The following is a 72,089-nucleotide window of genomic DNA, read 5'->3' as shown; positions in this document are numbered from 1 at the left end:
GTTGCTAATTAAATAACTTCTTAAAATATTATACAGACTAATGAAATAGGAGTTTAAAAGTCTAAAGAGTTTTATACCTAAGACTAATTATAGTATTTGGAAAGACTCAGTAAAAGGAAATCAAGCAACAAAAATGATTTTGAATTAATTTATTGTGGCTGAGGCAACTATAAAAGAATGAGGGTAAACCTTACAAACATCCAGAAGCATTCTACCCACAAATTACCTCCTAAGTGTCCACATTCTCACTCCACTTGAATCAAACAGAAACTGAAAATTATTGATGATGTTTTAAGGATGGCATATGTGAGAAAAACAAAAAAGAGCTGCAGTTAGTAGAAATATACTCAAGAAATGTCTCAACCTTACACCTAAATGTAAATGAGTAAAGTACATTTATATATTTCAAGTTAAAATGTTTAATGATGTGTCCATTATTTTAACTGAGCAGTAAACTTTTTGGTTATTCAGGCAATTATGGATCATAATCATGTCATATAAGGATTCTCCTGTATTTAAATAACAGCATAAAACTGACTATAAATCATTTTATTTGAAAAAATTATATATTTGCCTTAATAACACAGTTTATAACCTCAGTTTCCATAAAAATAGTTACCAGGATGATTGAGAAGGCTGCATAATCTTTATATTTAAATATAAGTATTATAGCTGTAATTCTTCTAGGGCATGAAAGGATTGAAGAGCTGATCTAGGAAAAAGATACAATGTTACATACACAAGTTTCAACAGGTTGCACTCCAGACAGAGTTGCATGAGGGAAGTTCCTCATAGCTTGATATTATCCCCAGGCATGTGGCAAGGAGGACAAGGAAACTCTTGTGGGAGAGGAGGAGGACAGAGGGGGCTAACATGTCTGGGTGATGCTGCTCAACAGCGTGGCTGGGACTGTAGGTCAGAGGACCCCAAAGGTCCACAGCAGCTTGGAGTCTAACAACCATAAGGCTCTGTCTTATCAAAGGCCAGCAGAAGTGGGGTAAGATTCCTCAATGTATGCAAAGCAAGCATTTCCTAAATAGCTAAAAATCTATTTTTTAGGGGCTATTAAAAAATAATCAGATGTATAAAAATTTGAGTTTCACACCAGCAGGCTTTTGAGCCAACATACCGTAACCTGAAGTGAAGAAATAAACAACAAAGGGCCAATACAAGATGGCCATCCTTGGCTCTTTTATATAATCATAATATTCTAGATAGTATATGCTTGTATGTATGGAAGTATTATATATGCATATATAAACATGTATACTGATATTGTTTCACACTAATACTTGTGATATTCAACAATGAAATTGCCATAAATGAGCATGAATAAAGACAGGCTGAATATTTATTTCCCCTTAATGAAAACAGTTCAAGTGAACAAAAATACTATATAGGAAAAATTGCTGCTTAACCATTTTACCAATTATAAATGTATGCTTTAATGTGTATAATTACATATAAATTATTTTAGCTTGTATAAAATTGCCAAAAGAAAGGGCTATTATCATGCTTTCCAGAGGAAATTTAATTATGTTCTGCTCTCTCATTCTTGTTTTTGTTCTTCTGCTTGTTGTTTCCTTAGAGTCACTCTGGTATTGCTGCCAGGGAAAGAAAGTCAATTGAAGTACATATTATTGATGTTTCATTAACAAACTCCACAGATAGCAATGTGACCATGAATATAACCACATAAAATACAAATGTTCTCAATGTTGGGAGGGGGAAAAGGGGGGAATAATAAATAACAGCTTTAAAATTGTGTGAAAAGGAAATAAAACATCATTCCAATAAATTAACAAACAGGACCCATTAGACTTATAAAAATGCAAAGCACTATGCACTTTAAATGAAGTTAATAAAACCAGATGGGAAATATTTTATTAAGAAGCTGTTAAAAAAACTTCCAAAGATAACTGTGGGTTGAAAGCTTGCTCTGAATCTAAAATAATAATAATAATAATAATAATAATAATAATAATAATAATAATAATAGAGATTGGGATGTGTGTTATGGGAAGGAGAAGCAGAATATCTCAGTTCAACCTACCATTAGGAACCTATTGAGCAGTAGGTACCGAAGATATTGAGGTGAAAACGAAAATGTTCTTTCAAGGGCCACCACGTATGGGCAGCCACTATTAATCACCTTTTTCTTATCTACAGCCTAGTAGATAAGAAAAAAGACAAAACAACAATATTGTATAAAGAATAACTGGTCTTTTCCTTCATAATCACCACAGTAACTGTTTCTCCCACAAAACTATGAGTACTTTGAATATCAGAGCTACGTTTGCACGTTCTTCACTGTATTTCTAACTCTTGTAGAATGATGCTTGCATGGCAGACACTTAGCAAGCGTATGTCAAATTGATTAATGAAAACTATGGGAAGAGCGCCGGCCTGGATACCTGTTCTGCCTCAAGTATAAACCAGGGTTTAGCCAAGTAACCCTAGTATCTCCTTTGAGTTACTACTATCTAAAGATTTTCTTTCATTCACTAAGACTGTCATTCCAAGCTTAGAGTTTCCCACAGCTCAACTTCACTATATTTCTCTACATTTTCAGAGAACCTCCTTTGTTCATGAGGTTGGTGAATGTTACAATTTCCTCAGTAAACCAGAGAGAGCATCTAATTTAGATCATCAAAGCAAAGGAGAAACCTCAGGGTATGTATCTGAAGCTTAAACCAGTAGGTCTAAAAGAAGAATGCTGGCTCACCTGTGGTCAATCTGGCATCGCCTCTGCCTCCTCCCATGGTCTCTTTGGTGACTCAGAAGAGTACCCAGGGTACATATTTCACTGTTGTAGGTTAGAGTTTTCCAGTAAGAGTCTCTGGCATGATATTTTAAGAGCAGAAGTGGAGAATCCGGATTCACTTAGGTAGGTACAATCAGCTTTAGTGACAGATTCACAAAGCTTCCTGGCATGTTTTTGCCATCCATCCCACTTCACTAATGCAGACAGAGAGAATTAAGGGTATTTCCCAGAAGTTCTAGAATATTAAGGCAGCTTCCAGGCAAATTTAGGAAACCCACTCCTAAAATTTTAAGTGGAAATCTTCTATGTAAACTTTCCTAACATGTTCTCTCAGCAACTCTTAGAGTTGTACAGGCTCTATTTGCTATAGTAAATCTTTGTGTCCAAATCACATAAAGAATGAATAAGTAAGTGAATATCTCCAATGACACTATTGCCGAAGTCCATCTCCACTTCTTAAGTGCAGAAAAAAAGTAAGAGTGGAAGACCTCACATTATAATCTTTGTGTCTACAACATTAGCCAAAAGCAAAATTAGGTCTGTGAGTAGTAAAGAATCCCACCTTTGGTTCATAGGTTTCTTAGCCTGTTCTAATAGAACTTGGTATGAGGGCTAGAACTGATCCAAGCAACATTCTGAGCTTGTAGGCAAATGAGCTCACATTGTGGTGCTTCTCACCCCACTGAGAGATAAAAGCTATCTGTAAACTTGCTACTTATTCATTGTTTTCATTCTTTCAAATGCATGTAATTGTGATAAAATAAAATAGACTATTCATCCCAGCTTTTGTACTACTCTACTCAGATAAGGATCCTCCTCTCCACATCTGTACATGGTATATCTCTGTTATTTATTTTCTACACTTAAAGCCCCCTATCTTGAGAGATGGTTCTTAGTATTGCCATTGACACATGGTCCCAAGTGACTGCTTCATAATATTTTTAGCTTTTTCTCTTCCCTGACATTATCTTCTGAGGTTAACAGAGGTAAACTTAGGCTATAAATATATACTTATTAATACAGAGTACCTTATTTTATAATTTTTGTAAACTATATTTTAAATAATATGATTACAGTACTTCTGAATTAAAAATGTGCTCACTTTAAAATGCTGTGAGTAGAAATATGAGTTGAGATTTTTTTGCCCAGCCTTCTCTATACCCAGGTCATAAATATGCTACTCTAGACCATAACAGTTACTCTAATTGGCCTCTCCACGTACAATATCTCTTCTCCACTCCCACTTTCTTCCACACTGCCTACCCTATATTCTCTGAGATTAGGTGGGACCATGTGGATCAGTTTTGAGACAGAAGAGAAATGCTCTTGAGTTCTGTGCTCCCTCCCAAAAATTCCCATGCATTCAGTTTGATGCAGAGAATTCAATGGAAGACATTGAGACCCTAGAGACTGATAAAGGAACTTAATCTCTGGATAACTATATATAAAAAAGCCTCCCACTGTCCCACATTGAACTATGGTATGAGCAGGAGAAAAATGTTTATTGTAAAGCCACTGAAATTTTGAAAGTAATTGGCTAAGAGTGGATAGCCTAATCTGATTAAATAAATTAATCTATCTGTCTAATCTCCAGCATCTCCCCATTGTCTACAGAAAAGAAACTAAATATTTTAGAATGATTTTCTAGGACATTATGCCAACAACTATTCTAACATAATCTCCCTTTCATAGGCCTCATGAAGAAGATTAGACTCAGGCTTAAATTGAATTAAACAATTCATATGATCTGAATAATCTGAGAATATATCTATTTCTTTTTATCCACTTAGAGTTACTTTTCTCAAATATTCGCCTCTTGAAAACCCACAATATACCCATTAAAGTGACTAAATTGTCAGGGCACTGCACTTTTTAAAATGTGTGAGTGTGTGAGCACACATAAGTATGTGCATTTTAAGGGTTGTCATGACAATACAATTAGGCCTGCCTGGCAAAGATAAAGGTATTATGTCATAGAAAAATAGAAACTATCATCTGTGAACTGTGTTTTGCAAGCAATCTGTTTTTTGAATGATCTGTAGATGAATTTCTTTTAAAGAAAAGATACTTCAACTTCAGATGAAAAGCCAAGCCTCACATTATATTTCACACTCAATACTAAGGTGTATCAGACAAGATACTAAGCAAAAAGTTGAAATGTCAATCTTAATTTTTAAAACTGTCTCTGATTTCCTTACTGATACAGGTAATGAATTTTGGAAATGGCATTGTTTTGCAGCTTTGTTTTACCCTAACAGAGGTAGGATCCTTAAACAACATTAAAGATACTCATCCTGAAGAATGATGGTTTATTATTGTTGTTAGATACTCTTATGGCAAATATATATAAATGCTCTTACACTGCCTGATAAAAGATAAAGCATATATGGTTATTCCAAGATATTTTAAAAGGTATTATTTACTTATCAGTCAGCATTCTAAAGCATGACAGCCATCTCCTTTAAAATGTTATGTAAGAGTTGGTTTCATACATGGTAAAGCATGGAGCCTTAAGGCTCAATTGACATTTGTAAGAAATAATCTGCCTGCACAGAGCACCATCTGTTTACATTTACTGTCTATCAAAAGAATATAAGAATAATTATGTGAACAATCATTCTGGAAGCCATCATATTTTCTCACTGAGTAAATGAATAGCAGAAAAAATGTCATTGTATTAGAAGGTAGGCTGATTTCCATTTAGGGAAAACTATGAAATCTTGGTTGCCATTTTCAGAGTCTAAGTAATTTTTTGTCAGTGCTTAAATTGTATATGGCAAGCAAGAAGTCATGTTTACTTCTTTTTTTCCTGAGCATCTGGAATTACTAGAGATGACCAAAAATGTCTTGAGAACTTTGTATTGTGTGTTTATACCCCCAGATGGTGTCTTTCAGAGTTTTTCACACATAAGTAAGGAAATATTTGCTGAAGAAATTTAATTGAAGAATATTCATATTTCGTGTTTAATGGAAGAAACCAATGTGCATCTAAACACACAAATTGAGTTTTTTTTAAAAAAACATTAATATATTTAGACTAAATGAACAATTTGTTTCCTATCTTGTTTTGGCATAAACACAGCACAATAAAAAGTAGTAAAGATGAAATTCTAGTACCTATTATTTTGGAGAAGGACAAAAACAATATAAGCCCTGCTGTTTGCGAACATAAAAGAAAATTGCTTATCTCAGTCAGGAAGGTGTTGTACTAACTCTGAAAACATCATTCCTTTTATAGTTGCAGTCCTCTTTCTTTTGTTTTTTCAGCTAGTGCTGATATTTTTTTTAATTTTTTTAAGAGATCATCTCTGTACGAGTTTGACAATATGGTTAAGTAGAAACAAGGCTAAATAAGTCTAATGAATTTTTACTTACAATTTGAGTGCCAGTGTTGCACAGTTTTCCAAACACAAATGATTATAATTAAATCGACTCCCCAACTTTTTTATATAAGCTGATAGCATAGCAAAACTGTGATTATACAAAATGGTATAGTTCTCAAATTATGCATTAGAAAGACATTAAAGATATTTAAAAAGTAATCACATGTAGATAAAAGAGGCAAAAGACTGTTATCTAATCCTTAAAATGCAATTATTCTCTATCAAACTTCCACTTTTAAAAATTTAAATAGATGATCATGGGTTGTTTCTTCTATGGTTTTAATTTGCTTACTTTCCAAATCACTCTTTTCATATATCTACAAGATAGTGAACACTCAGATAACATTTAAATATGTACTTCACCAAGAAGAAAAGAAAGTCCAGACAGAGATGTGTAATATAATAAACTAAGGACAAATTTATTAAAATATTTATAAATTTAATCAACTATTATATTTAATAATTAATTCTATGTATCAAAAATCAAAATTTATGGCATCTGATTAAAGCAGGGCTTAGAGAGAATTTTTTAGTATTAAACATTTACATTAGGATAAAGGGGAAATTTTGAAATCAATTACACTCCCACCTTGCCTTTTATGAAGTTAATACTGTCCTGATAGCAAAGACAAAGAATAAACAAGTACAAAGACAAATACTCTCCTACACAAAGACAAAAAAATGCAGCCTATATGTTGTAAAAAATCCTTAACAAAATATTAGCAAATATTAGCAAACAACAATATATGAGAAGAATTATGTAACAATGATCAAACGGTCAAGGTACAGGACTGGCCTTAATATTTGAAAGTCAGGTGATGTATTTCACCACATTAACAAGCTGCAGAAGAAAATCACATGGGTATATAAATTAATGCAGAAAACTAATTTGCCAAAATTAAACACCCATTCATGATTTAAGAAAAAACCCTGAGATTAGAGGGGTACTTAAAAAAAATCTACAAATTTAGTTTGCAGCTAAAATCATACATAATGATGAAAGATTTCATACTAATCCCCTAAGATCAGAAAAAGGCATGATATCCACTCTCACCATTGCTATTTAACATAGTATTGGAAGTTTATGCCAATGCCATAAAGCGAAAAAAGAATACAACAAGGAAAGGAAGAAATAAAACTGTATTTGCAAAAAAAGTGATGGTACATGTCGAAAATTATTCAGAGTGAAAAAACCTAATCTTGAAAAGCCACACAGTTTATGATTCTGTTAATATAACTTTCTCAAAGTAACAGAATTATAGGGCTGAACAAAAGATTAGTAGTGGCCAGGGTTAGGGATGGTGGAGGAGGGAGGGAGGTGTGACCATAGCATGTGATAGAGATGTTTGTGTTATAGAATAGTTCTGTCTCCTGGTTGTGGTAGTGGTTACCAAGTCTGCACATCTGTTAAATGACATTAAGCCACACACATTGTACCTGTTTTTTCCCAGTTTTGGTTTGTGCTGCAATTACATTCCAAGGAAACCAGGTGAAGGTACTTGGGCCCTCTCTATATTATTTCTGCAACTCTCTGTGAAACTACAATTATTTCAAAATAAACTGTAAAAAAAAAAGCATAACCACAGACTAGGAGAATATATTTGCTCTTAATATGAATGACAAAGAGTTGTTACATGAAATGTATGAAGAATCTAAAAATCAAAAACAAGAAAAAGATAGACAACCAATTACAAAAATGTACAAAGAATGAAAAGAAATTCCTAGAGGAGGAAAAGAAGCTAGTAGGCATCATTAATCCACTACTGTTCATTATGCTACACTCTTGCTTCCTCTGTAATTGGAATATTCCACTGACAAAATCATGAATTTCCCCAAAGTTACACATAGAAAACTGGACACACAAATTTGTCCAAATAGTTACTATGTGAGTTCACATTTTATTCAATTTTGTAAAATATTCAAACTTAAGAATGAAAACTACTTCATTCAGAAATTCTTTGAATGCTAAACTTCAGTATTTCTAAACTCCTTCTATGAAAGTCAGGATCTCCTGCTTTCTAACTAATTGAAAATACTATGAAATGAAATAAGACCACCTTATTTAATCTGCTGCAAAGTTGTGTGTGTAGACAGTGGAGTAGGTCTTAAGAGAAATAGGGGCACAGGAATGCTTGGGGCTGGAGAAGAGTGTAGTTTACAGAGTTTAGTAACTAAGACTGACAGTTGTTTTTTTTAATTGATTTCAGATAGTCTTTTTTTTAGCAACAATGCCATGGTTTCTGCCTCAATTCAGTTAATTTACCACATGTGTCTAGTTCTGACCTGAAGGTAAGTAAATCTTCTACTTAGGGGTCAAATTTACATAACCAGATTTCTCTCAGAGATCCAGATTAATGAAAAAATAAATCTCAGATCAAACCAAAAGGAAAGAAACATACCATTCAACAAACTTTACTTGATTTTTAATCTAGCTTCATAGCACACCTGAGATGAATACATATTTTCTAGAGAAGTATACGTTTCCAGGAAGAGAGCATGCCCAGACAATAAAAGATTGGGGGTGTTCAGTGGGAAAATTATCCTCAGGAACCAATGTCAGCAAAACCATTCCTGAACCATCCAGACTGACCCTAAGCAGCTTCCAGGTAGGATTGGACCAGCGTTATGCAGGTCAGTAATAGAGCTGCAATGATACAATTGCTTTGCTTCCAGTAATAGATTTTTCAGTGTGATACGTTAGGAAAAGTACTGAATTCAAGAAACAACTTTAAGTCATTAGAAGAAGAAAAGGTAAGAAAAGGGTAGCATCATTTGGCATCATTGGGAAATGTCTTTTATGTTTTCATAAAATTTAAAGTTGGTTTGTCCAAGTGTTCTATTAATTATAATAGGAAAACTGGATGTTTTATATGTTTTGAAATCATGTTGAATAACTGATTTCAGCTTAATATAGACTTATTTACAGTATTCAATAATTGAATTTCTGGAAACATTTTTGAAAAATAGATTTCCCAGTATATCTTTAGATTTCTAGAAAAATTCTTCATTCCCAACTATATCAACTATAAATGAAATAGATACATAGTATGACATTTTGAATTTAACTACAATTAATTCTAAAGTAAAAGTCTGAAATCAATTGTTCTGTCATTTCTTTATCATTTCCCCAAAAAGCTAAGTTGAAAGACCTAGTTATCCAAAAGCCTTAAAAATACAAATTAACTATTAATAAAAAATATGTGTATATATATATATATATACATATATAAATTAACTTCAAAGAACCAATGACAACCCTTTCATTCTTCCTACTTGAATATCAAAGTCTTGAATAAATTTAATTGCTTTCTTTCCTTTTTGTTGCCAAAAGTGATTAATGTATGTTAGTAAAACATGATACTCAAGCAAAAGAATAATTTCAGGGTAATAAAGTCATTTCCTACACATAAGGTTACTAAGACACTAAGATGCCTCTTGTTTACTTGCCTTTTTATACAACTCTTTTCTCCACATAGAAAAGAAATACTTCAAAGGAAGTTACACAGTTTAATAATCCAAATGAATTACTACTATTAATCCAGTAAGAATATTCCAGTGCATATAAAACTTTGACAAATGAAAATTTTTCATTTTCTAATTTTCTTATTATAAGTGTATGAAAGCAAGCATTCTTTTTATGTTCATATATTCCTTTTTCCCAATACAAGTATGATATATATTTTATTTAGTTTTTCACCTTGGATTTATATGTTTACTCAAACATTTTTTAAGAAATCTGTTTGTTTAGGGTACTGCAACCTAACCATTAAAGCTAAAGCATTTCAAAAGCAGCTAAAGGGAAAAAAAATGAATGTGATATTCCCAGACAAGAGCAAAGCACTAAATTAATTTCATGGCTGTGGCAAAACTTTTCTTTTAAAATAGGAAAATGGATATTTATATGAAACTTCATCATCATAATCAAATATAGCATTATTATACTGAATATTGGCTTTATACATCATGCAAGACTTTGCTATTGCTGAAATATATTATTAAAACTAGAGTGACAGTTATGACAAAATCTACTGCTGTGTGCCTTCAACTACATTAAGTCTCATCACAAACTGAAAGAAAAATGTATCACATGGGATAAAGAATAAAAAGAACAACTCGACGGGTTATTATCTTGTCAGTTCCTATATATTCAGACTTACTCTATAGCCATTATTTTAAGAGAATGAAGAGTTAGAATACATTACAAACTATAGCATGTTTCTTCCTAAGGCTTGCCTTTCAATTTACTGTTCTGTCCTTAAGTGATCATCCAGGTCCATGGCCCCAAATCTAAATTCTAAATTGATGATGCTCTAAATTAGTTCTATCTCAGAATTCTTCTCTGAGGTACACATCCACTATGGGCAATGTCTGTTCAATATCTCTGTTTATTCAGATCAGATTCAGTGGAGTGGCAGAGTTGAAAGCCAGACTGGACCAAGATGGGGCAAATGAAAAATGAGGAAGTAGAGATGCAATATGAAAACAATGATTTTAAGGAGTTTGTTGATTGATGCAGAGAAATAAGGCAGTAGTAACATTGAAATATTGAATCAAGGGAGAAATTCCCTGGGATGAAAGGTGATGGAAAATATATGCTTGCTGATGGATCCATCAGGCCCCAACAGGACAGAACTAGGAAGGACAAAAAAGGCAGGTCTTTGTGTTTTGAGAGGAAAACATTTTTAGATAAAAATCTGTGGCTCACAGAACATTTTTCTTCATCCAAAAACCCTGGCCCTATAGATAAGATTGTGATCAGTAAAGGGCAATTCAGTAACTGGAGTAATGGTTTCCCGCATCCCTCCCTCCCCGTTCCTCCTAGGGCGAATAAATGTAAGGTACCCAGATGCTTGAAAGGGGCCTTCCCCAGGAAACTAAACCAAGGGCATCAGAGGTGGTCATTGTAGAACTCAGCCAGATGGTGGGGCTGCTGTCACTTGCTCCTTCCTCTATTATCCGAGCACTAAAAAAACTCACAGTGTTGGTCCTTACCAACCTACATATAACCAATTAAAAAGAGAACAACTAATGCCAGCTCAGCGGAGTGTTCAGTGACCAGATTTTCTCAGATTTCTGGGTAAAGGAGTTGTACTCCTACTATCCCCAAGTTTTGGACATGAAATTACATCAGAATGTGAAAGCAACAGCAGTGTAACTGTTAGGGATTGTCCTCTTCAGGCATGATGGATCCATCAGCATGTAAAGGTGGATGAAGAGATGAAATAATGAAATTATAATAATGATATAATTAAAGCAGTACTAAAGTTCCTCTACTTGTAAAATTGCAACTTCCATAGGTTTTCTTGAAAATCCCAGGCTCTGGAGTTAAACTGAGTTCAAAACCCATGTAGAACCTACCACATACTAGCAGGGTAATTTTGAACAATCAGAGTTCTAGAAAGGTCAGTTTTCTTTGTCAAACAATGGAAATTTTTTTTTCCAGTTTCACATTGGCACTTTTATTAATACCAACTGTTTCTTAATTCTTTTTATTTTTATTTTGTTATCATTAATGTGCAATTACATGAAGAACATTATGTTTACTAGGGTCCCCCCTACCCCAAGTCCCCCCCACAAACCCCACTACAGTCACTGTCCATCAGCCTAGTAAGATGTTGTAGAATCACTACTTGTCTTCTCTGTTTTGCACAGCCCTCCCCATCCCCCCACAACATTATACATGCTAATCATAATACCCCCTTTCTTCTTCCCCGCCCTTATCCCTCCCTTCCCTCCCATTCTCCCCAGTCCCTTTCCCTTTGGTAACTGTTAATCCATTCTTGGGTTCTGTGAGTCTGTTGCTGTTTTGTTCCTTCAGTTTTTCTTCGTTGTTATACTCCACAAATGAGGAAAGTCATTTGGTACTTGTCTTTCTTTGCCTCACTTATTTCACTGAGCATAATACCCTCTAGCTCCATCCATGTTGTTGCAAATGGTAGGACTTGTTTTCTTATGGCTGAATAATATTCCATTGTGTATACATACCACCTCTTCTTTATCCATTCATCTACTGATGAACACTTACATTGCTTCCATTTCTTGGCTATTGTAAATAGTGCTGCCATAAACATAGGGGTGCATCTGTCTTTTTCAAACTGGGCTGCTGCATTCTTAGGGTAAATTCCTAGAAGTGGAATTCCTGCATCAAATGGTATGTCTATTTTGAGCATTTTGAGGAACCTCCATACTGCTTTCCACAATGGTTGAACTAATTTACATTCCCACCAGCAGTGTAGGAGGGTTCCCCTTTCTCCACATCCTCACCAACATTTCTTGTTTTTTGCCTTTTGGATGGCAGCCATCCTTACTGCTGTGAGGTGATACCTCATTGTAGTTTTAATTTGCATTTCTCTGATGACTAGCAATGTGGAGCATCTTTTCATGTGTCTGTTGGCCATCTGAATTTCTTCTTTGGAGAACTGTCTGTTCAGCTCCTCTGCTCACTTTTTAATTGGATTATTTGCTTTTTGTTTGTTGAGGTGTGTGAGCTCTTTATATATTTTGGATGTCAGCCCTTTATCAGATCTGTCTTTTACAAATATATTCTCCCATACTGTAGGGTACCCTTCTGTTCTATTGATGGTGTCCTTTGCTGTACAGAAGCTTTTCAGCTTGATGTAGTCCCATTTGTTCATTTTTGCTTTTGTTTTCCTTGCCCGGGGAGATATGTTCATGAAGAAGTCACTCATGTTTATGTCCAAGAGATTTTTGCCTATGTTTTTTTCTAAGAGTTTTATGGTTTCATGACTTACATTCAGGTCTTTGATCCATTTCAAATTTACTGTTGTGTATGGGGTTAGACAGTAATCCAGTTTCATTCTCTTACATGTAGTTGTCCAGTTTTGCCAGCACCATCTGTTGAAGAGACTGTCATTTCCCCATTGTATGTCCATGGCTCCTTTTCGTATATTAATTGACCATATATGTTTGGGTTAATGTCTGGAGTCTCTAATCTGTTCCACTGGTCTGTGGCTCTGTTCTTGTGCCAGTACCAAATTGTCTTGATTACTATGGCTTTGTAGTAGAGCTTGAAGTTGGGGAGTGAGATCCCCCCTACTTTATTCTTCCTTCTCAGGATTGCTTTGGCTATTCGGGGTCTTTGGTCTTTCCATATGAATTTTTGAACTATTTGTTCTAGTTCGTTGAAGAATGTTGTTGATAATTTGATGGGGTTTGCATCAAATCTGTATATTGCTTTGGGCAGGATGGCCATTTTGATGATATTAATTCTTCCTAGCCAAGAGCATGGGATGAGTTTCCATTTGTTAGTGTCCTCTTTAATTTCTCTTAAGAATGTCTAATAGTTTTCAGGGTATAGGTCTTTCACTTCTTTGGTTAGGTTTATTCCTAAGTATTTTATTCTTTTTGATGCAATTGTGAATGGAATTGTTTTCGTGATTTCTCTTTCTATTGGTTCATTGTTAGTGTATAGGAGAGCCACAGATTTCTGTGTGTTAATTTTGCATCCTGCAACTTTGCTGTATTCCAATATCAGTTCTAGTAATTTTGGGGTGGAGGCTTTAGGGTTTTTTATGTACAGCATCATGTTATCTGCAAATAGTGACAGTTTGAATTCTTCTTTACCAATCTGGATTCCTTGTATTTCTTTGTTTTCTCTAATTGCATGGCTAGGACCTCCAGTACTATGTTGAATAACAGTGGGGAGAGTGGGCATCCCTGTCTTGTTCCTGATCTCAGAGAAAAAGCTTTCAGCTTCTTGCTGTTCAGTATGATGTTAGCTGTGGGTTTACCATATATGGCCTTTATTATGTTGAGGTACTTGCCCTCTATACCCATTTTGCTTTAATTCTTTTTTAAAACAATACAACAAAATGTTTCAAAAAAGAAGTCTCACAATCTGATGACCTTCTGAAATATAGTTAAGCCACACCACAGATGAATTCCTTTTAATAACACACCAAAAACATTTTTAAGGAAAAGGAAAATGAAAGAAAAAACAGGTAGGGAAAGAGGAAAATAATGAAATTTAGAGTTAAACTTTACTATATTACACAGGTGAGGCTTGCCATTAGGATACACTGTTGAAGCAGAATGGTGCACACGGGCTTATAGTCTTTGTTGTTTTTTCAACCAGTTGCCACTAATATATAGGCCTTGAAGCAGTTACAATGATGTCTTAAAAAAACCAAAATAAACTGGGAGAAGCCAGTGTTGTTACTGTCATAAAGAGGCTTAATAGTTGGCCTGTCAGACAACTAAAACCATTTTTAGCAGAATAACTCCTTCACAAAGGTCTGGCTGAAAACTCTTCCATTTCTATTGTCTCACCTATATACATTTCAGGGTTTTTAGAAGACATCATAGAAAGCAAAGAATAAAATAATGTGTATGGGTTTCTCGTACTTGACAAAAAACATCTGTTAAGTCCTGTTCTAGACTGATTCTGAAAGAAAAAGCTAACACTCATAAACAATTAACTTGATAATTTTCTTTCATCCATATCATTGTATTCACTACATGTAAGGTATGGCTATTGTAAGAAGTCAACTAAAATTACTCCTTTATTATGTAATGTTATGAAGACAAGAAACTGGATGAACTGGTAAAATGTTATGTTTCCATTCATTTAACTAACATGAATGGATATAAACCCTTGACTGACAAATGTGAAAGTAAAGCATTTTGCCTCCAAAAGTTGCTGTTTTAAAGGTAATAATATTAAAACAAGTCCATGAGAATTCAATATGGGCTTTTATTACATCAGGATGTGAAGGTCAGCATCTTCCCTCACACTTTACTGCACTGCCAGTAGGAAGTAGGGTTTGGTTTTTGTTTGTTTGTTTGTTTGTTTACGAGTTTCTAGAGAAAAGACAGCATTCTAAACAGGAATAATGGTTGACACACATTTTAAAAAATAATGAGCATCTTACTGCTATTAAGACAAGAAAATTACCATTGCAGGCAATCATCACTTGTAACTTTAACTGCAGGCATTCTAAAATGTCTGTTTAGGAAAATTACCTTTAGGATATTTAAGGACCACTTTGAGATACACAAATTACAGATTGACAGAATTTTTTCTAGAAAACTAATCCATTACAGTTAAATACAGCTTGATCAACAGTTCAAAAATAGAAGTTGTTACACTAACTTTAGAGATGGTAAATATGTTTTTAATCCATCACTCCACTTAATGTTTGTTTTAAAACAACTCAGACATGTCTGACGAAACTTAACTCAGTACCTCATTCCAGAAATAACTGTCAAATTTAATGAATGAGTGACTCAATAAATGAATTAACAAAATAGTTCAGTAACAAGAAGAGAACATTTATAGAGTCAAAAATAGGTGCTTTATTAAAAGACTCATTTAGGAATATTTTTTGCATTTAAAACATTGTTATCAAAATGTTTCTGACTAGTGTCTCCCTGACATCTCTACCATTGCCTGACTTGGTCTTCCTCCTCTCAGTCACTATAGAATGTTATGACTACTTTATCATTTATTGAACTTTATTTCAATTATTTGTATTTTGTGTCCTCTACTAGACTATCTCCTACCTTAAGGCTAAGGTCTGTATTCCTAAAAACTACCACCATATCTAATATTTAGCATTCTGCATTAAGATTTTTTGAGTGAATTGATAAACACTCTCATCTGGAAAGGAGATGAGCTATTCTCAGATGCAGATGGCTATTCTCAGAATATGGTAATACATCTTAAAGATGAAGAGACTCACCAACCAGAGGGAGGAAGGGACACAGTTTAGGGAAGAATATACAAGCACATAAAAATTTCGACTTGAAAATTGTTCAGTTCATCAATAATTCAGTGTATCTAAAGACAAAATGCATGAGAAAACCGGTAATTTAGAAAAATCTTGCAGTCAACACTATTGGTACCCTGGCTAGATCCCTTTAATTTTTCTGATGCTCCGTTGTTATGGGTTAAAATGTGCCTCCCAAAAATATTTGTTGAAGTCCTAACACCTGATACCTGTTGGTATGACCTTACTTGGAAATAAAGTATTTGCAGATGTAATCAAATTAAGATGAGACCATTAGGATGTGCCTAATATGACTGGTTTCCTTTTAAGAAAAAGGAACTTGTTCACAGACACATAGGGAAAATGCCATGTGACAACAAAAACACACACAGGAAAACAGCCCAAGGCCTGATCCCGTAACAATGGCAGCATCTCATTTCCAGGTACCAAAGTCTGTCTTAGTTATGCATTATTGCATAAAAATAACACTCCAAATTTAGTGGTATCAACAACCATTTCATTATGCTCATGGAAGTTAGATGTACTCTAAAATAAAGAATAAAGTTTCATTCATGAAATCCATGCAGCCCCCTTAAGGATGATATTCACATGCTTGCACAAAGTGGCAAGGTGTCATTTTCAGAGGCAAACTACTGGATGCAGAGGACCAGTGGTCTCACAAGTTCAAAAGTTATTTTTGTCTGTGGCTTGTTATTTCTGCATTCTTTAGAAGACAAAATTTAATGATCAGCAAGGAAAGTGAAATCTACACTGCTAGCAGGGAGAACATATTCCTACCACAATAAATTCTGCTTTCCTACTCTGGCTAATTTTCTGCTTAATTTCTCTAAATTATTTTATAGTTTAAAGTTACACACAGTTGTAATTAACATCTGATGAAAACATTCATCATTCTTTATGATTTCTGGTACCATTTATGCAAGCATAGGCAAGACTATTCACAGACATAGACTGGGCCATTTTTAATGTGCTAGTAAAAGAGAAAGAATGCTAAGGAAATATTAGCTATTTTCCTTCCTTCATTTACATTTTTTTATTCTGACATGTTCTGTGTACTGTACAATGTAAAATAAGCATTTGAATTCACTTGGCTAAAAGTATTGACATTCATTAGGAAAAATCAAAATTAATGTAATTAAAAGTAAACATCTTCCAAAACATTCTCTTCTACTCTCTGGGTGTAAAAGAATAGCTCAGAAAAAGCACTGCAATTGCCATTCTATTCTCACTGTGATGTTTTAAAGCCACTACATGTTTAATAATAGAACAGGATTGATTTTTTTTAACTTGCATTTATACAGTTTGAGAGATTTTTCTTTAGTCTCTTCATGTTTTAGTTATTTAATTAGTTTCTTCCTTAAAAAAAAAAGTAACCTCATACTTAAATAATTTTTTTAAATAAAATGTTAGCCTGAGTAAGAATACAACTTCACAGTTTATTCTTTTCTTTGAGTACTGAAGCACTGTCGGCCCTTAACAAATTTAAGCAAAATCATCCTTTTTTCTATTTCAACTTAAGATTGATGTACTTAGAAACTGTAGCTTTGGTCTCTTTTAGGCCAGTTGTTACTCAAAGAAAAATCTATCCATTGTTAAGAAATTTTAGGTAATCCTAGAAACCTATATATATTTCTATTTGACAGTCAGTTATTAATACATACCTAAAATGTTGTAACCTATTCAAGAAAAAATAACTTTCTATTGTTTGATAATTTAGCTTTTAAAAACAAATTTTTAGATTTAACTGCTGTTCATCTTAAAAAATTTTTACTTTACAAATTCCTAGCATTATTTCTACAGGCACCAAAGTGAAATGAAATGGAGCATTAAGGCTAGTGCCAAATTCATTTCTTTGTTATAGTTATGTGTAAATTTCACAAGGAAAAGATTTGACCTAAATTGTATATTTCACTTTGGTTATTTTTTGATCTTTGACAATTGCTCCATTATTTCCTTAAAATCACCTTGTATACAATAACCAAAATTTAATATACTACATATTCTTAAAGATATTAGAGAACATTCTGAGGGAAAATTGTAAATTTTCTATATTTGCTTTTTTCTGGTTTATCTAAGTTTTCCTTGAATTATTTATAATCTTATAATCTTATAAATCTTATAATTTTATAAAGTATTATTTATAACTGGCTCATTAGTAAAAACCCATACTGTTAGTCAATTATGTCTAACATTACATACTGCATTACATATGTCTAACATTACATACTGCATTACATACTGCAAATTTAGCTAGTACAAAATAAGCTAAATTTGTAAAATTTTAGCACAGATGACAAATTTCCCTAAGATTGTATTTGTACAGTAATATGTTTGAAAGGGATAAAAATGATTTAATGTTTCCAGAAACAATAAAATTTTGTTAAAAATTAAAATATAGAATGTTTTCTGTATTTTCAACTTGAACATACATTTCTAACCAATATGGAAGAATTGAAACTGGTCATTTTTTTTTTTTTTTAGATAATTATTTTTTATTGAGGGGTAGTTGACACACAGTATTACATTAGTTTCAGGTGTACAACACAGTGATTCAACATTTATATACATGATAATTCTAGCTACCAGCTATCCCCATACAAAGTTGTCACAATATTTTGACTATATTCCTTATGCTATACATTACATCCTGGTTACTTATTTATTTTACAATTGGAAGTCTGTACTTTTTTTTTTTTTTGAGAGGGCATCTCTCATATTTACTGATCAAATGGTTGTTAACAACAATAAAATTCTGTATAGGGGAGTCAATGCTCAATGAATAATCATTAATCCACCCCAAGCCTAATTTTCATCAGTCTCTGATCTTCTGAAGCATAACGAACAAGTTCTTACATGGAGAACAAATTCTTACATAGTGAATAAGTTACATGGTGAACAGTACAAGGGCAGTCATCACAGAAACTTCCGGTTTTGATCATGCATTATGAACTATAAACAATCAGTTCAAATATGAATATTCGTTTGATTTTTATACTTGATTTATATGTGGATACCACATTTCTCTCTTTATTATTATTATTTTTAATAAAATGCTGAAGTGGTAGGTAGATGCAAGATAAAGGTAGAAAACATAGTTTAGTGTTGTAAGAGAGCAAATGTAGATGATCAGGTGTGTGCCTGTAGACTATGTGTTAATCCAAGCTAGACAAGGGCATTAAAACATCCATGGATGCCGAAGATTTCTCTAAGAACAGGGGGGGTGAGGTTCTAAGCCTCACCTCTGTTGATCCCCAATTTGTCACCTGATGGCCCCACTGCGACTGTGCCTGTCTTAGGTTGTTCTCCCTTGAGGAATCTTACCCGTCTCTGGCTAACCAGTCATCTTCCGGGGCCATACAGGGAAATGTAAAGTTGGTAAGTGAGAGAGAAGCAATATTGTTTGAAAAGGTTAGCTTTTTACTTCTTTGCATATTTATGCCCTGTGGCTTCTATGCCCAGCATTTGTCTTGAGGTATCTTTACCACTTGGAAGAATTATGATACTCGGTAATTTTGGTATGTGGCATGAATTCTACTAAAGGGTTGTAATTAGGAAGGAAGAAGAAAAGCTATAGAAGTAGCAGACAGAAGAAAACATGGGAAGATTGATTTTTTCTTTGACATATCTCCTTGTAGAGTAACATAAGCATGTATAGGTTTTAACCTACTAATTAAATTGCATACACATATTAACATAATAGGAATACAGCTACATAACAAAAGCAGACCTACAATTACCAGCCATATCCAGTGACACCAAGAAAACCAGTTAGGCACCTTAGGCATTTGTGAAAACTTATCAGTGATATGATGGATATTGTCTAACTGAATTGGAATAGTTTGAGAAAAATCAGACAAATTAAAACAACACATTCCTCGGAACTCTTCACATCTCATATGTTCTTTTAACAGTACATAGTCTATAGTCGCACGATTTTGGAGCACTGCAACTTGCACTTCTCCTAATTCTTGGTTGAGTTCCAACAGTATAGATCCAGTCAAATTTGTTGTTTTACTGTATGCACAGGCCAGCCTAGATATCTCCTTTTTCATTCCAATGGCAAGTCCAGGAACCAGTGGAATGAATGCAGCTACAACTGCAACAGGGCCAGGATCTTTGTTGAAGTTTTTGATGATCATCTTCTGGAATGACTCTTCTCAAGGATGTTGATGTTGGAAGTTCTTCTTCATATCGTATCTTAATTCGTTTACTGGGTAGCCAAATTAGGCTTTGATCCTCTGTATAAACACAAACAAACCCTTTACCCACACTTTGATATGCCCGTTATACCATTGTGAAGAACTTATTAGAGATCACCACACAGGAACTGTTTTTTTCTTTTTTAAGAGAAAGGAATATTATCAGAAAAATGTACTTCCATAGCTGATCATCTGACACCCTTTGAATGATCAAAATTAAGGATATGTAAAGCATGCATTAATTGTTGATTTGCAGTTAGATTTATCCTATCAGGGAGTAATCCCCCTTTTCTTTCTCTCTCTTTTTTTATTTATCATTAATCTACAATTACATGAAGAATATTATGTTTACTAGGCTCTCCCCTATACCAGGTCTCCTCCACAAACCCCATTACAATCACTGTCTATCAGCATAGCAAAATGTTGTACAATCACTACTTGTCTTCTCTGTGTTGTACAGCCCTCCCCTTTCTCCCACCCCCACATGCATGCTAATCTTAATACCCCCCTTCTCCTTCCCACCCTTATCCCTCCCTACCCACCCATCCTCCCCAACCCCTTTCCCTTTGGTACCTGTTAGTCCATTCATGGGTTCTGTGATTCTGCTGCTGTTTTGTTCCTTCAGTTTTTCCTTTGTTCTTATACTCCACAGATGAGTGAAATCATTTGGTATCTCTCTTTCTCTGCTTGGCTTATTTCACTGAGCATAATATCCTCCAGCTCCATCCATGTTGCTGGAAATGGTAGGATTTGCCCTCTTCTTATGGCTGAGTAGTATCCCATTGAGTATATGTACCACATCTTCTTTATCCATTCATCTACCGATGGACATTTAGGTTGCTTCCAATTCCTGGCTATTGTAAATAGTGCTGCGATAAACATAGGGGTGCATCTGTCTTTCTCAAACTTGATTGCTGCGTTCTTAGGGTAAATTCCTAGGAGTGGAATTCCTGGGTCAAATGGTAAGTCTGTTTTGAGCATTTTGATGAACCTCCATACTGCTTTCCAGAATGGTTGAACTAATTTACATTCCCACCAGCAGTGTAGGAGGGTTCCCCTTTCTCCACAGCCTCGCCAACATTTGTTGTTGTTTGTCTTTTGGATGGCAGCTATCCTTACTAGTGTAAGGTTATATCTCATTGTTGTTTTAATTTGCATTTCTCTGATAATTAGTGATGTGGAGCATCTTTCCTTGTGTCTGTTGGCCATCTGTATTTCTTTTTTGGAGAACTGTCTGTTCAGTTCCTCTGCCCATTTTTTAATTGGGTTATTTGTTTTTTGTTTGTTGAGGCATGTGAGCTCTTTATATATTCTGGACGTCAAGCCTTTATCGAATCTGTCATTTTCAAATATATTCTCCCATACTGTAGGGTTCCTTTTTGTTCTATTGATGGTGTCTTTTGCTGTACAGAAGCTATTCAGCTTAATATAGTCCCATTTGTTCATTTTTGCTGTTGTTTTCCTTGGCTGGGGAGATATGTTCAAGAAGAGGTCACTCATGTTTATGTCTAAGAGGTTTTTGCCTATGTTTTTTTCCAAGAGTTTAACGGTTTCATGACTTAAATTCAGGTCTTTGATCCATTTTGTGTTTACTTTTGTATATAGGGTTAGACAATGGTCCAGTTTCACTTTCCTACATGTAGCTGTCCAGTTTTGCCAGCACCATCTGTTGAGAGACTGTCATTTTGCCATTGTGTCTCTATGGCTCCTTTATCGAATATTAATTGACCATATATGTCTGTGTTAATGTCTGGATTCTGTAATCTGTTCCATTGGTCGGTGGCTCTGTTCTTGTGCCAGTACCAAATTGTCTTGATTACTATGGCTTTATAGTAGAGCTTGAAGTTGGGGAGTGAGATCCCCCCTACTTTATTCTTCTTTCTCAGGATTGCTTTGGCTATTTGGGTCTTTGGTGTTTCCATATGAATTTTTGAATTATTTGTTCCAGTTCATTGAAGAATGTTGCTGGTAGTTTCATAGGGATTGCATCAAATCTGTATATTGCTTTGGGCAGGATGGCCATTTTGACAATATTAATTCTTCCTAGCCATGAGCATGGTATGAGTTTCCATTTGTTAGTGTCCCTGTTAATTTCTCTTAAGAGTGACTTGTAGTTTTCAGAGTATAAGTCTTTCACTTCTTTGGTTAGGTTTATTCCTAGGTATTTCATTTTTTTAATGCAATTGTGAATGGAGTTGTTTTCCTGATTTCTCTTTCTGTTGGTTCATTGTTAGTGTATAGGAAAGCCACAGATTTCTGTGTGTTAATTTTGTATCCTGCAACTTTGCTGTATTCCAATATCAGTTCTAGTAATTTTGGGGTGGAGGCTTTAGGGTTTTTTATGTACAGCATCATGTTATCTGCAAATAGTGTCAGTTTGAATTCTTCTTTACCAATCTGGATTCCTTGTATTTCTTTGTTTTGTCTTATTTCCATGACTAGGACCTCCAGTACTATGTTGAATAATAGTGGGGAGAGTGGGCATCCCTGTCTTGTTCCCAATCTCAGAGGAAAAGCTTTCAGCTTCTCGCTGTTCAGTATGATGTTGGCTGTGGGTTTATGATATATGGCCTTTTTTATGTTGAGGTGCTTGTCCTCTATTCCGATTTTGCTGAGAGTTTTTTATCATGAATGGATGTTGAACTTTGTCAAATGCTTTTTCAGCATCTATGGAGATGATCATGTGGTTTTTGTCTTTCTTTTTGTTGATGTGGTGGATGATGTTGATGGACTTTCCAATGATGTTCCATCCTTGCATCCCTGGGATGAATCCCACTTGGTCATGGTGTATGATCCTTTTGATGTATTTTTGAATTTGGTTTGCTAATATTTTGTTGAGTACTTTTGCATCTACGTTCATCAGGAATATTGGTCTGTAGTTTTCTTTTTTGGTGAGGTCTTTACCTGGTTTTGGTATTAGGGTGATGTTGGCTTCATAGAGTGAGTTTGGGAGTATCCCCTCCTCTTCTATTTTTTGGAAAACTTTAAGGAGAATGGATATTATGTCTTCCCTGTATGTCTGGTAAAATTCCGAGGTGAATCCATCTGGCCTGGGGGTTTTGTTCTTTGGTAGTTTTTTGATTACCGCTTCAATTTCATTGCTGGTGATTGATCTGTTTAGATTTTCTGTTTCTTTCTGGGTCAGTCTTGGAAGGTTGTATTTTTCTAGGAAGTTGTCCATTTCTCCTAGATTGTCCAGCTTTATAGCATATAGGTTCTCATAGTACTCTCTAATAATTCTTTGTATTTCTGTAGGGTCCATCATGATTTTTCCTTTCTCATTTCTGATTCTGTTGATTTGTGTTGACTCTCTTTTCCTCTTAATAAGTCTGGCTAGAGGCTTATCTATTTTGTTTATTTTCTCAAATAACCAGCTCTTGTTTTCATTGATTTTTGCTATTGTTTTATTCATCTCAATTTTATTTATTTCTTCTCTGATCTTTATTATGTCCCTCCTTCTGCTGACCTTAGGCCTCAATTGTTCTTCTTTTTCCAATTTCGATAATTATGACATTAGACCATTCATTTGGGATTGTTCTTCCTTTCTTAAATATGCCTGGAATGCTATATACTTTCCTCTTAAGACTGCTTTTGCTGCATCCCACAGTAGTTGGGGCTTTGTGTTGTTGTTGTCGTTTGCTTCCATATATTGCTGGATCCCCATTTTGATTTGGTCATTGATCCATTGATTATTTAGGAGCATGTTGTTAAGCCTCCATGTGTTTGTGAGCCTTTTTGCTTTCTTTGTACAGTTTATCTCTAGTTTTATGCCTTTGTGGTCTCAAAAGTTGGTTGGTAGGATTTCAATCTTTCGGAATTTACTGAGGCTCTTTTTGTGGCCTAGTATGTGGTCTATTCTGGAGAATGTTCCATGTGCAGTTGAAAAGAATGTGTATCCTGTTGCTTTTCGATGTAGAGTTCTGTAGATGTCTATTAGGTCCATCTGTTCTAGTGTGTTGTTCAGTGCCTCTGTGTCCTTACTTATTTTCTGTGGTGGATCTGTCCTCTGGAGTGAGTGGTATGTTGAAGTCTCCTAGAATGAATGCATTGCATCCTATTTCCTCCTTTATTTCTGTTAGTATTTGTTTCAGATATGTTGGTGCTCCTGTATTGTGTGCATATATATTTATAATGGTTATATCCTCTTGTTGGACTGAGCCCTTTATCATCATGTAATGTCCTTCTTTATTTTTTGTTACTGTCTTTATTTTGAAGTCTGTTTTGTCTGATACCAGAATTGCAACATCTGCTTTCTTCTCTCTGTTGTTTGCGTGAAATATCTTTTTCCATCCCTTGACTTTAAGTCTGTGCATGTCTTTGGGTTTGAGGTGAGTCTCTTGTAAGCAGCATATGGAAGGATCTTGCTTTTTTATCCATTCTATTAATCTGTGTCTTTTCATTGGTGCATTTAGTCCATTTACATTTAGGGTGATTGTTGAAAGGTATGTACTTATTGCCATTGCATGCTTTAAGTCTGTGGTTACGAAACGTTCAGGGATAGCTTCTTTAATATCTTACTGTCTAACTTAACTCGCTTGTGGAGCTAGTATAAACATGGTCTGATGTTTATTTCTCTCCCTTCTTATTCCTCCTCCTCCCTTCTTCATATGTTGGGTTTTTTTTTCTGTGCTCTTTTTAGGAGTGCTCCCATCTAGAGCAGTCCCTGTAGGATGCCCTGTAGAGGTGGTTTGTGGGAGGCAAATTCCCTCAAATTTTGCTTGTCTGGGAATTGTTTAATCCCTCCTTCATATTTAAATGATAATCGTGCTGGATACAGTAGTCTTGGTTCAAGGCCCTTCTGTTTCATTTCATTAAGTCTATCATGCCATTCTCTTCTGGCCTGTAGGATTTCTGTTGAGAAGTATGATGATAGCCTGATGGGTTTTCCTTTGTAGGTGACCTTTTTTTTCTCTCTGGCTGCCTTTAACACTTTGTCCTTTTCTTTGATCTTTGCCATTTTAATTATTATGGGTCTTGGTGTTGCCCTCCTTGGATCCCTTGTCATGGGAGTTCTGTGTACCTCTGTGGTCTGAGAGGCCATTTCTTCCCCTAGTTTGGGGAAGTTTCCAGAAATTATTTCTTCAAAGACACTTTCTATCCCTTTTTCTCTCTCTTCTTCTTCTGCTACCCCTATAGTGCAGATATTGTTCCATTTCGATTGGTCACTCAGCTCTCTTAGAATTCTTTCATTCCTGAAGATCCTTTTATCTCTCTCTGCATCAGCTTCTCTGCATTCCTGTTCTCTGTTTTCTAGTCCATTAATGGTATCTTGCATCTCGTCCATTCTGTTTTGATGTCCTTCCAGAGCTTGTTTTATTTCTATATTCTCCCTCCTTAGTTCTTGCATATTTCTCTGCAAGTCCATCAGCATGGTTATGACTTCTGTTTTGAATTCTTTTTCAGGAAGACTGGTTAAATCTATCTCCCCAGGTTCCTTCTCAGGGGAAGATGTAGCAGATGCCGAAGCTGTCTGGGTTAGTCTTGTCTGGATTATATTTTTTTGCCTTTTCATGTTGCTAGGTGCTATTGACTGTCAACTGGAAGGGCCAAACTTTCCACTTGCTACTGGCCTTTCTTTACTGGGACAACTGTGACCCCTAGTGGCTTGTGTTGGGTAATTGCCTGTAGACTGGGTCTTTGTGTCTTTCCCGCCCAGTATGGAAGAAGCTTCCTTTCTGGGCGGTGGCCTGCCTTAGGCTGCTTCTCTGCTTTCACAGTGCCTGGAGGGGTAATGGAGAGGGGGCTGTTTGGCTGTAATTTCCAGCCAATGGGCTGTGATTTGTGTTGTTTCCATCCAGTTGTTACATCTCTGTCCCTTTAAGACTTCAAAAATCACTCGCTTTTCTTTATCACAGGGGCATCAGCTCAAAACCCGCTCAGAGGTCTTGCTGCCCTATTTCCCTAGTTTCCAGGCCTCCATGCATGCACTGTGTCTGCGCTCTGGTGTGGGTGGCTGGGCTGGGTGTTTAGCAGTCCTGGGCTCCCTCTCCCTCCCCGCTACGACTCCTCTCCTCCCGCCGGGAGCTGGGTGGAGGCATGCTCGGGTCCCGCTGGGCCAGGGGTTGTATCTTACCCCTTTCACCAAGCACTGGGCTCTCGCATGTGTGGATGTAGTCTGGCTGTTGTCCTGTGTCTTCTGGTCTCTCTTTTAGGATTAGTTGTGTTTGTTGTATTTTCAAAAATATATATGTTTTTGGGAGGAGATTCCCACTGTTCTACTAACGCCGCCATGTTGGCTCCGCCTCTGAAACTGGTCTTTTTTTAAAAATGTTTATTGAAGATACTAATTTCAAATACCTAGAAAAACAATGTAATCTAAAATATGATATGCAAATTACATGGTTAGTTGCACCCATGCCAAAAAAAGAAATTCATTATCTAAAACTTTCCATGATTTCATAACATTTATGTGGTAGAGAAACCACCTAAATATTTACAATTTTGCCCAGAACTGTCTCTCCTGATGAAACAAAAACAGACACAACCTTATTCCTCTTCATGTTGTTTGAAATTATCTGTAGAGGAATTATTCCTTCTACTTAGGATTTGATTTCTATTAACTTGGAAGTCTTCAAAGAAAATTAGCACTCCAATATAATGTCAACTTTAAACAGTTAAAATGTATTAATATTAGATTTCATAATAGCCATTTTTTAAATTGTGTTTCTTGAATCCAGGAAAGGAATGTGCAGAAGAGAAGAGTGACAGAGTGGTAGGAAGAGGAGTAGAACTGAGAAGCTGAAAGAGTAATGGAAACCATTTTCTACCTAAGAGTTTTGTTTCTTGTAGGTACTGTTCTCATTCACAACCAGATGTGACCTTGAAATGAGAAGCTAGCGAGTCAAGTGTAAAGTTTCTAACTTTCTCAGAGCACACAGAGAGGAATGCTTTCCTTCATCCTTCCACTTTGATTAAGAGAGAAATAACCAGCTATTGTCAGGCCTGAGATACCCACCTAAAATATTGACAACTACAACTCTGGGCATCTCTGCGTGCATAGATGAGGAAGAACATTCAGCCATGTGTCTATACCCCTCCTGTTTCTAGTTTTTAAAAATATTCTGTACTGTTTTTTCCTCCATCAATCTGGATTTTCCTTTCCATCTTACCCTATTAAGTGCTAAGCCCCTTGAAAAAAGAGAAAGAGGAATCAAAGACAATTCTCAGTTTCTGGGCTGAATGACAGGAAAGGGGAATGTCACCAATGAAATGGAAATTTTGGAAGAAGAGTAGATTTGTTGTGTGGGATGGAGCTGCATCAACATAACACATTTGTTTTTTCACAGGTTAAATCTGTGGTGCCGTTATGACTTCACGGGAAAGTGTACCCTTAAAACTTCTCAATGATGGCAATAATGACAGAAGTCAGGTTAAGTATAGAAGGTGGAGGGCATTGCTTTCCAAAAGGAGATGGCCAGTTGACATCTAAAAGGGGAAGGAACGAAAATTTTTCTCCTATCATCAATATCAAATCACTTCGTCAGACTTATTTGGTCTTTATGACTCAGATTTTGGAATCTATCATATTGTTTACCCAATATATGTAAATTGAGCATCCTTCATCTTTAACACCTGTTTCTCTGATTTTTTTTGAATTCCAAGTTATTTAAATTTATAAAGTGATTTTAACTTTGGGTCTGTGTATTTTTTCACAAAATTCTCATGGTTCATGCAAAAGAGACAGAGAAAGGGAAAGCAAAAAAATCTTGTCTGAAACAAAATTATGCAGTTGTGAAAATATTATTTATTTTCATCTTGCATGTTTCTCTAACTACTTCCCCCTTAATCCCGTGCTGCTTCCAGGAATCAATCCCCTAACTGCCCTCCCCCCACTCCACTGGGCCTGACCTTCCTTAGATAATCTTGCCTCCTAGAAAAATCTTGTATAGTGAATTTAAGTCAAGTTCATACTTCTCTTCTTAATATGTATCTAAGCCTTTGTCTCTAATTTTAGAATCAAAGGTTTTACTTTCCCCTTGAGAATGACAGAAAAAATATTGGAATTTTTTATTCGTTTGAAGTCAGGTTTGTCTACTTCCTCGATATATACCTGAAACTATTTCAGAGGCGGATATAACTCATATCAGTTGTTTTACTTCAGATAGCAAAAACCTGTGTCCTGGGAAAATAACTTTAATTCATCACCTTTTTATTAACCATAAATTTAACCTTCACCTCTATCCTCACTTACCATTTCTTCCCTTAAGAATATGATTTCTACAGCAGTAATGCAACGAGACAGGGGGAAAAAAACCTCAGCTGTTGAGTTTTGGAAATGATTTGGGTAATACGGGGTGACACAACAGATTGAACAAAAGGAATTTTGGATCTCCCAGCTCTGGATATTGACTGTTGAAAGCCAAGTTAATGCTGATAGCTATTCTACAAGAATACAAAATTAAGGCTTCTTCAACCAGCACTTCAATATACTTTTCCAAGTTTATAATAATCTGTGTTTCTGCAAATAATACAAAATATAGTAGTAATAACCTATTCTTCTTTGGTAGTCCTCCACACTCAAGGTTTCCTGCATGATTTGGGTAGCCTCTCCTCTCAATAAATGAACAGTATCTTAGTTTCCTCACTCGCTGAATAAAAGAGATGCTCTCTCATATCTTAAATTTATATTTTTTTGTGAAAAATTATGTTACCTTTAGTGAACTGCAGTAGATGTTTTTAATTAAATGCTCTGTTTACCTTTGTTATTCAAAAAGTACACAAGGTCCAAGTAGGGAGCTCTTCTAGGCAAGGCCAATGAGAAAATCAGGAAACTATTAGAATGTCTGGGTGTTTTCCTTTAGAATATGGTCTTCCTAGTGACACTAGTTAGGAAAGCAGTTTCTTGCAAGTCAGAGGATGACAGGATTTTCTAAGAAAAATTTAAAAAAAGGTTACATCCAACCTGAGAAATGTGTGAACAGTGACACAGAGGCCAGGAAGGTAAATACCTTGGTAGCCTGGGTGGCTTGAGAAGTAAGTACCTTTGGGACAGGTGAGCACAGATTGTGTGGCCTTAATACAAGAGCCAGTGATACAGAAGAAGAGCCACATGAGGAAGGTAGGAGTAAACCCAGTCTAAGGAAAAGAGGGAAAAATAGCAGTAGCATAGAAGAGCAGTGGAATGGAAGCAATAATAATGGCCTCTATGTATTGAGCATTACTACTTATCAGACAGAATGCTAAGCACACCTGTTCATTTAATTAAAAATTAATTGTCTATTTCTAAAGGTAGAACTAAGGATAGGTTCATTACCTTCTAATTGAGTAGGTCTCAGAGAACACAGATTCACAAGGTAAGAATTCTAAAAAAGAAGGCTTTAATATAACTTCCCATCTGCCCTGGATTCAGTGTGGAACATAAGAGAGGATCAATAAAAGCTTATAAGTGTTCAGCACAGGCAGGGGACGTCACACACTGATGGCAGAGCAGGGAGTGGGCGCTCTGCCATCGGGCAGCAGGATCCTGAGATGGTTGAGCCTGCCTTTGTTGAGAATGTTGAGGCATCGCAATTGTCCCCATGGATACTAGCAAGTGCAGAAGCACTGTCTCAGACCGAGTATATGTTCTGTTTACTCACAATGTCCTTAAGAGATGAACATAGGACATTGATATTCAACCCAGAATGATTTTTGCCTGCAGAGGGGACTTTTGGTAATCTTCAGAGACAAATTTGATTGTTACAAGTTGGAAGTGGGGGGGGGGGAGTGCTACTAGTAGCATCTAGTCAGTAGATGCCGGAGGTATAGCTAAGCATCCCATAATGCATGAGTCATCATCCTTAACAAAGAATTTCGTAGCTTATAATGTATCCAGTCTCCTGTTGAGAAACTCTACAATAGGGCCTCACTTTTACAGGACTGAGTTCAGTTTTGGTTTTAATTGAGAATATCCAGGTATCAAGGGTTAAAGTGTAGAGAGGCAATTAACAAATCAGTCCTTTTAAAATATATCGCTAAACATAAATCATGGGTGATTGAAATGTTCTATATTGTAACTGTGTTACCTATTGAGTGTCAGTTGTCAGATTCATTGAACAGCATACTAAAAATAGTTTTATTAAATGCCTAAATAAAGTGAATTTTAAAAACTAAATCATAACATCACACTCAAAACATAGTGTCCATATTTATATTCAAACTACCACATGACTCATTCTTTTCAGCAAATACTCATTGAGTGTCTTTATGGAGGATACTTAGGATGGATGCATAAATGGTCAGAAACACAAAACTCCCTACCCTCAGAGAAGCTTACGTTCTAGTAGTGCACCACACTTTTTTATACTGAAGATCAACATACTTCAATGGTCAATCTATTGAAAAATGACAGAAAGTTATTTAAAGACTGACATATGAAGGGAGAATCCCAAAAAGGATTGTCATGGGCACATGTGTTAATAGAACATTAAAGCAGCAAATATGTCAAATAACCCTTCTAACAACCCTACACAGTAGGTAACATTGTCTCTATTTGAAAGATGGGGAAAGGTCATGCAACTTGCCCACAGCTAAATAGTTGGGGTACATCTTGGATTTGAACCCATTTCAATCTGATTCCAGATTGTAGTTTATTGCCTGGAGTATGCAACTCTGGGGAAATGTGCAGGAACAAAAAATTACAGAAGAGTTATGAGGATTTGTAGCCACTGTAGCAAAACCCCAAGATTATACATAACTTGATATTGGATATTGAATTCTTGCAGAGACACTCTATAAAATTCCAGCAAAAATCTAGAGTGAAAGAAATGCTGTGTTACACCAAAACATTTCCAATTTCTTCTCAGACACACAGAAATCTCTATTCCTCAGACCCCCTGAATCTAGGTGGTAGCATGGATAATAGAATGTGGGCACAAGTAATGCATGCCACCTACTCATCTGGCCTTCGAACAACCCTGTGTGGACCCCTACTTTGTCTTTCTTAGCATGGTAGCAGACAGAGTTCAGCCAGAAGATTAAGTGGAGGCACAAGAAAATGATGACACTTGAATTATGATGAACATTGATTCAGACTGCAACATAAGTGAGAAATAAATCTTTATTGTGTTAAGCCTTTAAATTTGGGGATCTTTTGTTACAATAGCTAGTTTTAATTACCTCACTTAGCCAAGGATCTATAAAGAAGAGAAAATTTTATAAAATAACAGTATGACAACTTTCCATGTGAGGAGAATTTATGATTTATTAGTTTATTAACACACTAACACTGTTGCAGAAAACATTTTAGATACAGAACAAAGACACTATATAACAAGATAAATCTAAAATTGGGAAGAAAAGTGAGCAAAGGTAAATAAATTTAGAAAAGAAGGCAGAGCCAGGAATAAGATACACAAAATCCATCCATCCTCTCCACTGAAGGTGGGTCAAGCATTTGGCTCCCAGTTTTTTAGCAAACAAACTAAGGAGGAAATCACAATGAAGTTTGTTATTCACAGTACTCGTAAGTTGAAAGCAAATCAGCTACCCAGGAGAAGCATGTTTATTCTAAGACCAGAGAGAAATTTCTCCTGTGGGTCCTCATAAAAATGACATGAAATATATTGAAACACATCCTCAAAGGGAAAAAAAAATCTTCACAGTAAACGCAGCGATGAGTTTCATAAGTCTGCTATTTATAAAATCCCTTAGTACAAAGTGGTAAGAAGATGTTGAGCGCAATTCAGGGACAATGACACAGTTTTAGAATGCTCTTTGTAAGGGTCTAGCTTAATTGAGGGAAGTGTAGAGAAGTGGAAATTAAACCTAACTAAATTTATATAATAATTTCATAATTAGTTGAAATGTTTAAAAGAACTATTAGGTGAATTCAGTTAAAATTAATCTAAGTGCATAAATGTTATTCTCAAATAAATCTCATTTTTCTTAATTGTACGTCCAAACTGAAAAGCCAAATACAAAAACTGCTATAGCATAAACAAACACATCTTGATGAATTATATTAACTATGTAGTTGCCAACCTGTTATCCAGAGGAACAGAACACCTTTGATTGGATTCCTACAACCTCACTTAGAGAGTATTAATATAGCAACACCTATATTTACATACACTGATCAGCAATAATGGGACTGGTTATAAATCAAAATTTCCAGATAGTCTTTATTCGCACAGTTCTTTATAACCATCACATGTAATGAAAGAAATTTGGTTCTGTTGTATATCTCATGCTTTTTTTCTAATCTAACAAAAAATATATATTTTCTAAATCATGCATCAAATTCATTTTCAAAATCCTCTTCCTCATTTATATTTTGTTTCCCTAAAATAAAATATGAGTCTACTTAACTACTTAGTGTTCTAGTTATAGGAACAAGAACCAAATGACATGGTGAATTTAAAGAAATTTGTTCAAAGCATTATAACAAGTATCATTGCAAGTTAAGTCAAGAAGATGGAACTAGAATCAGTGATTTTCAAATTTAGAAATGTTAGTTTCTTTATCTTACAAAATGTATCTATATAAAGTTGGCAATTCTCAATGATAAATAATTATGAGTTAATCTAAAAAAGATGAATCATCCTTAAACCTACATTGAGCTTAAGCAATTAAGTTGGAATAGAAAGATGAAATGCTTTTAAGGGAAAAAATAGTATTCAAATGTAATGAAACAAGATGAAGAGTAAATTGTACAGTTTGATCAAGTAAGCCTTTTTCTGCAGAACAGTTTTTTTCCAGGCAGTCATCACTAAATCATTCAGAAACATAGCAGAATATTTTCCAATTCCAATTGCCTCAGTGAAATTGCAATTTCTCCTTTCTTGAAACCAGGCTTTTTTTCCCCCCTCAACAAATATAAAATTTCAACTAAAAGTTAACACAAAATTCTGACTTTAATTCTACAATAAAGAGAAATTCTAAAAACTTAATACCAAAAGAAATTTGGTAACTTGAGTTTTTCAGTGTAGAATAGAAACATCATTTCTTCACTGAACAACCTATTTTTAAATAAACTCTAACCTAGTTCTTAAAAATATAATATAGTAGCTATTGAGAGAAATGACAAATATTGTACTTTAATTTTTAGATATATGGTTTTGTGTAATGTAATTTCAGTCTCCAAAGACTCATGTGAGTCTAAAAGTACGTTGCTCACTCTATGATATACACCCTACTCGCTACTTAAAGTAATTGGATTTTATGTTTAAAATGTAACTTTGGAGTAAACCTCATGTCCCTAAAGATGTTTTCTATTTTGTACCAACACATGAAATATCTCATTTCTCTTAAATTTCATTTTATAGCAAAAGAGTATCACACTGAATCAAAAAGTTTCTCTAGGATGATTCACATTTTCTTGCCAACAATTACGAATGAATTTAGATCATTAGGCTACATGTATATGAAATTGTGCATGATACCTGTTCCAGGTTTGTACTCCTGTATAAACAACAAACTACCCCAAAATTTAACAGCTTAAACCAACAGATTATTATTTTTCTTACAGTTCTAGAGGCTGTTGGGTTCAGTTGGGCATTTCCTCATTTAATATACCACATAAAGGTGTGGGCAAATCATGACTGAGGCTGGAGTCACTGGAGTCACATGCAGGCTTCTTTATGCATATTTCTGGTGCCTGTGATGAGGGACAGCAGGAAGAGCTGGGAACTGCTCTCAAATATGTCTTCTCTCCTCTTTTCTTCCCACCCCCAACCATGTGGCTTCTTCAGTTGGTTAGTTTGGGCTTCCTCATAGTCCGGGCACTCTCAAGATGGTTAAACTTCTTACGTGGTAGCTGACTCCTCTCAAGGAAACATTCCAAGCTGCCTGAATGGAAACTGCAGGACTTTTGGTAAAAGCCAGTCTCAGATGGCTCTGAATGTCGCTCTACTGCATTCTATTGGTCAAGCAGATCGCTAAGGTCAAGAGGAGAATTAGATTCCATCTATCAATAGGAAGAGTCAAAAGAAATTGTGGCCATCTTTACCACAATACCTATTTTAAAATGGAAGATCAGCAAATTTCTTTCAACTTCTTCTTCCCTCCATAATGAATTTAAGAGATTGCGATTAGCATAAAACCCCTAAACTCAGGATATGTTAGTCATTTTAACTTATTAATTGGTTACTAGTCAGCATTTAAGAAAAATAAGGAAACTAATAGAAAATTTTCCTTTGTACTCACTTTAACTTTTTAACAAAACCATTCATTAGAAAATATTTTTAAATAATTATCAAGAACATGCTGGATGGTTGATATCTAGCCATTAATACAAAGGTGAATAATCATGCAAGGAGTAAGTGATCTCAGCCATTTTCAGTACCGTTCCAGTTTACCTCCTAACTCATCAGGAACATTAAAAAGCTGCAAAATGCATTTGTGAGAGTGTTTGACACTCCTCAAATTATGCCATCTGTTACAACACCATCAAATGGAACCACTCTGCCACCCAGACATTCAATGTTTGGGTATGTTCAGCATAACCAATCTTCATCACAGCTGGAGAATTATCACAGAAGCATAATTTGAGAGAAAGATATGTAGTAAGCTAAGATAAAATTTTTAAATGACAGCCAAATTCCCAAATGTGTAGATTGATGGTAAGAAACCATGTTCTTCTCATGGCAGATGATTTCCCTAAATCATGCAGCTGTGTTACTTCTAGGTGTCTGTTCCAGTTATTTATTATTGCATAACAAACTACCCCAAATTTATGATTGAAAGAACAACCATTTCATTATATATCACCACTCTGTAGTCAGTATTTTGATCAGAGTTGAACGGGGCAACTCTTGTCTACACAGCATCGACTGAGGTCACTCAGTGATATTCAGCTCGCAGCTGGACTAGGCTGGAGGGCCAAAGAGAGTTCATTTATATGTCTGACACCCAGCTGACACCCACTTCTTTGGATTCTTGGGACTCTGCAGGAGGCCTCTCCAGCAAAGTTAGACTTTGTAAATGAAGGATTAGAGTTTCAATGGCAAGTATTCTTAGAGGCAGCAAAGGAAGCTGCAGTATTATAAGGCCTGGGTACACGGGAACAGCATCACTGATGCCAAATTCTCTTGGTCAAAATGGTCACAGAGAGTCCAACCAGATTTAGGGAGAGAAGGCAAAGACCTAACCTCTTGATAAAAAGAATTTGCAGCTATCTTTAATTTGCCCCAGGGCTCATGAGGAGGCAGAGAGTTCCAAAGCTATGTGCTAGAATTTCTCCTGGAGTTCCCTTTGGAGTTAGCCAAAAGCCAGGTAAAGAGAGGAGACTGAATTAATGTAAATTAAGAGTAACAGTGAACTAAATGTACAAGAGTTATTATTTACATTAGAGTCTAAAGGAGAATCTAGGAACATTACTTGTGAAAACATTTCTCAATAATTATTAAATCAGAATCCTTTAATACATATAGGATTTTAATTCTTAATGGGATTTTTTAAAACTTGAGTGTCATATATCCTCTATTAGGAGAACAATTGCAATGTATTACATGCATTATAATGCATCGATAAGAAGTTACTTGTAAAATAAAAGTTTTTTTTAAATTGGGGGAAACATTTCTCCTCTGAAAGCTAAAGGAAGACTAAAAAATACATTTTATACCCGGTTTTCAAAGCAAGCCTTAGGTCTTATTATTCATTGTTTCTGCTGCTGTATAAATGAGCCATCTGAGGCAATTTTCACTCCCACATTTTGTTGTTTTATGAACAACATAAAACTTAGGTTAGCAGGGGCCTTCACAGTTTAACCTAATATCACTCTTTCAGCCTAATTTACCACTGGTTTCTTCCCAATGCCCACCAGGAACATCCCTATAATTGAACAAACTGGATTATACTCACTGCAGCGAGGGAGTCGAATACCATAAGGAACCATGGGTATCTCAGTAAGAAGTTGTTAGGATTTACAGGATTTGGGGTAGTTTCCTGTGACTTTGGCTATCTTACTTAATCTTATTTAGGAGGAAGAAAGACAAGTAAGGTTGTAATTGGTAAAGAAGCAGAAGTCAGAATGGACGTGGTGATGTTTGGTCACTTTTGTTCCTTGGACAATGTTCATGTTTTATCTATGTTCAGAAATGGTAACAGAATGATCTTATTTTTTTGATCCATCACTGATACAGAGTAACTTTGTGTCAATATATGATATTCAATTTTTGAATAAATTATCCATTCAATATTACAATTCCATATGTATTAAAGGATTCTGATTTAACAATAATTGGGAATTTTTTCACATTTAATATTTCTAAATTCTCCTTTAGAGTCTAATGTACATAATAACATATTTATGTACATAATGTACATAAATAACAAAATGTATATTTGGTTTGCTGTTGCTCTTGTTCTGTGAAATTGTTTATGTTCAGCATGAGAACACGGATTCCTAGTCCAGGCTTTGGATAGCAGAGGCTTCTTTTCTTTTCCACACTGAGAACATGCCATACTCATACTGTCCCTGTTCTATTCAGTTCCCTATATTTTCAGGAATCCTTCGCTTAGCATTTCACCTGTTTTCTTTCTGACGTCCTTTGTACTGTATATTGTTGGGTTAATTGTGTTTACGCTTTGTTTCATTGACTAAGATCATAGCATACATCTCTCGTCAGCGCTAGCAGAGGACTGCGAATCACCGGCATCTAACACAAAAAAAAGAAACGGGAGAGATTTATTTTCCATAAACTAGAGCACTTGGGAAAGCTGTTTTACTAAATTCAGTAAAGGAACTCAGGTCTGAATGAAATCACCGCTGGTAGGAAACGACTAGGTACTGGCCCGCCCATAACTTCGCGCTAGACTACATTTCCCACAATCCCTCAGGGACCAGGCGCCGCAAAGAGCTGAACTACAATTCCCACAAACTCCGAGGCCCGGCACGTTGTTGCATTGTCCGCGCGCTCTGCCCCATTTCCCATCGCCCTTTTCGGTTTTTGCACTTCAGGGAACAAGGTCGTGAAAATCGGAGGACTTGGTGTCGTGCCGCCATTTCTTCTGCCTTTGGTCTCTGCACCTTTCGCAGAACTCCCAACAGCGCTATGCTGGGACAGAGCATCCGGAGGTTCACAACCTCTGTGGTCCGTAGGAGCCACTATGAGGAGGGCCCAGGGAAGGTTAGTATGTAAGGGGCCAAGCTACGTTTGGGGCAGGAGCAGTTGGCTGCGAATCGCTTACCCCCGAGGCTGCCTACGGCGGTGGAGAGGGAGGTAGTAAGCCGAGAATGGGAGTCGGGACGCGGACGAGTGTCCCCCTTCGCCCAGGGAGCAGGAAGAAAGAGTAGGCCCCTGGTCAGCCGCCTTGGCCGTGCAGAGCAATGAGTAAGTAGAGCCGGAGGCCCTCCCTCGTCCTAGCGCCCGCCCGCCCTCACCTCTCCGCCCTCCCAGCTCTGGAGAGTTCTGCTGACCGTGGCTGCAGGTATTGTAGCCCAAAGCTGAGGCAGAGGTCACCGGACTCGAAGTGGAGGTCATTGGAAACAAATGAGGATGTGAGGGCCTCTGGTTGTGCGTCGAGTCCTACTTAACTAGTCGACCAAATCAGAGGTATTAGCCCTCCATGGTTGAGCTTGGACTTAAATTGGGTAGTTAGCGTGCTGTAAAGGCCTAGTAGTAAAGGGCTGAGAATGGGTGTGGAGGTTGGACTGCCTGGTTATGAAAAACTTTAGCCCTTTGGAGAGTAAATTCTTTCGATTTCCTAAAATACAAGAGAAAACCTTACACCTGAGTACTAAGACCACTGCTTGGTGCTCAGTACGCCAGATTTTTTTTTACATTTTAGTGTTATGTGTGATGAAGGTCACAGAATTTGAAAGATAATTTTTTAAAAGATGCTATGATATTATAGCCTGATTATGTACAAAATGTAGCAGCCTTGTGTACTAATTTTCAGGTAAAGTCAGATGGTTTGAAGTTACGTTTTGTTGCTTGTTCTTTTTTTCGCCCCAACAGAATTTGCCGTTTTCGGTGGAAAACAAGTGGCGGTTACTAATTATGATGACTCTGTACCTTGGGTCTGGATTTGCCGCACCTTTCTTTATAGTAAGACACCAACTGCTTAAGAAATAAGGATATTTTATTTAATTCATGAAACAGGTAATTAATGGATTTCTTATCTTCCCAAAGCAATGCTTTCCCTTTTATTCCTTTCTCCCTCTACCCCTTCCCCCAAATTCACACAAATACGTTGTTATCTGTAGGGCTGATTCCTGAAGTTAAGTGTAGATTTGACATTGGTGGAGATGACTTGGAAACCTTTAAGCGAGTATTTCTTCACCTGAAAGCCAATGTTTATTGAGTACAACTATTTGTCAGGCACCTTTAATAATCTCATGTGGTTCCCTAGCAAGCCTATGAGGTTGATGGTGTACCTTGATCTGAGACACAAAGATGTTAATTGCCCAGTGTCCAACCCTTAGCTAGTAATGGTGGACCAGGATTTTTACCCTTTTTCCAGAGCTCACACTCTTAACCAGGTAAAATTCTAGTATACTGATAAATACTAGTTTTATCTTGAGAGTGGTGTGTGTTAGTACATGCCCAAAGGAGTCTTGTGTGCTCGGAGGTTAGCAAGTTCCTTGTATGAGATGAAATTATTTATGTAGTTTAATTGTAATCAAATTTTTCTCAAAGCAATACTGTGGGATGCTCTGTGGGATAATTAGAATAAATTCCAAAATGTATTTTGGAAAGGAAAAATTGTACTTGTCTTGGTTTAAAAGGGAAATGATTTATTTAAGCCATTAATATGAAGAGATTTTGGTGCATATGATGAAGCAAATCAGTATGAATAAAGACATGATACTGTAAACGCTTTCTGATGTACCAGTAATAAACTGACAGACAATACATTAATGAAACTACATGGGTTTCTGTAAATGAATGGGATTTTTTTTAATACCATTAATTTTTTTGTGTTTTCACAGATATGCAGGGGAGCATTTTAAGAGGTGCAGTCTCTTTGAAAATGGATCAAACTCTTGAGTTCAAAATACTAGATGTGTCTGTAAATAAACTTATAGCATGAATCCTTAATGCCTCTTCTCTGAAATATGGAATGTGAAAATTGAGCATTGTGCTTGCTTTTCTTACTTGGGTAACATTCCATTACTAGTTCTTGATAAAAATATGTGCAGTTCAGTTGTTAATTGGTCTTAAATTCTGAGATTTAATTTTTGATTCGGTTAGGACCTTCCTTGTTGGTAACTTACATTATAAAGAGAAATGCACGCCTGACTTTGGTTGCATTGTTATATTTTGTTGTTGTTGTTGTTGATTTAAAAGGAGAAAAAAAGTATTTTTAGTCCATACTTTGAAGGAGTCAGATAGTTGTGGTTTGTTTTCAGTGAGTGGTAAGTTAATCATGAGGAAAACCAGTAGTGTATGCAGATGGAAGTTCAAGAAATGCATCTTTTCCTCCAGACTTGTAACATAAAACTAAAATTTTAGCCTTGATAAATTTGCTGCTGATCAACATTAGTCGTCTTTAGACTGAATAAAAATAGAAAATTTGAAATAGAAGGTAATAGCATGTTAAGATAAATTATAGGAAATGTTCCCAATTTATTCTGGAGCTTTGCCTAGTAGAAATGGGTTAAAAGATGGCTCTGATTAGTAATAGTGAATCAAATTGATGTTATGAGTAGTGAAATGCTTCTTGCTACTTAAAATGTAATGACTTAGTTCCTAGCTCTTTGTATTAGGGCAGGGAAAAAGAAATTGGCTACAGAATATTTCAGTCCCAATTTGGTCACTTTGGAATACCACTGATGTTAGAGCACTATAAAATAGGTTAACTGGTGGTCTGTTCAGCCTCACAGGTTTTTGGTGAGGGACTCCTGTATTGTTTTTAAACCAATATTTAAAAACTGGAACAGTCACATAAAGGTCTGTATTTCTGGATTCTTGAAAGACTGCTCTGGGTGGTTTAACATCCTTTCCTGGAAAAAAATAGCTGTGCAGGTTGGTCCTCACTGTAATCCCAGAGTTCGTATATGCCACTACTGTTGAACTACTAAGTTACTGGAACCTTAATTTTGTTTTTCTCTTAGTTCATGTGGTACGACCTATCTTTAGACTCTTCAATACCACCTGGAACCAACTTAAATATGGGGCCAATTTAATCCGTATGACTTGCCCAGCTATTTCTTGTACTTGAACATCATTTGTTGATTATCCATTGATGAATCATGTCATCCTGTGTCTCAGGGTAGTTTTTCTATAGATCATTAAGGCATTCATTCCACGTTTGGGAAAAGTAGAAGCAAGAGTAAGAGTTTAGGGTTCATAAATTAAGTTCTCTCCAGCTGTACCGCAGATTCTTCAACCTTAACATGTCCAAAATTGCCTGGAGTCATGGTACAAAGATACAAGTCTGATCATATAATTAGCTGTCAACATCAGTTAAATTCCAGCTGCTTAGCATGGCATCAGTCATTTCCCTGTGACATCACCCTGGTAATATAGCTCCAGGAATTTTATGTACCACCCCCCAAGTCTTAACTTAGCTCAGGTGGCACTTTCTGTAAAGCTTTCCCTTGATTCCAAATACACTATATGTAAGTCTCCAAACCCTGTAAACAGCTTCATAATTACCTCAGCATGTACTGTAATTACTAATTTCCTTGCTTGTCTCCCATACCAGCTTAAGATCTGAGATCAGAGAACTATTTGTTTATTCATGTATGTTACATGTATAATGTAGTGAGAAGTCAACAAACACCTATTGAATTGAAGCCAAGAGTGATGAAGTTACATAAAAAGCAAATTCCATCCCTATGTGTGTTTCAGTGTTTTCCAGATAAAAATGAATTTTTCCCAGATAACTTGCAGAGTTGGGTTCTCCAATCAAATAATCTGGTTGCTACAGACTCAGTAAGATTAGGAGTTTCTGCTAAAATTTTACTCAGCTTTATCACTGATCACACTGTCTAGTCCATCTAACATTCTGTAGACAGACTTCCTTGATGAAATAACATTACTAATGTACATTCTGGCAGCAGCTGTTATCTTTAAGATCAGCCTTTTGAGAAGCACTGGTTTAAAGAATTGGAAAATTCATTGTTTTATAAAACAAAAGAGCTCTGAATTTAAGGGCCTTCTATAATAGCCTATTGTTCATAAGCTATTTCTTTGTCATAAGATGTCTGCTATAGTTTCAGTATCCCGTGCAGACTTGACAGTATCCAGCAAAAAAAAAAATCACTTTGATTTTAAGAGTAAAGAAAGGTTTCCTAGAAACCCATCAGCTGGCTCCCTTCACTCATCATCCACAGGAGTCATATATCCATTTCAAAATAGTACGCTAACAAGGAGAATGGCAGGCACCACGGTATGAGATTTGAGCAATTAGAATTTTCTCCCAGGTCGTAAGGGAGTAGTAGACACTGAAATTAGTATTCTACCCAAAATGGAGAAAAAGTGGCTTTGGGGTTTGCAGAAGATACTGCCTTCTGCAACTGTGCTGTATAGTAGATGGTCCCCAGCTTTGGATGATTCAACTTCCATTTTCACGACTTTACAGTAATGTGAAAGCAGTGCATATTCATAGGGTCTGTACTGCAGATTGGAATTTTGATCTTTTTTGTGGTATAATACTTCCTCATGCTGCTGGGCAGTGACAAAAGCTGCAGCTCCCATCAGCTGCACAATCATGAGGGTGAACAACAGGCACACTCGGCAACCATTCTGTTGCTCATTTTCAGTCCAGTACTCAGTAAATTACATGAGATACTCAACTTTACTGTAAAAAAACCTTGTGTTATGTGATTTTGCCCAACTGTAGGCTAATGTAAGTGCCCTGACCAGATTTTAGGTGGACTAGGCCAAGATTAATGTTCAGTAGATTAAGTGTAGTAAATGCATTTTCGACTTGTGCTTATAATGAGTTTATTGGGGCATAACCCCATTTTAAGTTGAGAAGATCTGAATACTGGGAACATGGACCCAAACATCAAACTAATAAGCCTCTTTTTCTACACAGTAAAAGACCATAGCACAGGTCTTTATAGTATAACTTCAGAATGAGCTGATTGTAGAGGGGAGGATAGTGTTATGCTGTTTTTTTCTTCAGTAGAAAATTTCTGTATGCTAAATAAGACGATTTAGGTGATGTATACTCTGTCCATAGCAAAACTGGAAAATTTCATCTGCTATGACATGATACTTTGTTCTAGCTAGTGAAATTTTATAGACCAGAAGGAATATAGCCACTTCTCTATATTTCACTAATACAGTGAAGACTTTTTCAGTGAAGTTATCACTAGTTCAAATAATTTATACTTGAATTTGGAGCGATTTCTTATATTTGAATATGGGTAGAAACTATTTGGATCTTTTCCTAACCTAGTATAGTAGTAATTAGGGCTTTTCACAAATACGCCAGTTCTTTCTGCATGGCAGGACTGAACTCTGTCCCCTTTTGACAAATAGGAGCAGAAGTGAATAGTGTTACTTATGGAAGCCCTTAAGAGAACACGTACAGTTCACCAAGTTCTCTTCCTCCTGCTGCAGAAACAGCCTCCATCAGCCTGGGACCTTGAGAGACTAGTGAATACAGCCCTTTGTCAAATGTATAGAATGATCTAGAAACTTTAATTGTTTTAAGCCTCTGGGGTTTAAGGATTGTTAATTACAAAATTTGGCCTAACCCCCATTGAATGTATAAACTTGATTCTTCAACTGTAGAATTCTGTGTCAACTATATAAGGATTCTTCAAACTTAAAATTAATTGTGTCTACACTTAAAAATAGAGGTACTGCACAAAAGCTTGATTCAGGTAGTAAGGAAAAATGTCTGTACACTTCCCATGTATGGACTGCAGCCAGAATGGTGGAAGTTAATAGCTTTCAGCTTTTAAAGTGAGTTTGAGCTGCAGTTTTAAGTAGCTGTCTACTAGACATTTCCACTTTATCTCTCATTTTGATGGACCCACCTACCCATTGGACACTTATTAAAATGAGTCTCTTCTTACAGGTAGACATAGCATCTTTCCAGAGCATACTTCCTTGCCAAGTCATTCTTATTGTACATTGGTAAACAGTAAACTTGGTAGTATTCATGCACAAAGCAATCTCAAATTTGAGTTTTCCAGATTATTGTTACAAAAACTGTCCCCTACCAGTCTTCCCAGATCTGACAAAAGGCATATATCATTAATTGATGTTGAATAATTAGAGTTTTTATAGGGCTCTATATTTAGAAGAAGCTTCTTGTGTTTTAAGGATTCCAAAAACTTAGTACCGTGCTTGGTAAATTACAGGCTTTTGACGTGTATTTAGATAGAGCAAGGTAGGACAAATACTAATCAGGCTTAATAGCATTTCCAAGTCTATGAGGATGCAGTGTAGGAAATTCTTTCCTGATGCCTAGTAATAGGAGATAATCAGTTAACTATATATTGATAAATTTGTCAGGCTTACATCTTAACCCTAATTTTTTCAAATTATTAATAAATTTCCCCATATGTTCTAAAAGCTGCGCAGTGCAATTATATATATAAAGTGCGTAGTATGAAATCTCTATTCATGCCCAAGTTCTCATGCTAACTACCAAAATCAGTCATACTTTCCTGGCTGGCATAAAGTTGAACCACATGAAATTGCCAATATTTCACTTTTTTTTTTACCAAGATGGCAATTTCTTGTGGTTCAGTGGTCATACTTTTCCCTTTTTAATTGAGCCACTCATGGAATTCCTTTCATATAATGTACCTGTTTTTTGGAAGCCATAGATTTTCCCACCAATGTTTAAGTGAGTTGTATACACTTAGTATAGCAGAAACTGTGTAACTGTTTGACCCGAGGTTATTATTACAAATTAAAGAACAAGGTAATACAAAATTATTAAGTGCTACCTTTTCCCTAACAGTCTGAACTTTTGGGAATACTGCTTTCAATTACACTACTAGAAATACTTCATGATGTACACAGTAGGATGCATTTACAGCAAGACTCAGGATTGCAATGTTTGCCATTAGGATTCAACATGAATTGCCTGGGAAAAAAGATGTCTGAATTTTAGAAAGGGCATTCTAAACACTTTCAAATTAGGAAAAAAGTGGGAATTGTCTCCTATAGACTAAATATATGTCTTCCCAAACTTCGTATGTTGAAGTCTAATTCTCAGTGTGATGGTATTTGAAGGTGGGACTTATGGGAAATGATTAGATTATGATACTGGAGTCCTCATAAATGAGATTAGTGCCCTTATAAAAGAGACCCCTAAGAGCTCTCTGACGCTCTTCTCCCATGTAAGGACACAGCAAGGTGGGCATCTCTAAACCAGAAAGCAGGCCCTCACCAGGCACTGAATCTACTGTTACTTTGATTTTGGACTTCCCAGACACCAAAACTGTGAGAGATTTTTGTTGTTTATGAGCCACCCAGTCTATGACACTGTTAGAGTCTGAAAGGACTAAGACACCTAAATCTAAATTTCCCTGTATGTCCTCCGAAAACGGTACTGATAGTAGGGAAAGCAAATTCACCCATAACCTCTGCCTTCAATGTAACTAAAGTGTGACATTGTGATTTATAAGAAATACATAATTTTGGTCATTCAGTATAACCAAGATACATTTCTCATACATATTTGATCTTCATCCACACTTCCTGGTTCACAGTTCTAAAACCCTTGGAATTTCCAGAGTGGTCAGAGTAATGGAAGCATTTTTTGTTAAAATATTTGGTCTCTTGTGTCCTCCATTCTGGGGGTAATCTTCACGACCATAAAGGTGAAATGGTCATAACAAACTCCTTTCCACCACAACTGGGTTTATGTTAAGGAAAACTTGGAAAACGCCTGAAGATGGGGCTGCTTGCCAGGGGAATCAACCTTTTTTAGAAAGTTGGAACTAAACAGTAATGAACCTTCCACAAAAACCCGAAGGAGGGGGTTCAGGGAGCTTCACCAGACTCTTCTGTATGCAGCTGTGGCCCCAAACTCCATGAGGACAGAAGCTCCTCTGTTCAGGACTTTGCTCTGTGAGTGTCTTCATCTGGCTGTTGATTCGTATCCTTTAATATCCCTTGTAATAAATCAGTAATTTAGTGAGTAAACAGGTTTCCTGAGTTCCATGAGCTGTTATAGCAAATTAAGCAAACCCAAGGAGGGAGGTTCAGGATTTGTAGCCAGCTAGTTGGTGAGAAGTACAGGTAACAACCTGGACTTGTGATTAGTGTCTGAAGTGGAGGGCCATCTTGTGGGACTGAGCTCTTTACCTATGGAATCGAATGCTGTCTCCAAATAGAGCCAGAATTGAATTGCTTTGTGGTGTGGGGAAGCCTGCACACATGTTAGAATTGGGTCCAGGAACCCAAAAGACTAAGATTTAAGTTACTTTTAAGTAGAAAAATAAGCATTCAAACCAGCAAAAATGGGTAGAGCCTGTACCCAAGGGGAGACTTAAGTAGAGATGGGTCCAGAAAGGATATGAATGAGGGGTGGAAATAGGAAGTTCAAGGATATAGGATACAGGTAAAATCACTTCAAGCAAGTGCACATAGTGTGGAGAAATACTAAGAAACATTTTAAGATCTTGTAGACTGGAGCACTGACTACTAAAAAAATGAAATGAAGGGACTTGAAAATGAGCAGAACCCAAGGCAGGAATTTCAGAATGGCACCATTTCTGAGTGAATGCAAGTGTCAGGTAGATGCACACTTGGAGACCTGCTGGTAAATAAGGCAAAGGAAACAAGAGGGAAGAATTAGGTTCCTGTAAAGAAAAGTCACAAAATCAGAAGACACACCATGCCCTCTCCCATCAAAACAAGTGCAATGTTGGTTAAAGAAACTATTTTATCATATTAAAAGAAGAGAATGTCTTTCAATTAAGAAACCTAATTAGCCTCAAATTCACCAGCTACATATAATTGTATTACTGTGCAGGAAAATATTTCAAAGTGAAAAGCATATGACAGATGACATTCATACAAAACTACCATTAAAAAATGTAGATTTTAGCATTTCGTTTCAGCTGATGAAAATTCTGCCTCCAATAAACACCATCCTCAAAGCAAAAAAATCTTAGCTCAGTCCAATCTGAATTAATATCCTTAAACATTGCAAATACTGAAGGGAAAAAAGACATCTTAAAAACTCAACTTACAACAGAAGTTGGGGCTTGAAGCTGTGAAACAAGGGCTGACCTAACAGGAAAAATAGGAAAAAAGGCACAGTGATCTTCAAAATTACAAGTTGCCTAAGAAAGGATAGATACCTGAACTGTAATAAAGGAACTGAAGAAAAGGCATAGAACACCCCCAAAATAAGTACAACATAAAAACATAAGAAAGGTAAAATTTACATACAGTGAAATGGACAGTTTTAGTGACTGGTGAAATTTAGATAAATATATAATGCAAACCATCTCCCAGGAGCAACAACTCTGCTGATTATTTCCACCATGTATTAGTCTCTTCTACAATTTCATAGGATATATAATTTTTGTGTATAAAAGTTGCAGAGCATAAAGAGACTCTAGATGTACCTACTAAATGATGTAATTTTAGGAAATATGAATATTATCACTTCTAGCATTTGCAAAGCATTTCCCAGAGAAAGACTGACCTAAATGCAATTGGATAATGCAGAATATGGAATAAGAGAACATATGGAGTAAAAGAATGAGCATCACCAGGTGAGGTCAGAAAAGTTCTCAGAAGCATCTAAGGTAGCATGCAGAGAAAAGACCAGAAAAAAAAAAAGATGAGCGAACTTGAAAACAATGAGAAAGGCAACTGCTGCATATTTACATGTTGGGGTCCTAGCACCTAGCACCGTCTGTGGTAAACAGTTAGTACTCAGTATTTGTGGAAGTGAATTGTACTGAAGAGTATCCCAAGTACAGAGAAAAGTATGACCACAGTTGAAGATAAAAGATAGACTTCTGGAAGTATGAAGAGGCCGTTGTCTTACATTGAGCGCCCTAAGATAAGACTAAATACGTAACTGTGGCTATTAAGAAAGGGTCATGGAAAGAAGAGGGGTGGGGGTGTTTGGAGGGTTGATGTGACAACTTAAGGTCTAGGATTGGTGGTGGACTACAACCCTTTACAATTCTAAGCATGTGGGTGACAAGCAATAATAATTTGTGACTGTCTTATGGCCCAGTAAGAAGAAAAACAGGAAAAGAGTAACTAGGAAGAAGTGACCTGAAAATGGTAATAGGAGGGTTTTCAGTCAGTGTTAGAACAATAGAAGTGGAAGTGTAGCATATTCAGCATAAGACACATTTGAAATGTAGGAAAATAATACCTCTTGTTTCCATAATGGGGTTGTGATTGATGTATGTGCACTGTCTTAGATTCTTTAGCAATTCTGTTACATTGTATGTGCAAAATGGGAAGACTGGATAATTTACATTGTGACTTGAAAAAGAAATGAGAATAGAAAATTCTTCAAGAGGCCAGCCAATGTGAAAAGTATTTTGGCTCCTCTGTCTCTACATTTAATTTAATTCTGGTCTTAAAATCTTAAAGCCTCTACATTCTAAGACATGTGGTAAAATCATTTGATGTCTTGAATACTTAGCATTTTCTCTGGCATTATAAAATAACTTTATAGTACAGTTAATCAAGTGACAGTGAGGCAGTACTCTGTAGAGAGCTCATCTTAATATTTAATAAGATGAATGTTGAACTCTAAAGCTGAAGGCAATCCCATTTGCATATATACACATAGGATGTCAGTATTCCATTAAAGCCGAACTCTCTGTGCCCTGCCCAAGAAGTTGCTTGCAAAGACATATATTCATTTTACTCAGTATCTATTTAAGTCCTATGTTTTAAGGTACTCTCTTAAGAAAAACACCAAGAAAAATAAGATATTTTCCATCTGCTGGGAGTGCAGAAATCCAAGATAGAGACAAATACTTATCCACATAAATTGAGTACAAATTAGGATAGAATACTGGAAAAGGAGCTCAAAAAATGTCTGAAAAATGGGGGAGCTGGGAACCTAGTGTGCCTGAGACAGTTCTGTGGGTCTGGTTTTTGAGGGATGGACAATTTGAGGTCATAAATATCTGGAGAAGAGGTGGGTCACACAGATATAGAGCATGTATGTACATACATATTGTAGATAAAACATTTATATAGAGAAAAACATACATATATGAGTTGCACAGATACTTTTATGTATGGGAAATTCCTTAAGCATTTCTCTTTAATGCTTAAGGCAAACATTTCATTTATATTACAGATGGTTTAAAGCATTGCAGATAGAGAATATTACTTAGGTATAAAAATTAAATCTGAAAATATGAAACACTAAGCTCTGCTTGTTATGACAACTTCTTTTGTATAGTTTTTAAGTAATGATGATAGACTCCAAAATACCATATTGTTGGAAGGAGTCTTCATTAAGACAAAACTTTGGACCTCAATGTCCTGGAATCAAATCAATCATCAGTTTGCAAATGTGAAAAACTTCCCAAGCAACAAACTAACACAACATGTTAAAAAACTTTAAAATGCTAAAATTCAGCTATTAAAATGTACCCATGTAACCTATGTGAAACAAAAATTACAGTTAAAAAGGAATGGAAGCAAGTGGTGGATTTAGAAACAATTTTTCATCACATTTGTTAAAGTTTTGATATATGTCTATGGTCATAGAACTAATATATAAAGTTTATGTGTAAGTGTGTGTGTGTGTGTGTGTGTGTGTGTGTGTGTGTGTGTATCTCTGAGCTCCCCTCAAGGATAATTTAGGCAGATACTTCAGCCTTTTAATCTTTTAATCTGTGTGTGCATGTGTGTATAAGAATTATTTCAAAAGAGTGAATAGTAGAATTATGGATTTTTGATCTTACAAGTAAATAGAGAATCTTCTAGAGAAAGGAGGCCTGAAACTTAGGAAATGTTGTAATTATGCTTAGGATATGGTAGAAACAGACATATGGACCTTTTCAGGTTTTATTTCGTGAGGACTCTGCACTGATTTGAGGACTTGCTGGATCCAGAGATTAGGCATCATGTTTAAACATTCAACTTTGTCATTTTGTTTGTGTGACACAGTCAAATCTCAACGACTGAGTATGAGAATGCCAATGTATTGGTGTATACATAATAATCTACACACACCTTCTCAGAAGAAAAACTTACTGGAGACACTAAGTTAATATAAAATCTTTGCTTTGCTTGTCAGAGAAAATTAAATTTAAAAACATGTATCAAACTATAAAGTACACTATATTTGGTTTTAATATTCAAAATCAACTAATGTTTATTGAAAAATAGGTGCTGAATTTTGGGACCTTCACATGTTATCTAATGTATGCTTCACCACAGTGCAAGGAGGCATTACTATTTTTTTTTGTTATGTATCATGCAGTTAACTAAACTATTAATGTGTTTAACTGAAATGGAAACATTATTTAGACCTCAGTATATTTTGTCACCTCTTAACACTATTGCTGATTCCTTCACTCTCTTGATCTTAAAACTGGCAACTGTTCCTGATTTTGAGTGTGTGTGTTTAGTGCTTCCACAGAGGCTTAATCTCTTCAGGATGTTTAACATATTGAATTGTGGCTAAGAGAGTACTCACGTGCATCCAACAACATGTATTGATTCAATGACAGACATAGGACCATTTAAATTCAGTTCTAGCTCATGCCACAGAAGCTCTTAGTCACTACACAGGGTGGAGAAGGAGGTGGAGGGATGCTGTAGAATCACTCATTCCCACCCCTCCAAAATAGTATTTCCTTTGTAAATATTTTCTTTTTTTTTTTTTGTATTTCTGCGCCCTCTAGCTCTCACTCATTTCTCTATGATTTTGTCTTCTAAATTATTTTAAGTTTGCCTTTTATCATTTTTCAACATATCACTAAGCATTTGGATCCTTACCAAGGCTAAGATAAATGCTCTTATTTTGAGACAAATCATGATAACATAATTTTGAGAAAAAAGAAGTTAAGCCATTGAAAGAGAATCTGTCAAAAGACTTAGAAGGAAAAAAACTTCTTATTTACTTACAGTTTTTGATATGGAAATAAGTATGTGCTTATCATCCACAAGCATATTGTTTACTCACCAATTAAATTCAGAATGCCTACAAATACTTTAATTATACACTATTAAGAACTGAAAAATTATACTATGCATGCTTCAGATATTCATTCTCATGTCAAACTAAATTACAGGTGATGAAAAAATGTGAAGTGCCATAATGATATGCAAAATTGATATAACAAATATACTCACTATTTACCTCAAAGTTTTTATTGAGGTAAATTTGGTATATATAACATTATGTTAGTTACAGGTGTCCAATATAATAATTTAATAACTTATAGACACTACAAAGTGATCACCACAAGAAGTTTAGTAACTATACATCACTATTCAATTGACTCCTTTCACCCTTTTTAACCCCCCAACTCCCTCCCTTCCTGTATGACAGCCATGAATCTGTTTTCCGTGCCTGTGAGTTTTTTGTTTGTTCATTTGTTTTGTTTTTTAGTTTTCACATGTAAGTGACATAATAATGTATTTGCCTTCCTGACTTATTTCACTTAGTGTAATACCCTCACAATCAATCCATGTTGTCACAAATGGCAAGATTTCTTTCTTTGTTCATAGCTTAGTGTTAACTGCATTGTGTACATATGCCATAACTTCTTTATCCACTTACCCATTGATGGACACAAGTTGTTTCCGTATCTTAGCTATTGTAAATAATAATGTAATTATTGTAGGGGTGTATGTATCTTTTCAAATTAATATTTTGATTTTCTTCAAATAAATACCCAGAAGTAGAATAACTGGATCATCTGGTAGTTCTATTTTTTATTTTTTGAGGAACCTCTGTACTGTTTTCCATAGCAGCTGCACTAAGTTAGATCCCTACCAAAAGGATTCTCTTTGTTCCAAATCCTCTCCAACACTTGTTATTTCTTGTCTATTTGATAATAGCCATTCTAATAGATGTGAGGTGATATTTCATTGTGGTTTGCTTTTGCATTTCCATGATAATCAGTGATGGTATACCTCTTTTCCTGTGCTGTTGGCCATCTGTATGTCTTCTTGGGAAAAATGTGTACTTATATCCTCTGCCCATTTTTAAGTCAGATTTTTTGTTGTTGTGACTGAGTTCAGTTCCTTATATATTTGGACATTTACCAATTATTGGATTTATTATTTCAAATATTTTCTCCCATTCAGTAGGTTGCCTTTTCATTTTGTTAGTGATTTCCTAGCTGTGCAAAAGCTTTTTATTTTGATAAAAATATAAACAAGTAGTTCATTCTGATTTGATTTTTGTGTGTGGTGTGGGAGAGTCATCTAGTTTCATTCTTTGGCATGTGGCTGTCTAATTTTCCCACCACCATTTATTGAAGAGACTATCCTTTCCCCATTGTATAATCTTGGTTCATTTGTTGTAAATTAATTGATAATGTGTGGGCTTATTTCTGACCTCTTTATTCTGTACCATTGATCTATGTGTATTTTTTTATGTCAATTCAATACCGGTTTGATTGCTATACCTTTGTAGTATAGTTTGAAATCAGAAATGTGATACCCCCAGCTGTATCATTCTTTCTCAAGATTGCTTTTGCTACAGTGTCTTTTGTGATTTCATATAAATTTTAGTATTATTCTAGTTCTATGAAAAATGCTATTGGAATTTTGATAGGAATTGCATTGAATCTATAGATTGCTTTTGGTAGTATGTTTATTTTAACCAGACTAATCCTTCTAATCCATGAGTATGGAATATCCATTTATTTGTGTTGCCTTCAATTTCTTTCATCAGCATCTTATATAGTACAGGTCTTTTATCTCCTTGGTTGAATTTATTCTGAAGCATTTTATGCTTTTTGATGCAATTGTAAAAGGGATTGTTTATTAACTAATGTCTTGTTCTGATAGTTTGTTATTAGTATATAGAAATGCAACTTGTTTGTTTATATTGACTTTTGTATCCTGCAACTTTACTAAATTAATTTGTTCTGTTTTTTTTTTTGTGGAGTGTTTAAGGTTTTCTGTATCAGTATCACATCACCTACAAATAATGAGTTTTATTCTTTGCTTTCTATTTGGATACCTTTTTTTTCTTGCCTAATTACTATGGCTAAGACTTCCAATACTATATTGAATAAAAGTGCCAAGAGTGGGCATCCTTGTCTTCTTCTGATATTACAGAAAAATCCTTCGGCTTTTCACTGTTAAGTATGTTAGCTGTGGGTTTGTAATATATGGCCTTTATTATAAATCCTCTTTATACATCTCCTCTATATCCACGTTGTTGCAAGTTGTTATCATAAATGGATATCAAATTTTGTCAAATGCTTTTTTAGCATCTATGGAAATGATCATATGATTTTTAGCCTTCATTTTGTTAATGTGGTGTGTCACATTGATTGATTTGCAGATATTAAGCCATCTTGCATCCCTGGAATAAATCCCCCTTGATCATAGTGTATATGTCCCTTTAATATATTATTGAATTCAGTATGCTAATATTTTGATGAGGATTTTTGCATCTATGTTCATCATAGATATAGGACTGTGATTTTCTTTTAGTGATGTCTTCTTCTGGTTTTGGGAACAGGGTAGTGGAAGTGCTCTCTCTCCTTCAATTTTTTGGAAAAGTTTGAAAAAGGTATTAAATCTTTGAATTTTTAGTAGAATTCACCAGTGTAGCCATCTGGTCCTGGATTTTTGTGGAAGGTTTTTGATTACTGATTCAATCTCCTTACTAGTATTCAGTTTATTCATATTTTCTATCTTTTCATGATTCAGTCTTAGAAGAGTGTATGTTTCTAGGATTTTAGCCATTTCTTCTAAATTGCCTGATTTTTTTCATGTATAATTGTTTGTATTTCTGTAGTATGAGTTGTAACTTGTCCTCTTTCAATCCTGATTTTGAGACTGCTTTTTATCTTGTTGAGCATAGCTAAATGTTTGTCAATTTTGTTTATCTTTTCAAAGAGCAGCTCTTAGTTTCATTGTTCTCTTCTATTCTTTTTTTAGTCTCATTTATTTCAGCTCTGATCTTTATTATTTCCTTCCCTCTACTAACTTAGGGATTTGTTCTTCTTTTTCTAGTTCCTTAAGGTGTAAATTTTGATTGTTTATTTGAGATTTTTGTTTCTTGACATAGATCTGCATTACTATGAACCTCCCTTAGAGCTGCTTTTACTGTACCCCATAGATTTTGGATTGTTGTATTACCATTTTCATTTATCTCAAAATATTTTTTGATTTCCTCTTTGATTTCTTCATTGACCCACTAGCTGTTCAGGAGCATGTTGTTTATTCACCATATATTTGTGATTTTTTTCAGTTTTCTTCTTGTAATTGATTTCTAGTTTATTATCATTATGGATCGAAAAGATGCTTCATACGATTTTAATCTCCTTAAATTTATTGAGACTTTATTGTGGTCTAACATGTAATCTGTCCTAGAGGATGTTCCATGTGTACTTGAGAAGAAATGTGTATTCTACAGCTTGTGGATGGAATGTTCCTAATATGTGTAGCAAGTCCATCTCATCCAATGTGCCATTTAAGACTTGTGTCTCCTTATTGATTTTCTGTCTAGATAATCTATCCACTGATGTACATGGGGTATTGAAATCCCCTACTATCATTGTATTTCTGTCTATTTCTCTCTTTATGTCTGTTAATATTTGCTTTATAAAATGCTCCTATATTGTGTATATAAATATTTATAAATGTTACATACTATTGTTGGATTGACCTCTTTATCATTAGGTAGTGCTCATCTTTGTCTTTTATTACAATCTTTGTTTTAAAGTTTAATTTGTCTAAGTATAGCTACACCAGCTTTCTTCTTGTTTCCATTTGCATGGAATATATTTTTCCGTCCTTTCACTTTCAGTCTGTGTGTATCCTTAGATCTGAAGTGAGTCTCTAGTATGCAGTGTTATAGATGATTTTTTTATTTTTTTAATGCATTCAGCCACTCTATGTCTTTTGACCAGATAATTTAGTCCATTTATATTTAAAGGAATTATTGATAGTCATATATGTACTTATTGCCGTTTCATTATTTTTTTGTTGTTTTTATAGTTCCTTTCCATTCCTTTCTTCTTTTCTTGCTCTTTCTTCATGGTTTAATGACCTTCTTTAGTGTTTTGTTTAGATTCCTTTCTCATTATCTTTCTTGTATCTACTATGTATTTTTGCTTGTGGGTACCATGAGATTCATTATAATAGCCTATATGTATATATAATAAGTATAAGACAGTCTATTTAAAGTTGGTAGCAACTTGAATTTGAATGCATTCTAAAAACTCTTAATTCTTACTCCCCTCCCCATTTTATATTTTAATATCATATTTTATGTCTTTTTGTGTGTATTCCTTAACTAATTATTGTAGTTATAATTTTACTGCTTCTGTCTTTTAACCTTCATAATACCTTTATAAGTGGATAATCCACTATTTTTAATATATATATTCACCTTTACCAGTGAGATTTTTTACTTCCATCTTTTCATGTTATTAGTTTGTGCCTTTCTTTTCAGCTTAAAGTACTTTAACATTTCTTATAAGGCTGGTTTAGTGGGGGTGAACTCCTTTAGCTTTTGTCTGGAAAACTATATTTTTCCTTTAATTCTGAATGATAACCTTGCTGGGAAGGGTATCCCTATTTGGAAGTGTTTCCCCTTCAGCATTTGTGAATGTGTCTTGCCACTCCATTCTGGCCTGCAAAAGGTTCTGCTAAAAAAAAAAAGAGCTTAGATGATAGTTTTATGGGTATTTACATGCATGTAGCAAGTTTTGTTTTGTTTCTTCCTGATTTTAAGATTCTCTCTTTAAATTTCCATATTTTAGTTGTTGTCTTGCTCTGGATCTCCTTAGGTTCACCTTCTTTGGAACTCTCTGTGCTTCCTGGACCTGGATGTCTCTTATCTTCCCCAGGTTAGGGAAATTTTCGACCATGATTTCTTCAAAGAAGTTTCCTGCCTTTTTCTCTCTCTTCTCTCCTTCTGGGACTCTGTAGTTCAAATATTATTCCACTGGATGTTGTCCTATAGGTCTCTTAACCTATGTTTACATTTTAAAATTCATTTTTCTTTTTTGCTGCTCTGTTTGTTTGAGTTCCAACGCTCTCTTTTTCAGATTGTGGATCTGTTCTTCATCTTCATTGATTCTGCTGTTAAACCCCTCTAGTATCTTTTTTAGTTCAGTTATTGTATTCTTCAAAAATAATTTATAGATTTAAACTATATTTAAATATATAAGATATATTTAATATATCTTGTGTTAAATATAAGAACTTCTTATTTGAAGTTCTTACTATGTTCTTACATTCTTCTCCTCAGCTTGGTAAGCATGTCTCCACCTCATTAAGATATTTTTCTGAGTGTTTGTCCTCTTCTTTTATTTGGAGCATATTCCTGTGTTTCCTGATTTTGCTTGACTGTCTGTGTTTGTTTCTATATTAGGTGAAATATCTACCTCTCCCAGTCATGAGAGGTAGCCTCATGTAGGAGATGAAACTTAATGTTCACTCTTTCCCTAAATCTTGGTTATCTCTTGAAACTTTGTTTGTCTCAGTAACCTACCTTATTCTTGATAAGTCCCAATTGTTGAAGGTGCCAAGACCTGTTAAGTGTTCCAAAGGAATTGATCTCAGCACCTGGTTCGGTCTGATTGGAAGCCAGATCCTCAGACAGAACCTTTTAAAGTATGTAAATATATACAGTCCTATGGGTCCACAATCATAAACCCTACTGATCTCCCGACCAGGGGATCTGAAGGTGTACCTGGGTGACAGTTGCAAGAATTGGGGCTGCAGATGAAAGTATAAGCTCCTTTCTGGGAGGTACCAGTGAGCTGTGGTGAGGCCAGGGGAAGGTATAAAGATGGTGTCTCCTTGACTATATTCCCTGATTGTGTCTCTGTAGCCTCTAGATATGTGGCAAACCTGAAACTCGTCCCTCAGGTTGAAGCTCCAGGACAAGTAATGGGCTTTTCTCACGGGCAGACTGTGGGTGTGTTTCACTCTATTCTCTGTGCAGTGCCCTGGGTGCAGTAACCTGCCAAGAATTGTCTCTCCTATTTCTACAATTCTGTGGGTCCCAAGAATACAAGCTCCCCTGGCTACCATAGCCTGGTAATTGAGGGATGTTTCCTGTGTGAACTGCACTTGCCTGCTAACTTTAGCAAGGCAGATGGGGAGTACTGAGGGTGGGGCACGTCCATGGCTTTAGTGATACAGAGAAAGAGCATTGGGAACTGGACATGCCCACAGCTTTAGTGAGACCAGGAAAGAGTGGTGGGGACAGGGCATACCCATGCTTATAAAGAAAAATCTCAACTGATTCCTGCCCTTCCAGTAGATGCTTTAAGATGAGCAAATTAATCTCTGTTACATAATCTAGTCACCTCTCAAACTGCTGGGTCCTGGGACAAGTGAGCCTGTGTGCAAGCCACACAAAAGGAGTATCTTAGATCCCCATGTCTCCCTGGGCCCCCTGCATATACACCCTCTTGGTTAGTAGACTCAGATGTTCTTGGGCTCTCATCTCTCCAATTGCCCAGTGTGGAGGAAAAAAATCCCTTGTTCCTCAGGCAGAAGCCCTGAATGTGAGAGGTTTGCCCTGCCAGGATGATGTTTTGGTGAGACTGTGCCTATGTCTTTCTTACCAGTCTTGATGTATCCCTTCTGTTCTTTGTGGAGGGAGTTGTTCAGCTAGCTTTCAGTTCTGTTTCAACAGGAATGATTCTCTATGTAGCTATAGATTTGTTGTGTCTATGGAAGAAGGCAAATTCCTCAGTTTTTTTAGGATATGGATTTTTATGGGAGAGAAACAGTACTTCTATTATTTTTCATCAGCAAATCTATAATCTCAAGGTGGAATGTTAGGGCTTTAAAGGCAGACCCCTGTGGCTCTGTGTTGATAAACTAAATTCAAGAAGAAAAGACTAAAGCTATGGATAAAGTTCATGTTATTTTATGTTGTGTTTTGCTAGGCTTTCTGTTTACAGAAGGAATTTTTTGCACATGAGACAACAAAGCTTTACATTCATAAGACCCTGGTTCCTCAAGAGAATCACAGACTTCCCTTAAAGCCTAGATTGGGATTTATATTTAGAAAGATTATAGGTGATGTTTAGATCTCCATTTAATGTGACTTAATGAAGTAACAACAGATCCTCAGTTTGAAAATGTTAGCCTTTAAAGGTAAAGATTGAGAAGTTTCTTTTGGCCCTTTAGATAACAAGTCCAATTTATAGTTGGTTTGAATGACAGCTGCTAGAGGTCATCACTAGAAAAACGTAAGTGAAAGTGACAGCAGAAGTCAAACCTGGGGAGATGTTTGTCCCCCTAAGGCATATTCTGGGCCAAGTCCATGTAGTTAAGTAATTTTAAGTTATCATACTAAGATTTTGTCAGAGTTCATGAGTCAGTCAGAGTTCCTGGCATCTTCTAAAGACTTGCTTGTTCAGAATTTATTTCAAGGAAGTTCCTTTTCCTCAGTACTGCTCTGAGCCTTCCTCACATGCAAACATATTGCACACTTGTTAGAAATACTCAGATTGATATATAGACACCTTTGGATAACCAGCCTTCCAAAGTCATTATAATATATTTGTATATATTATAGTTCTCAAAAACATATATACAAAATACCTTTTCAGGCTCATTGTTCCATTTTCATTTAAGTATACACTCTTCTTTAGCCAAATTAGTCTGACTCTTAACCCTCTAATTATTCAGGTAAAGCTAGGCCATAATAAGTGTGGGGACCCCAATTTCTCAATGCTCCTGCTCTAGCTTCCTGTGCCACAGACTCAAAAACTAAAAAGTTAGAGAATACTTGTGTTCTCTTCTCTAGGATGTAAAAAGCATCTTTACATCCCATGAAAATGAGATCTGTCTTTGGCCTAGTTAATTGCTCTGATTTGAGAGGATAATAAAACTTTTCTGATCTTCCAAGGACACCAATATTCAGTTAGAGCCTGGACTAGGTCCTAGATTAAACCCAAGGTATCTGGGAGACTGGAGGGCCCAGTCTGTAGGGATTTACATGTTAAAAGGGAATAAAGCTCTAGAACTTTAAGACCTCTCTAAGCAGGTGGTTCTATACAACTGAGACTTGCTGGGGCTATCTGGCTCTTGGAGATTTTATTTACAGAGGAGGAGGGAGACAATTGCCTCCTTCATCTTTATAAGCAGAGAAAAGTCATTTTTCTGTAGCTTTCTTATGGGTCTTTGGCCATTCACACAAGACAATTGACATGCTTTCATTATGCCATTCTAAGGGTAGGGACTAGAGTAAATGGGGCCCAATGCACTCATTTAACGTGAGAATTTTACCAAGAAATCTGTCTCTGATCTAGAACACATTGTGTGTACATTTAGGATAAAATGAATAAAGAGAAATGCTGAAAATGTAACAATAATGTAATAAACGAATCCCAAGGTCAAAGTTGTTTAACAAAAGATTTATTCTTTATGATGATCATCCATCAAGGAAATATCTGCTTCTTGTTCAGTGACCCATGACAACAGAAGTTCTGCTCCCTTGTGGCACTGGCACTGCAATAAAAATTCTAGCACTTACTGTGGCAGGGCAAGAGAGTGTAAGTGAGGTTGGGGGAAGACGCTGCTTCTAGGTTTCTCCCAGAAGAGTATGTCTTCTGCTTAAACATCATTGGCCAGAACTAGTTACATGACCCTGCTTAATTACAAGGAGGCTGAGAAATGTTGGGGAGCATGTGAAAATGCATGGTAAATATCCCCGCTATATCCTGGCTTCTATTCTGACCATTCCACACCCTCACAGCAAAGTGGAAAATACAGTACTAATCTAAGTGAAGACTAATCCAAGAGCTTTAATTTTTCCTCTTGAGGCAAATCTCCAGTCTTTCTACCATCACACCTTAACATATGATAAACTTTTCATCCCTGTCAAGCCCTGTTCACACATGTGGAATACTGACAGTTACCCAGGTTATTTCTGAAGGACTGACACAAAATCCTAAACATAGAAAAACAATGAAGATCATGAATATCCTAGATGTTTACAAGTTTTGTTTCTCTCCCATTTTTCTATCATGTTGCTGCTCATTTTCTGCTCAGGGTGAATATGGTTTTGGTGTATCTGTCACTATTATGGAGGTTGACTATAAATTGACTCCAGAGACTATAATTTATTACAATTTTTGCAAAAATAATTCTTGACAGAGGAAAAGCACAATGGAAGTCTGGCCAATAGGCATAATCAGATAAAATGATTTATAATTATTTTTTTCTCTTTAGAAATTAGAAGTGACACCATAAAATACATTCTTTCTACAGAGAGAAAGAGTCAAAAGTTCAGTACTGTCATTTGAGACTGCTAAGTTACAGAAAGGAAAGAAAAACTTAATACTCACTCTCATACTGGGTATTGTAGAATGCTTGTTTGTGCAGTCAATTCCCATTATTCACAGTAGCTATGCTCTATAATGTTGCTGTGGAAACTGAAAACTGAATATCAAATCATAGCTCCTATGTGAAATAGAAGGTTAGGTTCCTGTCAGCCACTGTTTACAACTTTTTGTCAACTGATCGATACATAACTTTGTTTTATGGTTTTTCTTTTCAAAGATACTTTATTTAAAAGATACCATTAATTCATTAACATTGAACTCTCAGTCAACACCATATAACTCTTGCCTAAATAAATGTTCCCTAACTGATCTGTTTTCTGCTGTGAGGAATAGCAATACAGCACAGCCTTCCTGTGCTCAGGAACACTACACAGCACTTCAGCATTAAGCTTGGGGGCCAAACAAAATGACCCAGAAAAATCATTAAAAGGCAAAAAATGTGGCACTAAATAGATCCCCCAAAAGGGTGCTTTTTTACAGTATGAGATTTGAAACAACAAGGCAGAGTGTTTCATGCAATACAAAAACTTCTGTCACTTTGTGCATGTCCATGAATGACTGAAAATGCTATGAGCATTGAGTTTGGGGTTACAGATGAATTTTCTCAAGTAGGAAAAATTTAAAGTACATAATACACAAACAATGAGAATTTACTGTATCTGCAAAGAAACTGAAAATGAAATAAGCATCACATTTGCTGTATGAGGGCAGCTGTTTTGCCCTTTGACTGCAGTTGTTAAAGCAGAACCTGGACAACCTTGGTAAGACATTTTGTAGAATGGATGAAAATGTGGGAAAAGTTTGGGGACTAGGTGATTTTTAAAGTCCCATAAACACTGAGATTTTATGACTTTGTTTTATGCAGAATATACATCTGAATGTCAAACCTAAGAGATGAGTTCAACCTTAGATTTAAAGCTGTATTTTTTAATAATCGAAGAGTAAGTTGTTATGTAACTTTTTCTTTTCGTGCAATAAATACCATCTTCTGGCAATGTCTTAGACATCATTTTAGTCTTTAAAAAATATATATTCTATGATAATGGGGAGACTTACACACAATAAAACCCTACAGGTTGTACACTAAAGCACTTAGGTTATGTTCAAATTCCCTAATCGAATAAATATGTTCCTCATAATAAGTGCCTTTGGAGAACAGAGCTAAGTACCTTTTGTAATTTTTCTCTAAATTTTTTTCTCTTTAGAACTCCTTTCTTTGGATTATTTCAGAACCAGTTCCTATAACACAAAGGAAAAGGGACTACCTACTTTACATTACCTTCCTTATACTACCTTATTTTAAACTCAAAATGGTGCTCTTCAGTGTTCTTTCTAATCAGTCATATAACAGCTTTTAATGAGTTCCTATTCTAAAATTTAAATCTGCTACTCATGTGGAAGATTTGCCCCACACACAAGCTGTTAAAAACCACAATTCTGAGTGTGTACATGTACAGTGTGTTCAGTGGGAGCAAGTTTGTCTTTTTGTCTACCTTGGGTAGTGGGTACTCAATAAGAATGTGTTGAACAAAGAAAATATAATGGAGGAATACAAGAACTCAAGGTATAAATGAGATGGATACAATAAATATGTAAAGCTGTCACATCAGGCTACTTTTCTTCAAAAGGAGGAAATCTTTTTCCATAGCGGTGACAGTTTCTTACTTGCCACATTAAACTATCCATTACTGTCCTATATATCACTGTATAGGAAAAAACCTGTGTGTGGGTCTCAGCCAGGTTTTTGATGGCTGAGGTAATCACATTATCTGAAGTTGGACACATCAGTATATGACCCATGCCACATTCTTACACTCATACCGACCCTCCTGCAGCAAGTAGTGCCATTTATGTTCCTTACCCCTTGAACTAAAGCAGAAATTTTTAACTGACTTCATCAATAAGTGGGTTAGAAGGCAAGGTCATAAAAGGTGATGCAGATTCTCTCTCTCTCTGAACCCACACCTTGGGAATCCTGAATCAATGTGTAAGAAGCCTGGGCCTCCCAAAGCTGCTGTGCTGAAGAGATCATGTGGACAGACTACATAGAGATGGAGAAAGATGCCCAACAAGCCCAGTTGTCTGAGTCTTCCAAATCAGACATAGGACACATGAGGAAAGAAACTGGGGGATGACTGGTCACAGCCATCTGTCTGCAACCTCATGAGAGACTTTGAGCCAGAACTACATAGCTGTGCTTCTGAAATTTTGACCACAAAAATCATGAGATAAATGATTATCATTATTTTAAGCCACAGAATTTTGGGGTAATTTTGTACACACAGCCATTGTGACCAAAACAGGTTGGATGAGCAAAAAAAAAAAATACCAAAACTCTAATTGCTAGGGTACCACATGAGATCCTGTAACTTTTAGTGATTGGAAGATTGAACTTCTTACTATTGATTCTCTGAAAACTCAAGAGTTTTTATTTAATTTGCAAGTGAAATCTCTTAGACACTGTCTTTTATCACTGTATAGGAAAAAAACCTGTGTGGGTCTCAGCCAGGTTTTTGCTGGCTGAGGTAATCACATTATCTGAAGTTGGACACATCAGTGTATGACCCATGCCACATTCTTACACTCATATCGACCCTACTGCAACAAGTAGTGCCATTTATGTTCCTTACCCCTTGAACTAGAGCAGAAATTTTTAACTGACTCCATCAATAAGTGGGGTATTGGTAATCACATTATCTGAACTTGGATTACCTCTTCTACTGCTTTTAAGTTTGTTATATCAAAATATATGAACATATATTGGAACAAATATCTTAAATCCATATTTCACAAAGCCCATTTGAGTTAAGTTGTGTGTATTCCAGGGGTGGGTGTGTATGTGTGTTTAAACTTGGGGCAAATTTCAAATGATTATCTAAGAATATAATTTTGGGGGTACAGAAGCTTAAAATATCCACAAAAGTTGTAATCAAGTTTCATGCCTTGATTGAAATAAGAGTTGTCTCTAATTTCTCAAGTATTTCAAAGCCCATTTTTGCTTCTTTGCAAAAGTGATTTAATGGAAGAATTTGCTCTAATTTTTTTTAAATAGCTCAAATTAATAATTATTTCTATTTTTCATCAAATGGATACATTTTGTGTTCTATCCAAGGCTTCTCAACCCACATATTCCATCAATATTCTTTTTCATTTTTTTCTAACACTTTTCTGATGGGTTATTATCTGAGAGTGGGTTAGTAGAGATTCAATTTAATACAGTTTCTTAACTCCAAAAATAATTCCTTTCAACTGCTTTCCCTGCTTTTAAGTTTGTTATATCAAAATATGCCTCTTAAATCCGTACTTCACAAAGCCCATTTTTTAAAATTAATAATCAATCTAGCTAATTCTATCATTAATTTCTTTATGACAGTGAAAGGAAAAACAAAACATAAAGACAAAAGAACAAAAGATTCAGTTTAATGGAACAATGTTTGCTGCCAAGCAGGAAACCCAGTTCAGCACTGAATTTAATCCTTGAGTTTCAGGAAAGAGACAATGAGTAGGTCTTTTAAAGCCAAACTCTCCGTGTTATTTTAGGAAAACAACTTCTCCAACAGTTGCAGACTAGCTGCCAATGTATGGATTTGCCAATTAGTTAAAAGCTGAGTTGATGGAAAGATGGCTTCTAATTCAGAGATGTAGCATCCACCTAAGGACCGTAGCGTCCATCTGCCTCTGTGTCCATCTGCATATGTGAGGCCATTTAAGGATTATGACTCCAGTCAGGGCTGCATTACTGTCAGCATGTGGGTCCCTGGTAATGGTTGATAAGCTGTGTTATATGTTGGTTACTCTGGTGTATAAGAAGAGCAATATGTGATCCAACGTATTTTCTCATTGCTCACATGAGAGTCATCTTTGGACCGAATAGTACAGCAGCTACTGTACACGTATCTGTGCCCACTCACTGCTCTGTCGATCTTAGAATACTGAATCCTCTTGGTGAGCCCCCAATGAAATATGTTAGTGACCAACCTCAGAGGAAAAAAGTTGGAAGTAGCCAAAACTGGATCTGATACTATGATTGAGTAGAGCTGCACTAAAGGAGAATTTAACTAAATAAGAAAAAAAAAATTCAAGTAAGTGCCTTTGTAAAGAAGAGAGAGGAAGAATTGTTTCATTTGATTCCTTGCCCTCTATCAAGAAACTGCCTCAGCTCCCTTTTCGAGCTAGACTTCACCCTGACTGCCAGCCTCACTTTGATCAATCTTTTCTTTTTGAGGAAAAATAATTTAGTTCTTAACTTCTGTGCTTCTGAAGCCTAGCTTCTGGATATCTAAGGGCAATTTAAGGGATTCTTCAAAGAGATGTTTCTATCCTAAAAGCAATTTTCCTGTTATCTGCTAGAAGCAACATCTGTATAAGACGCAACTCCCTATTTTCAACTCTAAAATGCCATTTTGAGAGTCCTTTCCTTGGTATAAATTCTCAAAAAACTTTCCGATTCCACCTTTTAAGGAGATGTTTTCATATTAATTAATGTTTAATGGTAATTTTAATTGTATTTTCCTTTAGGAAACTTCAAGAAAAACTTAGACATTTTGATATGTAGAGAGATGCAAAGGGTCTCTAAGAAAAAACACAGAAAACATTTCAAAAAGTAAATCAGTTAGAAACTGGGAAAGTAAGTTATCAAAAAGAAGATTTATAAAATGTATCAAAAAATCCACGGGTGAGGGATAAAGAGCCCAGAATTGGTGGTCGATAATTAGGACCAGCAATAGTTATCTCTTACCTCCAATTCTTCACTTCTGCTTAGATCTAAAGTGATTCTCCTGATCAGGACTAAAACCTGACATGAATTAGGAGGACAAAGCAGACTCAGAGAAATGGTTCAGGAAGCTAAGAATTATGTGGCAGATTTCTCAAATTAGAATTTATTATTCTAAAACATGAAACATTTGGAAAAAATCGGAGTACAGTGGGTATAAATTAAAGTTAAGGATCTTTTTTATGTGAACTGCCTGACTCTGTTTTGCCCACCTTTTTTATTATTGAAATATGCATCATTATTTATTTAGTTGATTTATTAAAGAGATTTTTGTCTATTTAGGAAGTAAGACTTTGTCTCTCATATCATTTATATAAAGCAGACTTAAGTGTTTATCTTAGAATCCTAATAAGAAGTGGAAAATAAGAGTGAAACACTAGGTTCTATGTAAAAGAGAAATAACTTACTATTAACAGTGGAAGCTTATGTTTCCAGTTTCTGCAACTCTGTTTTCTTAAGAAAAAACTTTAAGCCAAGTTTTCCCTGCAATTCTATTAAGTTTGGAATTAAAAAATAATTAAATGGATTTAAAATTAAACCTTTGTTCTTAATTGGAAATCAATTTGCTGAAATCAATTGGCTTTGAATAGATCAGAAACTAATGGTAATGGGATACAATCAAAATAAATTTAGATGATCAAACTGTGTCTCCCCTTTCAGTCTGATAATAAACATTATGTAAAGATATGCCTGGAAAATACTGCATGGTTATAAAGTACCCACAATGAAGCTTTAAATTAACCTACAACTAAAACCATGTATTTTCAGAAGCACACTTTATAGCTTATCTCCCCATCTGTATCACTTCGTTGATTCAGCACAAAGAACTTGAAAATACCATAGCAAGTAATTTAATGAGAATTACTCAATGTACCTGATCCAATTTTTCTGAAGCTTGATAATAAAAAGGTAAATGTGAGAACATTTAAGATTTTATCCAGTTTCATGGTTTTAGGTACCATCTATAAGATGTGGTCTCCCAAATCTCTATTTTCAACATTGACATCTCCATTGAAATCTAGCCACATCTACAACTGAACTAATTCACATTACCAGAAGCCAAGCCCACATATTAAGCTATCTCTATAAATAAAGCCATGCATTTGATCAGATCACTAACTAAGCATCCTTAGCTTTCTCTTTTTCTCGCACCCCACCTCAGTTCATTAGCAAGTCTTGATCTTGCTCTCTCCTACACATATTTTTAAGTCTAATTGTTTCTCACCACCATGTCACTGCAAAACCCTTGCCCTATCACCATCCTCATCCGTCGGCCTTTCTGCTTCCCCTCTTGCTTCCCTACAGTGTATTCCCCACATAGCACCTCAGATGTCATCTTAAAGTTTAAATCAAATCATACCACTTTCCAGCTCCAAACTCTCAGTGGCTTCCCTTTATCAATGGTCTTAACTTCAAACCTGAACTCTTTACATAGACTCGCCCCCTCCCCTAGTGTCATTTCCTGTCACTACCCCAGGCCTCACAGTAGCCTTTTTCCCACCTCAGGACTTTTGCATTCTTGGGTCTCTAACACACTCACCCACATTTTTATATGCTTAGTTCCAGTTTAAATCTTACCTCCTCACTCGTAGTCATTATTTGGCCCACTTTATTTTCTCCATAGCACTTATCTGAAATGATATTACTAATTTAAAAGTTCGTTGTCTGTTTATCCCAAGAAAAAGAAAGCAGGAAGAGCTCATAATGATCATGTAGTTCAACTTCCTTGTATAAGAAGCAACTGAGGCCCACAGAAGCTTTTGTGCATCCAATTAGTTGGAGGTAAAGCTAGAAAGGAAAAGAAATTCTCCTGAGACAAAAATTGAGCAGAATTCTTCCTGCTCTGTTCCCCTGTGTCACACTTCAACAGTGTTTGTGTAATCCAGTCACCTCTCCTTTCCCAAGTTACCCAGTGGAGGAGAAAGAGCTCAGCTTCTCACCACAAATCTGCAGTTTTACCTAAGACAGCTCCAAAACAGAGGTATTTCATTCTTAAGCACATGAAGAGTATTTACATAACTATCCATTCCTAGAGCCACCACAAATAACTGAGACACTTTACCCAATAAATTATTTTCATTTGCTACCATCAAACATTTGTAAAGATTTTTAAAACTTTCATGATTTCCCACTACCCCAGCTCCATTGCATGGAGTAGAGAATGACGGGAAGCTCTGAACTAGAGCTTGCTATAGTATGAATTATTTAGAAAGTCATTGGAAATTCAATTCAAAGAGGTAATGTGTGGTGTTTTCTTAACTCTGTTTTTCAAGAACACTTGCAGTGCTAATTTCTGCTTTTGAAAATCTAAAATGTCTAAGGTACTTATCTACATTATGAAATACAGTAGCCAGAACACTAATTGGTCTTTGCTAAAGAAAGGTCTGGCAGTGCCTTGGGCTTGTCATTATGCACAATAGTCCTCATGTGCAGCAGGATAACTGCAGACAGAGTAGACAGAGAAATGTCAGAGGTTTGACCTTGCAAAGAACTTGGAAGTTATTTACAAGAATTCAGTTGCTGAAGTTAGCTTGTTTTATTATGACTTTTATATTTCTTAGAGTTGAAAAACAAATCTGGATATTTGAGGACTTTGATCAGCTGATGTCAAAATAATAGACTGTTATTTTCTGAGGAATTTCAAATATTGTAGTTTATATAAATCATTTAACAAGAATGTATTAGTCAAAGTATTATTGGAATGTATTAACTTTTATATGATACGCATAAAGGAATTAGAAAACATGGCTTCTGTCTTTTAAGTTTCAGGGTCAGCATTGCCGTATGTTTTTTCTTTAAGGCCCTTCTCTGAGCCAATGCTGGGTATAATACCTGGGTAATGTCAGCACAGTAGCCACATTAACGTAGCTGTGTCAGTGAGCATAGAAGTTGTGTCGTTGATTTTTCAGAATTACCACAAAGACCTCTTTAAGTGAATTGAACTTGTACTTATGAGGCTTTATGGTAACAAAATACTGTGCCATGTTTAACGCAAATGCGAATAGATTTAAACCATTGGCTTCTTTCCTAAAAGGGAAGACCCAGTAAGTATACAAGCACTCAACTATAAATCAACATGTGATAATTGTTCTATGAGAAGTATTGACAAAGTGTTGAAGGCATTCAGAAAAGGGAGAGGCTGCAATGTGATAAAAGCATGAGTAAGAAATTCTTCTCTTCTGGAAGGCTGTGGCGTTTATGCAATGTCTTGAGGGTATATTTATGGACAAGGATGGGCAAAAGGCTGTGGAAAGGGGACATTCTAAGTGGAGAGAAACATAAAAAATGAAACAGGCAGGAAATCTGAAGTTTATTTAGGAAGCAGGAAATAACTCACTTTGGCTGGAGATTAGACATATGTTTTGGAAGATTCAAAGGTCATAAAGGCCAAACAAAATAGTTTATATTTAATCCTCTAAATAATGGAGAGCTACAAGTTTTGTGAGCAGAAAGGTGATGTACTTAGACTTGTGCTTTAAGAAAGTGAATTGGAGCAGGGAAAGACTAAAGACCAATTAAGAGGCTATTATGACAGTTCAGCTGAGAGGTAATAATGTGAGAAGGGAAGGGAACTGGAGAGACCAATTCAAGAGATTAAGGAAGTCAAACCAGTGGGATTTATTGATTAACTGTAGTGGCTGGCAAACGGATGGAAGAGATAAGAATGATAACAAGATAAAGGTTGAGAGACTGAGAAAATGATGTCACTGGCAGAAATAATAAATTCTATAGGATATAGTGGAATTACTTATGAATTTTATTTGGAACTTAGCTTTAGACATATTTGAGGTATTGTATAACTGGAAATGAAGACCCAGGGAACAGGAAAAAGGTCAGGACTGGTGATAAAGCTTGTGTGTGTGTGTGTTGGGGTGATATAAATTTTTTTTTAATTGGTCAAGTGCTATTTAATTTCCTTTCATTTTGTTAACATTTTTCTCTGTCCTTTGGAAACCACAACAGACAAAACACAGAAGCAAAGGTAAATTAAGAATCTTTACCCATCACTTTCATTCTCGAAAAATACTTGGAATTCTTATTAAAGAGCAGACGTTAATAAAAGATGATACACTATTATTATCAATTTTTATCTAAAAACACTGTTACTAAACAGTATACATTATTTTCTGGAAAAAATAAAAGATATGTATAAAATAGGAGGTTAGAGGTTACTAGTGTCTTGCCAATGGAAGTGTATTGGAATGTATTAGCTTCTATTTATTTATTTATTTATTTATTTTACTGGCAGAAGAAAATAATTAATAGGGGTCAGAGAATTTGTGAGGGCATGAAACCTTAGATTAGCAGAGACATAGCCTCTCCTGTGTTTCATCTTCTCCAGAGAGAAAAGTACTGGAAAATAGAGGATTAAACTTTTAAAAGAAGGAAGTAAAATATTGTATAGCAGTGTCTTCTGGACTTTGAAGTTAGGAATTAGTGAATTAGGGCTCTGAGTCCTCCTTCTGGCCTGCAGCTTAGGAGGATGTGCAGGGTCCTTCCCCTCTCTGCATCTGCGTGGTGGGGGCAGGGAGAACAGGAGCGCTACCTGACGGGCCACTTCATTTCAGCCCCGGGCAAGTTCACAATGGAATCAATGTGACCAAAGAAATTGACAGCCAAACATTCTTGGGGTGAAAGGGCTATACCCAACTTTATTTCCAGGTGGCAGGTCACTCACTAAAATTCCATTCACTCAGAGTGAGTCTGCAGGCAGCAAGCCAGTCTCTACCTCTGGGCCTGTCTGCCCAGCTGTCCTCTGGGCCTCTCGGCCTGCACAGTCATCCCACACAGCCATCCTTTGGGCCTCTGCACAGCCGTCCTCTGGGTCTCTGTCCTCGGCACTGCCGCCACTGAAGCCTCTGCTCTGCTCTCCTGCAACCTTGCAGCCCTGCCACCGTGTCGCGCCCAGAGCCCTGGAAGAAGCTCTTTTTATAGAGTCAACAGCCCTGTATTGCCCACAGGTGTGCAGTGAGCTAGTCAACAAGGACCAGGTGAAAATCCTGGCCACAGGAACTCTCATTTTATCCACACAAGTGAAATAAAGTGTGTGACATAATTTTTTTTTATATAATCTTTTTTATTAAGGTACTATTCACATACACTCTTATGAAGGTTTCACATGAAAAACAGTGTGGTTACTATAGTTACCCGTATTATCGAGTCCCCTACCATACCCCATTGCAGTCACTGTCCATCAGCATAGTAAGATGCCACAGAGTCACTACTTGTTTCTCTGTGCTACACTGTCTTCCCCATGATCCCCCACACTACATGTACTAATCCTAATACCCTTCAATCCCCTTCTCCCTTCCTCCCTACCTGCTTTCCCCCACCCCTGCCCTTTGGTAACCACTAGTCACTTCTTGGAGTCTGTGAGTCTGCTGCTATTTTGTTCCTTCAGTTTTTCTTCATTGTTATACTCCACAAATGAGGAAAGTCATTTGGTACTTGTCTTTCTTTGCCTTGCTTATTTCACTGAGCATAATACCCTCCAGCTCCATCCATGTTGTTGCAAATGGTAGAATTTGTTTCTTTCTTATGGCTGAATAGTATTCCATTGTGTATATGTACCACCTCTTCTTTATCCATTCATCTACTGATGGACACTTAGATTGCTTCCATTTCTTGACTATTGTAAATAGTGCTGCAATAAACTTAGGGGTACATATGTCTTTTTGAATCTGAGAACTTGTATTCTTTGGGTAAATTCCAAGGAGTGGAATTCCCAGGTCAAATGGTATTTCTATTTTGAGTTTTTTGAGGAACCTACATATTGCTTTCCACAATGGTTGAACTAGTTTAGATTCCCACCAGCAGTGTAGGAGGGTTCCCCTTTCTCCATAACTTTGCCAACATTTGTTGTTGTTTGTCTTTTGGATGGTGGTGATCCTTACTGGTGTGAAGTGACATCTCATTGTGGTTTTAATTTGCATTTACTTGATAATTAGTGATGTGGAGCATCTTTGAAGAAGTGTTTATATCCTCCACCCATTTTTTAATTGGGTTATTTGTTTTTTGGTTATTGAGGCATGTGAGTTCCTTATATATTTTGGATGTTAACCTCTTGTCAGATATGTCATTTACAAATATATTCTCTGATACTGTAAGATGCCTTTTTGTTCTGCTGATGGTGTTCTTTGCTGTACAGAAGCTTTATAGTTTGATGTAGTCCCATGTGTTCATTTTTGCTTTTGTTTCCCTTACCCAAGGAGATGCATTCAGGAAAATGTTGCTCATGTTTATATTCAGGAGATTTTTGCCTATGTTGTCTTCTAAGAGTTTTATGGTTTCATGACTTGCATTCATGTCTTTGATCCTTTTTGAGTTTACTTTTGTGTATGGGGTTAGATAGTAATCCAGTTTCATTCTCTTGCATGTAGCTGTCCATTTTTGCAAACACTAGATGTTGAAGAGGCTGTCATTTCCCCATTGTATGTCCATGGCTCCTTTATCATATATTAATTGACCATATATAGTTGGGTTTATATCTAGGCTCTCTAGTCTGTTCCATTAGTCTATGGGTCTGTTCTTGTGCCAGTACCAAATTGTCTTGATTACTGTGGCTTTGTAGTAGAGCTTGAAGTTGTGGAGGGTAATCCTCCCAGCTTTATTCTTCCTTCTTAGGGTTGCTTGGCTATTTGGGGTCTTTTGTGGTTCCATATGAATTTTAGAATGATTTTCTCTAGTTCATTGAAGAATGCTGTTGTTATTTTGATCAGGATTGCATTGAATCTGTAGATTACTTTAGGCAGGATGGCCATTTTAACAATATTAATTCTTCCTGTCCATGAGCATGGGATGTATTTCCATTTATTATTGTGTAATATAAATTTAAATAACTCTTTTTTGACATGTAAGAGTCACTGAATTCACTAAAGGAGAAACAATGAACATGATATCTTACATATAAGAGATGAAAAGGGAGGAGGCATATAAAATGAGAGGAAATTATCAGAAAAGATGGAGGAAGAATCAATAGACCAGCATCTCTAAATTGAGAGCAGTATTCTTTCTTTAAAAATTTATGTGACATCACTGGATTTTTTTGAATTGTGCTTTAGATGTTGTTTAACTTCAGAAGGGACTTTTGAATATATTTATCCCCATCGTAGTAATAGTATAATTAAATAAAGTAACAAGGTAACAACTATAGGTCAGAATCTTAAAATTCTCCTTCACTACAGAAAAAAACCTGGATTCATATTTTACCAGCAACCTCGGTAATTTAATTAATTTTGCATTCATTCATTCAACAAGTGTTTGTTAAGCATGAAGACCACATAATTATGAGGCTTTACAGTGATAAAATACTGTGCCATGTTTTGCAAGTGAGGAATAAAAGAATGAGAATAGATTTAAAAACTTGGCTTCTTTCCTAAAGGGGGACATACAATAAGTATATAAATATAGTATGAACATAATATAAATATAAATAATGTAAATAGTATAAATAAAATGTCAAATGAAATAACTTAAAATGTGTTCTTGATGGGAGAAACAGGACTAGAGTATATTCACAGGAGAAATGAAAATTATGCCACTTATCCTTTCACCCAGAGATGTTTGTGCTTTATTAGCAAGAGAAATAAGTAAATAATTTAAAGCCATTGAACTTTACATACAGTGACACACAGATATTTCTTTGAGGTCTTAACTCACTGTGGTGAACTATTAACTATTGTCACAAATAATCTGAGTGGATTTTCCTCTTCATTTTCTTCTCCTTTGATGCAATCACTGTTAACTACTCCTGGAAATGATCTCACTCGTTAATTGGATATTGATTCAATAAATATTTACCAAGAGTCTATTGTGTGACAAGCATCTTTCTAGGTTTTGCAAATCCAGCGCTGAGCAAAATAGACAAAAAAATCCCTGTATTCATGTAATTATTCTTTCTAGTGGTAGTTTATGCTAAGGTTAATCAA

The 72,089-nt window shown here is 35.8% G+C and overlaps 1 protein-coding gene, 1 long non-coding RNA gene and 1 other non-coding gene across 3 annotated transcripts; 2 read left to right on the top strand and 1 right to left on the bottom strand.

Moving 5' to 3' along the window:
- Window positions 1-31,264: 31,264 nt before the first annotated feature.
- Window positions 31,265-37,346, bottom strand: LOC140848943 (uncharacterized). The gene is made up of 3 exons (XR_012130277.1): window positions 37,205-37,346; window positions 36,544-36,672; window positions 31,265-33,951 (listed from the first exon to the last, which is right to left on the bottom strand). It is a non-coding gene; the product is annotated as an uncharacterized lncRNA (long non-coding RNA).
- On the top strand, window positions 36,948-39,050 carry COX7C (cytochrome c oxidase subunit 7C). Its single transcript, XM_017680033.3, has 3 exons — window positions 36,948-37,143; window positions 37,975-38,118; window positions 38,949-39,050. The coding sequence occupies exons 1-2, from the start codon at window positions 37,069-37,071 to the stop codon at window positions 38,089-38,091; spliced, it is 192 nt and encodes a 63-aa protein (XP_017535522.1). The 5' UTR covers window positions 36,948-37,068; the 3' UTR covers window positions 38,092-38,118; window positions 38,949-39,050.
- On the top strand, window positions 38,785-38,847 carry LOC118968417 (small nucleolar RNA Z39). Its single transcript, XR_005056070.1, has one exon. It is a non-coding gene; the product is annotated as a small nucleolar RNA Z39 (small nucleolar RNA).
- Window positions 39,051-72,089: the final 33,039 nt, after the last annotated feature.

This window comes from Manis javanica, chromosome 1 (assembly GCF_040802235.1).
Source record: "Manis javanica isolate MJ-LG chromosome 1, MJ_LKY, whole genome shotgun sequence".
NCBI classification, from domain to species: domain Eukaryota; kingdom Metazoa; phylum Chordata; class Mammalia; order Pholidota; family Manidae; genus Manis; species Manis javanica.
Note: the sequence above shows the minus strand (reverse complement) of the source record. Positions and strands in the feature narration are given on the sequence as shown.

Coding starts and splice junctions, on each gene's coding strand:
- COX7C (XM_017680033.3), top strand. CDS start 37,069: ATGCTGGGACAGAGCATCCGGAGGTTCACAACCTCTGTGGTCCGTAGG. Junction 37,144..37,974: donor ATGAGGAGGGCCCAGGGAAG/GTTAGTATGTAA, acceptor TCGCCCCAACAG/AATTTGCCGTTTTCGGTGGA.